This window comes from Thalassophryne amazonica, chromosome 10 (genome assembly GCF_902500255.1).
Source record: "Thalassophryne amazonica chromosome 10, fThaAma1.1, whole genome shotgun sequence".
Taxonomy (NCBI): domain Eukaryota; kingdom Metazoa; phylum Chordata; class Actinopteri; order Batrachoidiformes; family Batrachoididae; genus Thalassophryne; species Thalassophryne amazonica.
Genome location: NC_047112.1, coordinates 99,529,263 through 99,601,351, shown reverse-complemented (window position 1 = coordinate 99,601,351; position 72,089 = coordinate 99,529,263). Strand labels below are relative to the sequence as shown.

At 41.2% G+C, this 72,089-nt stretch overlaps 1 protein-coding gene across 1 annotated transcript; it reads left to right on the top strand.

Annotated features, from left to right (window-relative positions):
* The first annotated feature begins 29,207 nt into the window (after positions 1–29,207).
* Positions 29,208–68,289, top strand: rp2 (RP2 activator of ARL3 GTPase). Its single transcript, XM_034180613.1, has 5 exons — positions 29,208–29,522; positions 52,861–53,529; positions 60,305–60,419; positions 67,461–67,546; positions 67,667–68,289. The coding sequence occupies exons 1-5, from the start codon at positions 29,361–29,363 to the stop codon at positions 67,748–67,750; spliced, it is 1,116 nt and encodes a 371-aa protein (XP_034036504.1). The 5' UTR covers positions 29,208–29,360; the 3' UTR covers positions 67,751–68,289.
* The last annotated feature ends 3,800 nt before the right edge of the window (positions 68,290–72,089 follow it).

The following is a 72,089-nucleotide window of genomic DNA, read 5'->3' as shown; positions in this document are numbered from 1 at the left end:
TAGTCTTGTCCATCCAAATTGGAAGTCCCAAAAACCAGTTTTATTTGTTATTATCTATCGTCCACCTGGTCGTTACTGTGAGTTTCTCTGTGAATTTTCAGACCTTTTGTCTGACTTAGTGCTTAGCTCAGATAAGATAATTATAGTGGGTGATTTTAACATCCACACAGATGCTGAGAATGACAGCCTCAACACTGCATTTAATCTATTATTAGACTCTATTGGCTTTGCTCAAAAAGTAAATGAGTCCACCCACCACTTTAATCATATCTTAGATCTTGTTCTGACTTATGGTATGGAAATAGAAGACTTAACAGTATTCCCTGAAAACTCCCTTCTGTCTGATCATTTCTTAATAACATTTACATTTACTCTGATGGACTACCCAGCAGTGGGGAATAAGTTTCATTACACTAGAAGTCTTTCAGAAAGCGCTGTAACTAGGTTTAAGGATATGATTCCTTCTTTATGTTCTCTAATGCCATATACCAACACAGTGCAGAGTAGCTACCTAAACTCTGTAAGGGAGATAGAGTATCTCGTCAATAGTTTTACATCCTCATTGAAGACAACTTTGGATGCTGTAGCTCCTCTGAAAAAGAGAGCTTTAAATCAGAAGTGTCTGACTCCGTGGTATAACTCACAAACTCGTAGCTTAAAGCAGATAACCCGTAAGTTGGAGAGGAAATGGCGTCTCACTAATTTAGAAGATCTTCACTTAGCCTGGAAAAAGAGTCTGTTGCTCTATAAAAAAGCCCTCCATAAAGCTAGGACATCTTTCTACTCATCACTAATTGAAGAAAATAAGAACAACCCCAGGTTTCTTTTCAGCACTGTAGCCAGGCTGACAGAGTCAGAGCTCTATTGAGCTGAGTATTCCATTAACTTTAACTAGTAATGACTTCATGACTTTCTTTGCTAACAAAATTTTAACTATTAGAGAAAAAATTACTCATAACCATCCCAAAGACGTATCGTTATCTTTGGCTGCTTTCAGTGATGCCGGTATTTGGTTAGACTCTTTCTCTCCGATTGTTCTGTCTGAGTTATTTTCATTAGTTACTTCATCCAAACCATCAACATGTTTATTAGACCCCATTCCTACCAGGCTGCTCAAGGAAGCCCTACCATTATTTAATGCTTCGATCTTAAATATGATCAATCTGTCTTTGTTAGTTGGCTATGTACCACAGGCTTTTAAGGTGGCAGTAATTAAACCATTACTTAAAAAGCCATCACTTGACCCAGCTATCTTAGCTAATTATAGGCCAATCTCCAACCTTCCTTTTCTCTCAAAAATTCTTGAAAGGGTAGTTGTAAAACAGCTAACTGATCATCTGCAGAGGAATGGTCTATTTGAAGAGTTTCCGTCAGGTTTTAGAATTCATCATAGTACAGAAACAGCATTAGTGAAGGTTACAAATGATCTTCTTATGGCCTCGGACAGTGGACTCATCTCTGTGCTTGTTCTGTTAGACCTCAGTGCTGCTTTTGATACTGTTGACCATAAAATTTTATTACAGAGATTAGAGCATGCCATAGGTATTAAAGGCACTGCGCTGCGGTGGTTTGAATCATATTTGTCTAATAGATTACAGTTTGTTAATGTAAATGGGGAATCTTCTTCACAGACTAAAGTTAATTATGGAGTTCCACAAGGTTCTGTGCTAGGACCAATTTTATTCACTTTATACATGCTTCCCTTAGGCAGCATTATTAGACGGTATTGCTTAAATTTTCATTGTTACGCAGATGATACCCAGCTTTATCTATCCATGAAGCCAGAGGACACACACCAATTAGCTAAACTGCAGGATTGTCTTACAGACATAAAGACATGGATGACCTCTAATTTTCTGCTTTTAAACTCAGATAAAACTGAAGTTATTGTACTTGGCCCCACAAATCTTAGAAACATGGTGTCTAACCAGATCCTTACTCTGGATGGCATTACCCTGACCTCTAGTAATACTGTGAGAAATCTTGGAGTCATTTTTGATCAGGATATGTCATTCAAAGCGCATATTAAACAAATATGTAGGACTGCTTTTTTGCATTTACGCAATATCTCTAAAATCAGAAAGGTCTTGTCTCAGAGTGATGCTGAAAAACTAATTCATGCATTTATTTCCTCTAGGCTGGACTATTGTAATTCATTATTATCAGGTTGTCCTAAAAGTTCCCTAAAAAGCCTTCAGTTAATTCAAAATGCTGCAGCTAGAGTACTGACGGGGACTAGAAGGAGAGAGCATATCTCACCCATATTGGCCTCTCTTCATTGGCTTCCTGTTAATTCTAGAATAGAATTTAAAATTCTTCTTCTTACTTATAAGGTTTTGAATAATCAGCTCCCATCTTATCTTAGGGACCTCGTAGTACCATATCACCCCAATAGAGCACTTCGCTCTCAGACTGCAGGCTTACTTGTAGTTCCTAGGGTTTGTAAGAGTAGAATGGGAGGCAGAGCCTTCAGCTTTCAGGCTCCTCTCCTGTGGAACCAGCTCCCAATTCAGATCAGGGAGACAGACACCCTCTCTACTTTTAAGATTAGGCTTAAAACTTTCCTTTTTGCTAAAGCTTATAGTTAGGGCTGGATCAGGTGACCCTGAACCATCCCTTAGTTATGCTGCTATAGACGTAGACTGCTGGGGGGTTCCCATGATGCACTGTTTCTTTCTCTTTTTGCTGTGTTTGCACCACTCTGCATTTAATCATTAGTGATCGATCTCTGCTCCCCTCCACAGCATGTCTTTTTCCTGGTTCTCTCCCTCAGCCCCAACCAGTCCCAGCAGAAGACTGCCCCTCCCTGAGCCTGGTTCTGCTGGAGGTTTCTTCCTGTTAAAAGGGAGTTTTTCCTTCCCACTGTAGCCAAGTGCTTGCTCACAGGGGGTCGTTTTGACCGTTGGGGTTTTACATAATTATTGTATGGCCTTGCCTTACAATATAAAGCGCCTTGGGGCAACTGTTTGTTGTGATTTGGCGCTATATAAAAAAATTGATTGATTGATTGATTGATTACAGAAATGCCATGAGGCGGGTCCAGTTGAGGATTTGATGACTATTACGGTAAAGGTCCGGGGTAGACGAGTGGTGCGGGTGTCTGGAGGTACCATGAAGTTGGTGGCTTGCACTTGTTCAGAGGAGTTTGATGGAGAGAGTGTTTTGTTAGAGCCAGCAGAGACTGGGTTAGCCGCGGGTTTACTTGTCTCCCCATGCCTAGTGAGAGTGGTTCAAGGGACTGCATATATCCCTGTGGTTAATGTGGGGATGAAGGCCATCCTGCTTTACCCACGGACCACACTTGGTAGTTTGGGTGTGGCGCAGATTTTGAGCTTGCCAGCTGGGATGACTGAGGATAGAACCCTGTTGGCGTCTACAAATTCTCATGTTGTTTCGCCCTCTGTGCCTGATAGAATAGCATCTCTGGAACTACCTGCTTTAGGAGTTCAGGAGAAGGTGAAGTCATTGTTGCAACGTTATGAGTCAGTCTTTGCCCAGGATGAAAACGACTTGGGATGTGCCACTCTCCTATCACATGATATACCCCTGGTGGATGATGTTCCAATTCGCCAGAGGTATCGCCGTATCCTGCCTTCTGAATATGAGGCAGTTAAGGCGCATATAAATCAGCTGCTGGAGTCTCAAGTCATTCAGGAAAACAGCAGTCCGTACGCTTCACCAATTGTATTGGTGAGAAAGAAGGATGGTGGTCTACGCCTTTATGTGGATTACCGTTTGCTTAATAGTAAAACACGGAAGGACACTTTCCCCTTGCCTCGGATCGAGGAGACACTGGATTCGTTGTCTGGCGCTGTCTGGTTCTCTACACTCGATCTAGACAGTGGTTACAACCAGGTTCCTGTGACTGAGGCAGATCATCCTAAAACGGCCTTTTGTGCCCCTTTTGGCCTTTTTGAGTTTAACCGCATGCCTTTTGGCTTGTGTAATGCCCCAAGCACCTTCCAGCGGCTGATGCAGAGGATGTTTGGTGACCAGCAAGGTCAGTCTCTTTTGCTGTACCTTGATGATATTGTGGTCTACTCCTCCTCTGTTGAACATCTTCAGCGTTTGGAGATGGTGCTTGGGCAGCTTAACACAGAAGGCCTGAAGGCGCGGCTTGAAAAGTGCTCATTTTTCCAGCGTAAGGTGGGGTACTTGGGCCATGTCATCTCGGACCAAGGGGCGTCGACGGACCCTGAAAAGATCAACGCTGTGTCTCAGTGGGAGCGTCCTACCAATACCTCAGAGCTGCGGTCGTTCCTGGACTTTGCCAGTTACTACCGCCGGTTTGTGGAGGGATTTGCCAGGTTGGCGGGCCCTCTACACTGGTTGGTGGCTGAACTGGCAGGTACAAAGTCCAAAAAGAGTTCGGGCAAAGCTTTAGAGGCGGTATGGACTCCGCAGTGTGAGCAGGCATTTCAGGCACTAAAGTCCAAGCTAGTGTCTGCGCCCGTTCTAGCTTTTGCAGATTTTTGTAAGCCGTTTAATTTGGAAGTGGACGCTAGTTATAGTGGGCTGGGAGCTGTTCTCTCCCAAGAGACGGACAGTGGAGTAAGACCGGTGGCCTATGCCAGCAGGGGGTTGCGGCCCACTGAGCGCAACATGGCAACTTACAGCTCCATGAGGTTAGAATTCTTAGCACTCAAGTGGGCCATGATGGAGAAGTTCCGTGAATACTTGTTGGGTCACAAGTGCATAGTGTACACTGACAATAATCCCCTGAGTCATTTCCAGACTGCAAAATTGGGGGCTACGGAGCACCGATGGGCTGCTCAGCTGGCTGCCTTCGATTTCGAAATGAGGTACCGTTCGGGTCAAAGTAACAGAAATGCTGACGCCTTGTCCCGGCAGTATTCTGGCTCTGAAGCCCTGGTCCAACACCTGCTTGGTACTGCAGCCCCTTTAGCTTTGCAGCATGGTCCACTGTCACATCCAGTTGAGGCTGCCACTCAGTCTCTGGTTTTAGCCCTTCCAGGCTATTCCGCTTCCGACCTTAGGTCTTTACAGGAGAATGATCCTCTGTTAAAAGAGGTTCTAGTGTTTTTGCGGCAGAGAATTCAACCTTCTGCTGTAGAGAGGCGGCGTCTCTCGAAATGTGCTTTGTTCTTGCTTCGCCAGCGTAAAAGGTTTGTGGAGCAAGATGGGGTCTTTTTCCGGCAGGCTTACCGTCCTGATGGTGGGGAGGAATTTCTTCAGCTCCTTTTACCAGCTTCTCTAAGGCATGAGACCTTAAATCTTCTTCATCAGCAACATGGTCATCAGGGCATGGAACGGACTGCAGAGTTTGTCCGTCAACGGTGCTATTGGCCAGGCATGTTTAAGGATATAAGAGATTGGGTCCAGGAATGTGAGCGGTGCCAAGTGGCAAAGGATGCTGGTTCAGCATCACACAGCTACATGGGTCACCTGCTTTCCTCCTGGCCCAATGAGATCCTTGCCATAGATTTTACGATGCTGGAGCGCTCGCAGAATGGGTATGAAAATGTTTTGATCATGACTGATGTGTTCAGTAAATTTACTGTGGCAGTTCCAACTCGTGATCAAAGGGCTTCCACTGTGGCCCACATGTTGGTCTCAGAGTGGTTCTACAAGTTTGGCATTCCAGGTCGTCTGCACTCTGATCAGGGACGTAGTTTTGAGAGTGCCTTGATTCAGCAACTTTGCTCGCTGTACGGTGTAGAAAAATCTCGTACTACGCCCTACCATCCAGCCAGCAATGGGCAATGTGAGCGCTTTAATCTCACTCTTCTTAATCTGCTGCGGACATTGCCGTTGCCGCAGAAGCAGGATTGGGCTTCTTCTTTGCCTCAAGTCCTCTTTTGTTATAACACCACACCACATCAGAGTACAGGAGAATCGCCATATTATTTGATGTTTGGCCAAGAGCCAAGGCTTCCCATTGACTTTCTCTTAGGGAGTATTGAGGAACCTAGATTAGGTGAGGTGCAAGGCTGGGTGGCTGAGCACCAAGAGAAACTTAGGGTTGCTTTTGGTTGCGCTCGGGAGCGGCTTCTTGCAGCTGCGAATCGTAGGAAAGAGCGCCATGATCAACGTGTGCTGTATGCACCACTGTTGGTAGGCCAGCGGGTGTATGTGAGGGATTATGCTGCGCACGGGCATCATAAAATTCAGGATCTGTGGAATTCGGTGGTCCATCAGGTGGTGAGTATTCCATCTGGGGAGGGTGCAGTTTACACCGTGGCTCCTGTTGAGAACTTGCATAAGGTCCGGACTGTGCATTGTGACATATTGAAAGCTGTCTTGGGACCTTTGGAGGGTAATCAAGCTCCACCTTCCTCTGTACCAGAGGCAGCCTCACTTGAGGACTCTTGTTCCTCTGATAGTGAAGTGTTGCTCTTGGTTTCAGAATCCCATCGGCCTGTAGTTTCTCCTGTTCCCTTAGTAACCCCCGCCTTGTGTGTGACAGATCACAATCAGATTGGAGCACCTGCTCTAATACAGTCATCTGAACCCTCGTCTTTCACTGATGTTGACCAGCCGAGCACCAGTGCTCAGGCCTTGCGCCGAACCACTCGTTCTACGGCTGGTCAGCATTCAAATATACATCGGCTTCCTCAGCCTCTGGGTAGTAATCAGGCTGCTGAGCGGGTTGCTAGAGTTCCGGAGCAAACTTCAAATCTTCAGGTTGCTATCTTTAGGCCTTGGTAAAGGTGGGGGTAGATGTGGTAGTATGGAGTGTGCATGCCCTCCCCTACCTGTATTTGGAAGTTCTTGGTTGTGCGCACCTGGGTTCTGATTGTATTTGATGTGAGCCAGGGATATAAATTCAGCATTGTTTTGTGGCTTCGTTCCTCTTTTGCTTCCTGGTCTCTCTCGTGCGGCACCATTGGAGTGGCTTTACATGCTGTGGTGACTGCGTGCATTCATCTTTTTCCTTCCTGTTTGGAGCTTTGGGTGGCTCTTTATTAGTGGCTTGGAGTGCTGCTTTACTCCAAGCACCACTGCGGCTTACAGCTGCTGCTATTTGCGGGCGCATTTGGGCCACCAGCGTCTGATTTGGGGTAAGCGGCCAGCTTCGCCTTTTTGGCCCATTCAGTTGTCTTTTGTCGTTTTATAATGTCGTTTTTTCTTATAGCGTGGCACTTTGTGCGCTTTTACGCACGTTGTCTGGAGGCTGGGAGTGCGGCTCCACTGGGGTCTTGAGCAGACCGGTGCGTCTTCTTACTGGTGAGTTGCTGGTTTCTGTCTTTTATAAACAATTATAAATTATTTTGGTCTGCTAATGTGGTGTCTACATCACAGCGAGACCAGGCTGCACCTCCCGCGGTGGCTGCTGGGGACAGCTGCGTCAGCTTGATAATTTAGAGGCTGGCCACGCCTTGCGTAACTCCTCCTGCTGCTGATTTCCTGGATCCTGGGTATCTGACCAAGCTGCATCTTATTAATAGTCTGGCAACAATTTGGACTTTGTACGGACATTGTAGGGGTTACAAAGCCAGAGGTGAGCGAAAAAAAAAGAAATAACATATCTCGTGCTGGCTTTGTGATCCACATTTATCCCATACCTGTATTTTATTGAGTGTGTTGTTTTTTTATCATCACCTTACGTGTTTAATGTGGTTTTTAACTGTAATATATTGGTGTTTGGTTTATTTGCATGTTTCCTTTTTTTGTGTGGATGAGAGTTTTGTCATTTTATTGAGTTTGGGTTTGTTTGTTTTTTCCACTTAGTGTGTTTTTCTATATTGGTAAATGGGGTGATTTTAACCAATCAAGGTTGGGAATAAATAAAGGTATATTCTTTTTATAGTTAATTCTTTTTGGTCTCTGCTCCCCTTAATTCAAAAAGGTAAAAACGAACCTGTGTCTGCCTTGTGCAGGGTCCTAGGCCTATCCTAGGTGGCGTTGTCAGCAACTTTTTCAATCTGTTGATATTAGATCTCCAACCTGAGCGCTATATCGCTCTCTCCCACTCTCCTGCCACACAGGCAAAAATGCAGTCATGGTTGGGTAGGGGTCGGATGCACAAGCAAACACAGACATCCGAGATGAGGCAAGAGGAGAGGAGAACAGAGCAAAAACAATGGTACATGGCAAAGCAAAAATCAGGACTGAAAACGAGGGCTGGAATGTGTATGACAACAACAAACTGGCAGAGTGATGGCTGGGAGGTGTTTAAGTAAGGCAGGTGTTAATTAGGTGCAGGTGAGGAACAATCTAGAAAGGGGGTGTGGCTAGTGAACAAAGGCTAAGCACAGTGCAAGATAGTGAGGAAGGGAGTGCACCAAGTGGAGTGATGTAATAGACAAAGATGCGTGAGCAGGTGCAGAGAGCGTAAGTGAAGGAAAGCACAAAGCAAACTGAATCAAAGTGAGAGACAGACACGAGAGAGGTGCAGTGGAGTGAGAACATAATCAGAGGGGTGTAAGGGAAACAGGGTACTATGAACAGAGACCGAGGACAGAATGAAATATAACAATGAACCGGGCATGAACATGAGAACTAATCAGAGAATAAGGGTGATTCTTAGACTACGGGCACTTATTATGTCCTTTGATCATATTGTATGAAAAACAGAAAAAAGGGGAAATTTCACACTTTTATAGTTATCTTTACAATGAAAGTGTGTTAAGAAATTTGTTCTAGTAGTCTATGATGACTTTTTCACCTTTTTTCAGCATCATTATATGCAAATATTGCCGTTTTGTGCTTGTCCCACACCCAGACTTTTGATCTTCAATGATAAAAATGAATGGTAAAGAAACGGTTTTTCTAATGTTTTAAAATATCTCTGAATAAAATATCAGTAAAATAATCAAAACATAATTGGGGTATTCAATGTCATACAACTGTTGTGATTTTTTTTTTTTTTTTTTAAACAAAATGTAGTTGTCCCACACTATTGCCGTAATTTCCACCACAACACTGTAATGTCCCTTTAAACAGTTTGTATGAAAGATTGTTTGGGTAGTTTCTGTGGAGATAAACAGTGACATCAGAGCACATGTATATAGCGCCAAATCACAACAAACAGTTGCCCCAAGGCGCTTTTATATGGCCTTGTAAATGTAATTTCCACCACATCATTGCCTTACAATATAAAGGTGAATTTGTGGGTGATTCTTTAACTACGGGCACTATTGGCCTTGTACATGTAATTTCCACTACACCATTGCCTTACAATATAAAGCGCCTTGGGGCAACTGTTTGTGATTTGGCGCTATATACATGTGCTCTGATGTCACTGTTTATCTCCATAGAAACTACCCAAACAATATTTCATACAAACTGTTTAAAGGGACATTAGTGTTGTGGTGGAAATTACGGCAATAGTGTGGGACAACTACATTTTGTTTAAAAAAAATCACAACAGTTGTATGACATTGAATACCCCAATTATGTTTTGATTATTTTACTGATATTTTATTCAGAGATATTTTAAAACATTAGAAAAAATGTTTCTTTCTTTCAAAAGGCCAATATTTGCATATAATGATGCTGAAAAAAGGTGAAAGTCATCATAGACTACTAGAACAAATTTCTTAACACACTTTCATTGTAAAGATAACTATAAAAGTGTGAAATTTCCCCTTTTTTCTGTTTTTCATACAATATGATCAAAGGACATAAGTGCCCGTAGTCTAAGAATCACCCATAAACACCCACTCCTTATACCATAAAAATAACAAATGTATACACACATACGAGGTCTATTAGAAAACTATCCTACCTTTTTATTTAAAAAAAAACTAAAACGACAGGAAAAACATCTCCGTGTTGAAAACCATTTGTAAAATTCAGGCGGCTTTTGATGGCTTTCAACAAGTGAGTAAGAGAAATTGTTTAACAGCTTGGGCATGTTCCAACTTGCCCGTTAAGGTTTCCAACGGAATTGTTTTTCCTGTCGCGACCCCCCGTGGTCGGGTCCGGCCCGACATGCGACTCTGCCCGCACGTTCTTTCATTACAAAATGTCCGTTAACAATGGAATGTCCGAATAAACTCCTCATGCCGACTTCTTCTGAAAGTTCTCTGTTCTCTGACGACTTCCTGGGTCAACAGAGCCTGAAATGTGGAAGTTTTCAACTTGAAACGGCGAGACGCTGCCGCCTCAAAGCACAGATCGCCGTCAGGCACCGTGGGCCGTCCTTAAAGCGACACTACCAGACCAAAATCTCTCATCAGCCGTTAAAATTTTTACCGAAAACCAGCTGCATTTATTGAATGGTGTCCACTCAGTTGTGCCTTACAGTTTTGAAAAAATTTTGATCAAACAAAGCAGCAGTCTCTGAGCCATTCCTAAACAATGAAAAAACGACGAGAGGGTGGGCCACTCCTCACTCAAAGACTGCCCACAGGCGAATGACGTAACCGACAGGCGTGAAAAAACTCTCGTATGCCCACGAGGGTTCAAGCATGTCTGATGTAATCACACGTGATTCAAATCCATATGGTTTTTGAAAAAAATAATAAGGTCGGATACTTTTCTAATAGACCTCGTATATACATGCATGCACACATAAACACAATTTCATAAATACAGTTGTATGTAAACGTTTGGGCATCCATGATAATTTTCATGATTTTCCTTTATAAATCATTGGTTGTCTGGATCAGAAATTTCAGTTAAATGTATAACATAGCAGACAAACACACTGATATTTGAGAAGTGAAATGAAGTTTCTAGTATTTACAGAAAGTGTGCAATAATTATTTAAACAAAATTAGGCAGGTGCATAAATTTGGGCACCTTTGTCATTTTATTGATTTGTATACATTTAACACTAATTATTGGAACACAAAATTGGTTTGGTAAGCTCACTGACCCTTGACCTCCTTACACAGGTGAATCCAGTCATTAGAAAGGGTATTTAAGGTGGCCATTTACAAATGTTTCTCCTCTTTGCATCTCTTCTAATGAGTGGCGATATGGGAGCCTCTAAACACCTCAAATGACCTGAAAACAAAGACTGTTCAACATCATGGTCTAGGGGAAGGGTACAAAAAGCTATCTCAGAGATTCCAGCTGTCAGTTTCCAGTGTGAGGAAGATAGTGAGGAAATGGAAGACCACAGGCACAGTACTAGTTAAGGCCTGAAGTGGCAGACCAAGAAAAATCTCAGATAAGCTGAAGTGAAGGATGGTGAGAACCCACAGACCCGCTCCAAAGACCTACAACATGATCTTGCTGCAGATAGTGTCTCTGTGTATCGTTCAACTATACAGCACACTTTGCACAAGGAGATGCTGGGTAAAATAGTAATGCAGAGGAAGCACTTGAGGTATGCTAAAGCACATTTGGACAAGCCAGCTTCATTTTGGAATAAGGTGCAGCAGGACTTATGAAACTAAAATTGAGTTATTTGGACATAAGGGGTGGTATGGATGGCAGAAAAAGAACACAGCATTCCAAGAAAAAACACTTGCTATCTACAGTAAAATTTGGCGGTGGTTCCATCATGCTGTGGGGCTGAGTGGCCAGTGCAGGTGCTGGGAATCTTGTTAAAGTTGAGGGTCACATGAATTCCAGTCAATATCAGCAGATTCTTGAGAACAATGTTCAAGAATCAGTGACAAAGTTGAAGTTGCGCCGGGGCTGAATCTTTCAACAAGACAACAACCCTAAAAACTGCTCAAAATCTACTAAGATATTCATGCAGAGGAACAAGTACAATGTGCTTGAATGGCCATCTCAGTCCCCAGACCTGAATATTATTGAAAATCTGTGGTGTGATTTTAAGCGGGCTGTTCACGCCCGGAAACCAACAAACCTGCAATGTTTTGGAAAGAAGAATGGTCCAAAATACCTTCAACCAGAATCCAGACTCTCATTGGAAGCTATAGGAACCATTTAGAGGCTGTTGTTTCTGCAAAAGGAGGATCTACTAAATACTGATGTATTTTTTTCTGTTGGGGTGGCCAAATTTATGCACCTGCCTATTTTTTTTAAGAATTATTGCACACTTTCTGTAAATGCTATAAACTTCATTTCACTTCTCAAATATCACTGTGTCTGTCTGCTATATGATATATTTAACTGAAATTGCTGATCCAAACAACCAATGATTTATAAAGGAAAATCATGGGAATCATCAGGGGTGCCCAAACTTTTACATGCCACTGTATATATATATATATATATATATATATATATATATACACGAGGGCTGTCAATAAAGTATAGGTCCTTTTTATTTTTTTCAAAAACTATATGGATTTCATTCATATGTTTTTACCTCAGACATGCTTGAACCCTCGTGCGCATGCGTGAGTTTTTCCACGCCTGTCGGTGACGTCATTCGCCTGTGAGCACTCCTTGTGGGAGGAGTCGTCCAGCCCCTCGTCGGAAATCCTTTGTCTGAGAAGTTGCTGAGAGACTGGCGCTTTGTTTGATCAAAATTTTTTCTAAACCTGTGAGACACATCGAAGTGGACATGGTTCGAAAAATTAAGCTGGTTTTCGGTGAAAATTTTAACGGCTGATGAGAGATTTTGAGGTGATACTGTCGCTTTAAGGACTTCCCACGGAGCGAGACATCGTGCAGCACTCCCAGGCGCCGTCGTCAGCCTGTTTCAAGCTGAAAACCGGGTCCGCGCGTCGGGACGCAGCCGGCGCGATGTGGCGGCACAGGAAAAACACCTCCGTGTTGATAACCATTTGTAAAATCCAGGCGGCTTTTGATGGCTTTCAGTGGAGTGAGTATATGAGAAATTGTTTAACAGCTGGACATGTTCCAACTTGTCCTTAAGGCTTCCAACGGAGGTGTTTTTCCTGTGGCGGAGCGTCGCAGCGGCTGCCAGCCGACGCTGCAATCCGCCCGCACGTCTTTCATTAAAAAAACTCCTTTAACAGTGGAATAACCGGATAAAATGCTGAAACCGACTTCTTCTGAAACTTCTCTGTTCTCTCACGACGTCCTGCATCAATAGAGCCTGAAATGTGGAGGTTTTCAGCTTGAAACAGGCTGACGACGGCGCCTGGGAGCGCTGCACGATGTCTCGCTCCGTGGGAAGTCCTTAAAGCGACAGTATCACCTCAAAATCTCTCATCAGCCGTTAAAATTTTCACCGAAAACCAGCTTAATTTTTCGAACCGTGTCCACTTCAATGTGTCTCACAGGTTTAGAAAAAATTTTGATCAAACAAAGCGCCAGTCTCTCAGCAACTTCTCAGACAAAGGAATTCCGACGAGGGGCTGGACGACTCCTCCCACAAGGAGTGCTCACAGGCGAATGACGTCACCGACAGGCGTGGAAAAACTCACGCATGCGCACGAGGGTTCAAGCATGTCTGACGTAAAAACATATGAATGAAATCCATATAGTTTTTGAAAAAAATAAAAAGGACCTATACTTTATTGACAGACCTCGTGTGTGTGTGTGTGTGTGTGTATATATATATATATATATATATATATATATATATATATATATATATATATACATACACACACACACATATCAGAAACAGAAACAACCAAACCTAATCGAACTATAAAAAGAAAACCAGACAAAAACCAAATCCTGACAATACAGAGATATATACATGCAACCCCTGGCAAAAATTATGGAATCACCGGCCTCGGAGGATGTTCATTCAGTTGTTTAATTTTGTACAAAAAAAGCAGATCACAGACATGACACAAAACTAAAGTCATTTCAAATGGCAACTTTCTGGCTTTAAGAAACACTATAAGAAATCTGGAAAAAAAATTGTGGCAGTCAGTAACAGTTACTTTTTTAGACCAAGCAGGGAAAAAAATATGGAATCACTCAATTCTGAGGAAAAAATTATGGAATCATGAAAAACAAAAGAATGCTCCAACACATCACTAGTATTTTGTTGCACCACCTCTGGCTTTTATAACAGCTTGCAGTCTCTGAGGCATGGACTTAATGAGTGACAAACAGTACTCTTCATCAATCAGGCTCCAACTTTCTCTGATTGCTGTTGCCAGATCAGCTTTGCAGGTTGGAGCCTTGTCATGGACCATTTGATTTTCAGTTAGATTAAGATCTGGACTATTTGCAGGCCATGACATTGACCTTATGTGTCTTTTTGCAAGGAATGTTTTCACAGTTTTTGCTCTATGGCAAGATGCATTATCATCTTGAAAAATGATTTCATCATCCCCAAACATCCTTTCAATTGATGGGATAAGAAAAGTGTCCAAAATATCAACGTAAACTTGTGCATTTATTGATGATGTAATGACAGCCATCTCCCCAGTGCCTTTACCTGACATGCAGCCCCATATCATCAATGACTGGAAATTTACATGTTCTCTTCAGGCAGTCATCTTTATAAATCTCATTGGAACGGCATCATCACCTTGCCCAATGCAGATTCGAGATTCATCACTGAATATGACTTTCATCCAGTCATCCACAGTCCACGATTGCTTTTCCTTAGCCCATTGTAACCTTGTTTTTTCTGTTTAGGTGTTAATGATGGCTTTCGTTTAGCTTTTCTGTATGTAAATCCCATTTCCTTTAGGCGGTTTCTTACAGTTCGGTCACAGACGTTGACTCCAGTTTCCTCCCATTCGTTCCTCATTTGTTTTGTTGTGTATTTTCGATTTTTGAGACATATTGCTTTAAGTTTTCTGTCTTGACGCTTTGATGTTTTCCTTGGTCTACCAGTATGTTTGCCTTTAACAACCTTCCCGTGTTGTTTGTATTTGGTCCAGAGTTTAGACACAGCTGACTGTGAACAACCAACATCTTTTGCAACATTGCGTGATGATTTACCCTCTTTTAAGAGTATGATAATCCTCTCCTTTGTTTCAATTGACATCTCTCGTGTTGGAGCCATGATTCATGTCAGTCCACTTGGTGCAACAGCTCTCCAAGGTGTGATCACTCCTTTTTAGATGCAGACTAATGAGCAGATCTGATTTGATGCAGGTGTTAGTTTTGGGGATGAAAATTTACAGGGTGATTCCATCATTTATTCCTCAGAATTGAGTGAGTCCATATTTTTTTCCCTCTGCTTGGTCTAAAAAGTAACCGTTACTAACTGCCACAATTTTTTTTCTTGATTTCTTATAGTGTTTCTTAAAGCCAGAAAGTTGCCATTTGAAATGACTTTAGTTTTGTGTCATGTCTGTGATCTGCTTTTTTTCTACAAAATTAAACAACTGAATGAACATCCTCCGAGGCCGGTGATTCCATAATTTTTGCCAGGGGTTGTACCTACAGTACATATATACACATACGCACACCCATGACAACAAATACCAAAAGAAAATGTGCAGTATTAGTTAACTCAAATTTACAAAACACAACCAGCCTGAAAGCAATAACAAAAAATCGATAAACCTAAGTCTTCAAACTATAGCAATCAATTTTATTCTTGTAATGCCTTTTAAAGCTAACCAAAGTACCAAGTACTTTAATACTGTCCGGATAGTTATTCCAAATGTTAACACCTTTAACAGAAACAATGACTTTTTGCAGTAGTTCGATTCCTTAATTTCTCAAAAAAATAATATTCTGGAGTCCCTCAGTTTAAACAGATCCTGGATGTTGTATGGCTGGGGGGCCTGACTGCCTTTTTGTTTCTGTCTTTTGTTTTTCCTTCCAGGTGGCTTGCATTTGGGACTGAGTGGCTGTGTAGCTGAGTTTATCAGGACCTCACCCTGATCACCTGAGGCTGATCACCTGCGGCTCGTCAGGACTCACAGCTGTGGTGCATCTACATGGATTGGAACATGGTGGCATTTAAGACTGGAGTACACAGTGTGTATTTGCCAGAGACTCGACCTTGTGACCAGACGGGTGAGATCGTCGTCTCAAGAGCCATCTCATCATCAGTGGATGCAGAGAACGTCCAGGTTTGATGCATGGTCTGTGAAAGAGGAGGGGGTGAGGTCTCACGCTCGTCAGCACACTTCCTGAGGTACGTTAGATTTTGTGACTAACATTTATACAGTCAGTAAATGTGGTGTCCCTCACACCTTTATTATATTGAGCTGTATGTTGGTCATTTAAATCAGCTTCCACTGCAGTGGAGTTTTGTGAACAGGGTGTTCTATGCCTGCAGGGTGGGAAGCTGATTTGCAATTAAGCCAGGAAGTGTTTGCTGTTTGTACACCTTTGAGCGTTCTCTCTGTGTGTTGAGTGTGGACTCACATAATGATTCCTTCTTTCACAGACTCGGTTTGTCGTGGCCACCTGGGGGGTGTCGGCGGGGTCCTTGGGTCCGAACTGGTTCTGGCTCCGGACCGTTTTGTGCTGCTGGGAGCACACCGCAAATCCGCCACGCCAGACCCCGCACTTATTTGTTTGTATTTTTTCACAGCACTGTTATGTTCATTAAACTCTGTTATCCTTTGTACCATGCTCTGCTTATTTTATACTGGGTCCTTCAAACGCTGGTCGGTTCTCCGGGCTGCGTCCGACACATAACAGTAGTCTCTGGCCAAACATCACGGACCCAGCGGTAGCAGAGACGGTAACGCGCCGGGAAGGCGGCAGCAGACGTTCAGAAGTTATCCGGATCAGTTGCGGGTGCTCTCCGCCCGGATGGTGCGCGTTGGAGAACCCATTACTGAATACTGATTTGAGCGCTCATGCAGCCGTGTTCCTGTGTGTGCCTTATCCGAGGGTCGTGGTGGAGTGTGACTGGTGACAGCTTCGCGTCACGCTCCGACCGGATAAGAGGTTTAAACGGGAGCTGCAAGAGTGTGTCTGTAATGGGTGCACGCGCACGGCGGAGCTCTGTGGCACGGGTCGCTGTGCTTCCCGTGTGACAGTTGTAGCCCCGTTTCCCCGGATGAAGATAACTACTGCGTCTGTTGTGTCAGCTCCGGTGTTATTTAGTTAAATCACATTTTTGGTTGTGTGTTACACAGAGCTGCGCACAGAAAGGCAGCATGAGTTTGTTTTCTCAGTTACCAAAGGGGGTTTTTCATTTTTAGCACTTTGGCTCCCTCTTTTGGTGACTGAGTCACATTACCGTCAAGCTCTTAAGTTGGAACAGGTGTGTTCCATTTGTTTGAGCTTGACGGTATAAATCACTTATTAGTTTTGTGTGGGTGTTTTTTGAGTTGGTTTTTGTGTGGGGTTTTTATTTGTACACTATTTAGTGTCTGGGGTCGTGACCCTGCAGTTCTGTCTGGAGCAAAAAAAAAAAGGACCCAAGCAACTTTATGTTAGTCTGTTAGTCTTTCTTTTTATTTCTTTCAGTTTCACCTCCCAGGGTTTGATGGGACAGTCCCCTGGGGGGTCATGGGGGGGTATTTGGGTTGTTTTTTCTTTTTTCTTTTTTTTTTTTTGTTATGCCCTCTCTTCTCCTCTGGCTCCAGCCGTGTGAGCCGTAGAGTCGGCGTTGCTGGAGTGGTGCAGTTTGGTTATGCTGGGCGTTTCCCAGGTAACCTCTGCACCCGGGAGGGGGGGGGGGGGTTTGGGGTATTTTCTTTTTGTTCCCTCTATTCTCCTCTGGCTCCAGCCGTGTGAGCCGTAGTGTCGGCGTTGCTGGAGTGGTGCAGTTTGGTTATGCTGGGCGTTTCCCAGGTAACCTCTGCACCTGGGGGGGGGTGTTTTTGTTTGTTGATTCCCTATTCCACCTCCGGCTTCAAGCGCCTTTGAGCCGTCTGCCATCGGCGTGGCTGAGGTTTGGGGCAGTGGGATATACCCGCAGCTGGTGGCTGGTTTGGAAGTCGGAGGAGTGGCGCCGTTTTGTGCCGTCTGCCATAACCGCTGTTCCACTCCTCCCGGTTGGCTTCTGGGGTATAGTCACGGTTGGTGACACTGGACGTGCTTCCAGTTTCCACTGCGCCAAGGGGGTGGGGTTGGGGTTGTTTTGTTTGTATGTTTTTTTTCTCCTTTTGTTTTCCCCCCAGTTTCCGCCCTCAGGGTTTGACTGTGGTGTCCTCTGGGGGGGTTGTTTGTGTTTGTCTTTTCTGTTTTATGACTAACCAGACTGTGAACATGGTTGGACAAAGGCTGACTGCACAGGTTTAAGAACTCCTGGCCACACCTGTGCTAAGTGACTGACAGAAACAAAGGCAAAGATGCAGCCAGAGGAGAAGACATCAACCGTTCTGTTAGATGAAGATTCTGTTGGAAGATGAATGCGGATACGGTTTCCAGCCATGGTCCCTGGAGGGGGGTGTTTCTCCTGGGCCAGGTTTGTGTGGTCGCCGGGAGGCTTCCCATGAGGGTGGGGTACTGTTGTATGGCTTGGGGGGCCTGGCTGCCTTTTTGTTTCTGTCTTTTGTTTTTCCTTCCAGGTGGCTTGCATTTGGGACTGAGTGGCTGTGTAGCTGAGTTTATCAGGACCTCACCCTGATCACCTGAGGCTGATCACCTGCGGCTTGTCAGGACTCACAGCTGTGATGCATCTACATGGATTGGAACATGGTGGCATTTAAGACTGGAGTACACAGTGTGTATTTGCCAGAGACTCGACCTTGTGACCAGACGGGTGAGATCGTCGTCTCAAGAGCCATCTCATCATCAGTGGATGCAGAGAACGTCCAGGTTTGATGCATGGTCTGTGAAAGAGGAGGGGGTGAGGTCTCACGCTCGTCAGCACACTTCCTGAGGTACGTTAGATTTTGTGACTAACATTTATACAGTCAGTAAATGTGGTGTCCCTCACACCTTTATTATATTGAGCTGTATGTTGGTCGTTTAAATCAGCTTCCACTGCAGTGGAGTTTTGTGAACAGGGTGTTCTATGCCTGCAGGGTGGGAAGCTGATTTGCAATTAAGCCAGGAAGTGTTTGCTGTTTGTACACCTTTGAGTGGTCTCTCTGTGTGTTGAGTGTGGACTCACATAAGGATTCCTTCTTTCACAGACTCGGTTTGTCGCGGCCACCTGGGGGGTGTCGGCGGGGTCCTTGGGTCCGAACTGGTTCTGGCTCCGGACCGTTTTGTGCTGCTGGGAGCACACCGCAAATCCGCCACGCCAGACCGCGCACTTATTTGTTTGTATTTTTTCACAGCACTGTTATGTTCATTAAACTCTGTTATCCTTTGTACCGTGCTCTGCTTATTTTATACTGGGTCCTTCAAACGCTGGTCGGTTCTCCGGGCTGCGTCCGACACATAACACTGGACATGTTGTGACAACAGTTTATTTTTAACTTTATACATAATTTCTACTGTGATGTAACAACCAAGTCCCAGAATTTTTGTTATGGTTAGAGGTCCAGAGGGTGATGAACTCAAATGCTGGGAGCAAGAAACCAAACTGGTTGTGAACAAAAAGAGATTTATTTACAATAAATAAATGATTTTGCTGTGCTGGGGGTGCCTGCAGAGTGGAGAGTCAGTCTGCTTGTAGCAGTGGAAATTAGGGAGCTGCAGGTTTCCGAGCCAGTCTTGAAAGAGAACTGAAATCCTGGATTATATGGATCTGGAGCCGGAGAAAGGTGGGACGCACAGAGCCAAGGATGGGAACTAGGAGAACGGAGGAGAACAGAGGCGAGTGATTGCACTCGTAACACTGAAGCCTTTAACAACAAGCAGTTTACTGAAGGTTTAAAACAGGAATGTTCACAGTTCTGCAAATAAGGTCTGCCATTCAGGAATCGTTCAGCTCATGAATATCTTCAGAGGTCAGGTGCTGTGCATCTTGTGATGCAGTTCCAATGAAGCAGGACTTGACTTTAGAAATGACTTGGAAAATTCTTAGAAGTTCAATATTAGAGTTCATACGGTTCTTGGAAAACCGCTCTTGGAAACAGTTCTTAGTCATACACAGTCACAAACAGGAGCAGCGTGAGAACGGGATCTCACAGACATGCAGGAACTTAACTGAAGTGTGGCAGCGCTACGCGTTCTGAAGCTGAGAGCCGAAGAGTTCCACAGTGATGTAGTGCTTCGTAGTGGCGTGGGAGCCAGGAGCATACACGACATGGAAGGCATGCAGACAGGCATCTGGAAACACCAAAAATATCAACAAAATCTAATACGGAACTTATAGTTGGCTAGGTTTCCTTGAAACGAGCTGTGGAAAGCTCAAACGTCAGAGCGCATGGAAACGGCAGGAATGACGAGGTCAGAGAACATGGAATCTCATGGAGTTTCGTGGAAGCTCTTGGAAGAATCTGGCAGTGAATGAGCACAAAGCCGGGGTTTAAGTAACCTATTCCTGATGAGCCACTCATGAACGTCAGGTGCATGTCATTGATAAGGAGCAGGTGTTCCTCAGCTCAGAGTCCACCGTCTGTGGGAAAAACAGGCAAACTACACACAAAGTTAAAAAGGGAAAGGCGAGAGGCAGACATAGGCAGCCCACGACAATTTTAGAATATGTAAACAGGCAAATAATGGATTCATTGGCTTACAATACGATTTGTTACAAATAATTTTATAGCCTTCTTTTGGAACAAAAATATTGGATTAGTATTAGTTTTATATGTATTTCCCCATACCTCAATACAATACGTCATATATGGAAACGAGCAATGAATGATATAAAATAGTTAATGAGCGTTGGGAAATCAAATCTTGTGCTTTATGCAAGATTGCAATGGCTTTTGACATTTTAGATTTAACAAAATTAATGTGTTTTCCAGCTCAGTTTATCATCAATAACAACACCAAGAAATTTAGTATCAGTTACAGTTTCAATTTCAATATCATTTAGTGGTTAATTTCTGTAGAAATTCCTGGACTTGTTTCCAAATATGACACACTTAGTTTTACCAAAGTGAAGTGATAATTTGTTTGAATCAAACCATTGTTTAAACTTTAACTCCTTCTCCATCATGTACAAGGTCCGTCCCAAATGATCCCCTCTACAAAACATCGTTGTATCATCAGCAAACAAAATACAACTGACGGACTTGGAAACTAAACATGTCATTATATATAAAAGAAACAACAACGGCACCCGAACTGAACCCTGGGGCACCCCACAAGTAATTTTCATGAATTCAGAGTTTATCCCACCAATATGGACACACTGATACCTATGATATAAATAGCTAGCTAGCCAATCATGCGCCAATCCCCTAATACCATACCTCTGTAGTTTATCCAATAGCACAGTATGGTCTATAGTATCAAATGCTTTCTGTAAATTAGACCCCCCACAATATATTGCTTATTTTCAATTGCATTTGTAATCTGTTAAAAAAAAAAAAAAATCAATTACAGCCAGTGAAGTAGTGACTTTTTTTTTTTTCCTGAAACCATATTGCTGTTCACTAAGTATAAGATGTTTAGTTTTGAAATCATTTAACCTTTTTACAAATACCTTTTCCAAAATGTTTGAAAATTGTGGTAAGAGTGAGATTGGCCTAATTTGAAAAGACATGTTTGTCACCACATTTAAACAGCGGTATCACTTTAGCTAATTTCATTCTGAAAGGAAATTTCCCAGTCATTAGTGACAAGTTACAAATACACGTGAAAGGTTTAACAATACAATCAATAATATTTTTAATCAAAAACATAAAATGATCACTATCAATTGATTTTTTTTTCCGTTGAGTTTGGGAACAGTGTCAATTATTTCATATTCATCACCAGTTTCTTTAATGAACTTTGAATCCTGAATTTTATTAATTGTTTTTCTGTATTCCAAAGAGCACATTTTAGAAGATACAATTGAATTTGTATCTGTGGCCCACTCTTGGGCCAACTGTGCTGGAAATTATTAATCTCTCATTAACTTTTGGATCTGTTCCTAAATGTTTCAAATCTGCAGTGATTAAACCATTACTTAAGAAATCTAACCTTGACCCTAGTGAAGGGGTGGCCAAGTTCGGTCCTCGAGAGCCACATTCCTGACACTTAGTTGTCTCCCTGCTCCAACACACCTGAATCCAATGAAGGCTCATTAAAAGTCTGCTAACGAGTCTTTCATTGGATTCAGGTGTGTTGGAGCAGGGAGACAACTAAGGCTGGGTTGCACCAACATAGCTTAAATTAAACCTAGTTTAGGCCTAAACTGGATTTAGTAAATCCATGTTTAAACTGGGTTTAAATTAATCTGAGATGTGTTGCACGTCTTAAATTTAAACCTGGATTACCTAAACTGGTTTAATCAAGGATTAAAATAAACTTAAATATGTTCATCAGCCACCATTAATGGGTATGGTCAAATGTATGCATAAATAGACAAAACATATAACTAACCTTGACTGTAAACAAACAAACGATGACACATTGAATTATATAATAATATAATGCGCCGTTGCGTTCAGTGCTCTGGAATGGCCTGTTTGATATATTTGTAAATACTGTCGCGTGCCGGCCGTTACATTGTATCACTCGGGCAGTGAAGATGGCATCAGTGAAGATGGCACCTCGTCAAAGGGCATCCAATTTTCTTTTGAGAAAAATTTACTGGCAGGGCTAATGGAGGAATTTGGGAAAATTATAGAGGACAAAAAAACTGATAATTTAATGACAGAAAAGAAGGAGCAGGCGTGGGCATCATTAACGGAGAGATTCAATGGGGCAACGGGAATAAAGGAGGCCAGGGACAAGGCTCAGCTGAAAGGCTGCTAGAAGAATTTAAAAAGCAAGGCAAAATCCGATACGGCTTCTGTGCTTGATAGCTAGTCCAACTTTTTCATTGAGGTACAATACAGACTCTTTTGTGAATCTGTACCGCTGGAGAAACTCACTGTTGTTGTAGACTTCAACAGGGTTTAGCCTATCTCGAATATTTTTGCGTGGAACTCTATCTTGTAACTCAAGCAGACGAATAACAGCAGCCATGTTGTCCGAATAACTAATTTAAACCTCATCCAGGGGTGGTTTATATTAAATCCAGGTTTATCCTTGGGTTAAATTCACTGGTGCAACACTCACAATTAATCTAAGTTTAAGTGGGGAATTAAATCTGAGATTAGCCATGCATTAGATTTAACCAGAGATTAGTGGAAACTAAATTTAAACTAAGTTTAAGTTTGGTGCAACATGACTAAAAAGTAAACTGAGATTAAATGTAGATTAAAGTTTAAACCACATTGGTGCAACCCAGCCTAAGAGTGTCAGGAATGTGGCTCTCGAGGACCTAACTTGGCCACCCCTGCCCTAGTGTATTGAAAAACTATAGGCCGATATCAAATCTATGATTTTGCTCTAAAACTCAGGAAAAAGTGGTTTCATGGCAGCTCATGGACTACCTTACTGAGAATCAACTTTTTGAGACACTGCAGTCTGCTTTTAGAAAATATCATTCCACAGAGACAGTTCTCACTAAAGTGGTGAATGATCTTCTGCTTGCAATGGATTCAGACACCACTACAGTTCTGGTGCTGTTAGAGCTCAGTGCTGCGTTTGATACCGTGGATCAAACGCAGGACTGTGGAGTTGATGGTCTGGTGGTTAAGGTGTTGGGCTTGAGTCCAGAAGATCATGGGTTTAAATCCCCGCCTGACTGGAAAATCACTAAGGGCCCTTGGGCAAGGCATTTAATCCCCTATTGCTCCCGGTGTGTAGTGAGCGCCTTGTATGGCAGCATCCTGACATCGGGGTGAATGTGAGGAATAATTGTAAAGCGCTTTGAGCGTCTGATGCAGGCGATATATAAATGCAGTCCATTTACTCGACAGGCTGGAGAATCATTTTGTCATGACAGGCCCTGTTCCAGGCTTTGATCCCTTTTTTGCCCCTTTCTTTGCAGCGTCTTCTGTTCCCGCTTTGATTTATTAGTGGTTTATTTTCATCATGTGTTTCTGCTATGTTCTATTTTGCTTTGTCACTTTGTTTCTTTGCTACTTTTATACTTTAGCTATTGTCCAGTTTTGTTCTTGTTTTGTTCAGCCAGTTTGTGTTTCCATTGTTTACCATTTGTTTATTTTGTCCTTCTCATTTGTTATATTATCTGTTGTGCTTTGGTGTCAGTTTTCATTACAGTGTTTTATTTTTGGTTTGTTTTACCACTCTGCTTTCTTAGTCAGTCCAGTTTTGTGTCTTCTTTCAGTTCTCATGTTCATGTCTGGTTTGCTATTGTTATATTCTGCCCCTGATTTCCAATTTAGCTCTGTTATGTTTTTGCCATTTGTTTCCACTCTGCATCACCCACCATGTCTTCGTTCCTTGTCTCACGCCCAGTTACTTATGTTCACTCCACGCCCTGCACCTGCCATTATGTTTTCCCTCACTTTGATGCAGTCTGTTTTGTTTCCATTCGCTCACACTCTTGAACCTGCTCCTGTGTCTTTGTCTATTACATCACGCCACTTTGCTCACTCCCTTCCTCACACTCTTGCCCAGTCTTACTCTTTGGCCAGAAGCCACACCCCCTTCTAGATTGTTCCTCACGTGCACCTCATTTACACCACCTGTCCCTTGCTTCTCACTAATTAGTCCACAAGTATTTAAACCCCACTGTCCTTCATTTCCTCGCCAGATTGTTGTTTTCGTACACTTTCCAGCACCCATTCACAATCCTGATTTTTTTGTCTTGCCTTGTTCTGAACCTTGCTGTTGTGTGGGCCGCCAGAAGAGGATGTACTGCTGGCCCACCACCAGAGGGCGCCCTGCCTGAAATGCGGGCTTCAGGCACGAGAGGGCGCTGCCGCCTCAGGAACAAGCCATGGTGACAGCTGTCACCCATCATCTGTGACAGCTGTCACTAATCATCCAATCCACATCTGGAATAAAAGCAGGAAGACACCTCCACCACACTGCCGAGATATCATCTTCTACCAGAGGTAATATCCTCAGCCTTTTGTGGTATTTTGTAAACAGTTTATTGTGAGTGTTTGCAGGAGTACCGGTCCTTTTTGTGGAGGCTGTGCAAGACGGCACTCTTTTTCCTCTGAGGGATCGCTGCAACGTATTGAGTGAGAGGTGGAGGTGGAATTCCCACCAGGATTGCTACTGGGTGTTCACACACCCACCCTTAACTGTCTTTACTTTCTGCCAGCAGTACCAGATCCGACACGCCGTGGCGGTGGCCACCTGGGGACTTCGGGACTTGGCGGCTCCAGTATTCCTCGGGTTCGGTGTCGGTGGAAATCGTGTGGTTCTGGTTCGTTTCCAGACGGGCGTCTCCTATCGTCGAGCCTGCCCACACGACACCTTATTGATTGACTTTTGCACATTCTGTAATCTGCTGTGTTTGGTTGTCAGTCACAACAGTAAAGTGTTATAATTTGACTCCTTCCATTGTCCGTTCATTTACGCCCCCTGTTGTGGGTCCGTGTCACTACACTTTCCCAACACTTGCTCTGTATTCTTTGACTATGCCTCTCGCTTCATCCCGGATGTCGGTGTTTGCTTGTGCCTCTGACCCCTGCTTCTTTATGACTGCGTCTCAGCCTGATCCCGTTTGTACCTCTGCCACGCTGACTGACCCCATGTGTACCGAACCTGTGCCTGAAATAAAGACCACTTTTTCTCTTACACCCAAGTCAAGTCTGGGAGTCTGTATTGTGGGTCCAGCCGCTCCTGGTGACGGGCTCCCACCCGCCCTCACACATTTTGGGATTACTGGGAGTGCCTTTGCATGGTTGACGTCATACCTGACCAGTTATTCTCACTGTGTATTGTACAATACCTCTAACCTTAGTGACATGAAATTTGGGGTTCCACAGGGGTCCGTCTTAGGCCCCCTGCTTTTCTCCCTTTGTATAGCACCCCTTGGGCACATATTGCAGCGTTTTTGGGGTTACCTTTCACTGCTATGCTGATGATACACAGTTATACATGCCGATAACTGCTGGTAATCTTATTCACATGAAATCCTTAGAAGATTGCCTTGCATCAGTGAGAAGCTGGGTGTCTAGCAACTTCCTACTTTTAAACTTTGATAAGACTGAAATGATGGTTCTTGGTCCAGTGAGACAACGGCATCAATTTGACCAGTTAATGCTTAGCCTAGGCTTGTGTGTCATACATCACACTGACAATGTGAGGAACCTTGGGATAATTTTTGATCCTACGTTGTCCTTTGGCCTCCACATTAGAGATATTACAAGGAGTGCTTTCTTCCACCTGCGAAATATAGCGAAGATTCGTCCCATCCTGTCTATGGCTGATGCTGAGACCCTGATTCATGTGTTTGTCTCTTCTAGATTAGACTACTGCAATGTTCTATTTTCTGGTTTACCACAGTCCAGCATTAGGGGTCTCCAATTGGTTCAAAATGCTGCTGTCAGACTTTTGACATGAAGCAGAAAGTTTGACCACATTACACCCATTTTGGCATCTCTTCACTGGCTTCCTGTCCCGGTGAGAACAGATTGTAAGGTTCTGCTACTAACCCTATAAAATTGTTCAGACTGGCACCTCCCTACCAAGCTGACCTAATTAAACCCTATGTACTGGCCCGGACTTTGCGTTCTCAAGGTGCACGACTACTTTGTGTCCCTAGGGTGAATAAAAAGTCTTGGGTCGCAGAGCTTTCTCTTATTGTGCCGCTGTTCTGTGGAATGGTCTCCTTGTGTCAATAAAACAGATTCTGTAGAGACTTAAGACACACTTATTTTCCCTTTCGTATGGCTAGCATACTGGCATAGTATGTTTCTATTCTTTTTACTCTTTTAATTGATTTTATTAGTCAACTGAGTGTGCCGCGGCCTCAACTTTATCTAAATTCTGGGTCTTTTAATGAAGGTTGGGGCTAGTGGCCAGCGATCAACTTAGTATTTCTTCTGTGTTTCTTGTTGCTTAAGGCTGAAAAATTACACTGTATTTGTTGTCTTTCTTGATTCTGCTTTTTTTCCTTTTCTCTCTGTTTGAGGTGCGGCTCCATCCAGAGATGGGTGTGGTACCTGTTCTGGAAACTGTTCTGTGCACTGGCAACATTTCCTGTATGTTTGTTTTGTAATTTGTGTCTGTAGCATGGCCCAAGCAGAGGGTCACCCCTTTGAGTCTAGTCTGCTTGAGGTTTCTTCCTTAGAGGGAGTTTTTACTTTACCACTGCTGCTCTGGGGGTTGGTAAGGTTAGACCTTACTTGTGTGAAGCAGCTTGAGGCAATCTTGTTGTGATTTGGCGCTATATAAATGAAAATAAATTGAAATTGAAATTTGCTAAATTTTTAACCATATTAACATAGTAATCATTAAAGTGATCTGCTATAGCTTTATTTCCCCTAGCAACTGTATCAGTATTTCTGCAAAATAAACTTTTTTGTTATTTATGATTTCATTTAAAAGCTTTCAAATACCCTTAATGTTTTTTATTTTTTCCAATAAATCACTATAATACTACCTTTTACAAGATCGCATGATATTTGTTTGTTTTATATGTATTATCTTTTCTCAGCATCAAATGTTCTTATCTTTAAAAACTGCTTATACAGAAGATTTTTCATTTTATATGCATTTTGCAATCCCTGTTAGTGATCCAAGGTTTGTCAACATTTTGCTTATTTCCAATTTTAACACCAAAGGGCAATGTTTATCATATAAAGTGGAAATAATAGAAATGAAAGCTTCATAAGATTGATCAATGTCTTCAAGATAAATGCCACTCCAGTTTTGATTCCTTAAATCCATTCTAAAATTTTCCAATGTCCAAGTTGAAATTTGTAATTTCAGTATGGTCAATTTTATCACCTAAAGAACTGAAAACTACAAAAGCCGGCAAATGATCAGTGATGTCACTTATAAGTAATCCCCCCTCTAAATTCCCCACGGCAACGTTTGTCAATATTATTATCAATAAGTGTTGATGTGTTCGCAGTAACCCTAGTTGGATGGGTAATTACTGGATACATTCCCATACAAAACACAGAATTTATAAATTGAGTTATATTTATTTGACCATGAGGATTTAAGAAGTCTTTGTTGAAGTCTCCACAAACAAATAAAAGTTTATTTTTTTTTAATAAAGTTGTACATCTCAGTCAGGTTTTCCACAAAATTTTTATGTTTGATCCTGGTGCTCTGTAGACACAGCTTATAATTGTTTTTTGATTTTTCGCATTTTATTTCCACAGTAACACATTCTATGATATTTTCCAAAGAAAAACATATTTTGAACAACTCCACAGTGATAAGTAGGACTAACATAAAGTACCACACCTAAAGTACCTCCTATTCGTAGCAAAAAAAATAAATAAATAAATAAATAAAAAAAAATCATAACCCTCAAACTGGACAGTGTTAATGTGCTCATCTTTCAGCCACATCTCACAAATCACAATAACTGAAAAATGTTTATTTGCATTATTTAAACAATCCTTAATTTTTTACTTCATAGAAAGATTTCTGCTATTAAAGTGTATAATGGAGAATGTCCCATTTAACACAGAAAAATTCTGAAATTGTTCTTCAGAAAAAGAATTGCAATGATGAGTAATATTTTTAAGAAAAAAAAAAAACAAAACAATCCGGATCTATATTATACTCAATATTATGAAATCTGTTCAGTGTAATCAAAAAATAAAATAAAATAAAATAATTTAAGTTGAGCTCCTGTGCAGGAGTAAATTGGTAAGAATAGGTTGACATAAAAAATTATAATCCACAAACCAAAAATGGGGCTAAACAAAGTCTAGCTGCTAGATATAAATACATACACAGTATAAGTTTTCGCAAAATTTGTCCCATAACGAAAGAGAAAAGACAAAACAAAGCAACAGTCATAACAGAAATCACTACAAATAAGCGAAAAAGAACCAATAATGAGCACTGTCCTCCTTAAGAAGCATTCATTGCTTCCTCCGGAGATCCATTCAGTTTAATCTACACTTTATAGTTCCTGGTCCAAATTGCTTGTATTTTTTTTTTCTGTTTTCTTAGAACTCTGGCTTGTCTTGCAATATTTGCATTTTTCTTCGTCAAACGTTCGTTCACGTACATCTCAGTTCCTCTCAACTTTGTTGTTTGCTTTAACAAATCGTTCTTAAATTTCCTGTTTGCAAACCGGATGATAATAAACGGTTTAGACTTTTTGTCTTTTTTATTTATTCTGTGTATGGGTAATTATATTTATCTATCTCACGTCATTGCAATTTTATTTTTGGTCAATTACAAATCCTGTGATATATACGAAAGGTAACTGTTGATAGCTATTCATTTTATTTCAAAATACAAATTACATGTGACACTTTCTTTGGATAATGAGGCTGCGAACAGTTTAGCGTGTAGTACCAGTACAACCACCATCAGGTGGCAGGTTTTATGCAATAAAGTACTCAGCCAGCGGTTGTCACAAAGCGTGTGACAAACACTTTCCCAAGATGGCAAACGAATATATCGTTTAAAGGTGGTCAATGGCCTCTCTAATATCTAAGTACACACCCCTTTTATGTCTTCCGCATAGGGCTTCCGTCGCTTTGTCCAGCTCCGCGATTGGCTGGTGTAAGATTTGGCGAAGTACCGATTGGTTGCGAAACGAAACAGAAAAGGGAAGCTTAAAAAAAAATGTCACCCAAGGTGTAGGTAAGTCTTTGGCTTAGATTTTTCTGGTCTTCTACAGCCTCGCAGTGCTGTTACAAAACAGGTCTTAAACCGGCGGTAGGTGGAAGAAGAAAATGGGGTGCTTCTATTCGAAAAAATCCAAAAGAAAGTCTCCTGAAAAAGCGGACCTTACGTCGACAGAAGCCACTGCCGAATCTCCGACAAACAACGCGGTTCCCCCTGGCAACAGCAGCGACGAGTCGCCGAAGCAGTACAGCTGGGACAAGCGTGAGAAGGTCAGCAAAACTGAAAACAAACAGCAAATTATCAAGAGGAAATCAAGCCCAGGCCCTCGCTTAGCTAGCTCTAGTTTGCATGCTGGATAGCGCGATTAGTTGAACGCTCACAATTCCACGAAGCCTTCTGTGCACTTGCTATGTAAACATTATTTTATCCGTTATAGGTTGCCACTTGTAAAATAATACATCACAATTGTATTTTGCTGACTGCATGATTGTTCCCACCTGACCAGAGAGGGTACATCTGAATATATGATACAACATGTGTACAGATTTATGTCCAAAGCATGTCTGCCACCTTGTGTGCTTGAGATCTTGCATTAAATACCCCAAAGAAAATGTGCAGAAATCATGACATATATATATATATATATATATATATATATATATATATATATATATATATATATATATATAAAAAGTGTGTGTATGTGTATGTAGCCTATAGGCATGTATAGTTGAGAAGCTGGGGCTGCTATTGAAATCAGCTGGTTTTGTTTTGTCTCTTGCTTCTAACAGCTAGCTGACGGCTCTCGCTGCCTGAAGTGATGAGATTTATACACCGAGCTGACCTGAAATGAACCATTGTACATTAAACTGACTTTATTGACGAGTCTGACCCCTTTGAAAAGTGACCATTGAGCTTTGCGATGTTTTCACTGGCCAGCAATGGCCACCAGAAGGTGCTCTGTGTAAAGTAGGCGGCAACCCATACAGTAAAACTCAGCTAAACCCTCATTGTATAAACCACTGGACAAAAGCAAAAGTCCCAATGCTTTTTTATGGTTTTCCATAGAGCCCGACTGATATGGATTTTTTTTGAGGCCGAAGCCGATAATGATATTTGTATGAAAAAAATGCAGATAGCCGATAAATCAGCCGATATTTTTTTTTTAAATGAATAAAATGTTCTTTTTTGGACCCTTAACAAAAAGGTATGAGCTAAAAGCTGAAGCTTTGTCCTCATATTGATTAACTTTATAACAGAGAAGAATTTTCAAGTTCAAAAAATGCAAAAATGCATTTGGAGCAGTTAGGGGGCTATTCAAATGGGCCAACTAGTAAGATATCACTCCTGAAAACGATCTTTGCCATATCGCATGAGGTAAATCTGCCCTACGATTGGATTTTGGAAAACCATGTGACGGAGAACCAATTCCGATTGGACACTCACATAGCGCATATCATCACACATCTTCTATGAGGAGTACCAAGATGGCCGACAGAGGATCGAAAGTCCGCGGAGTTAACTTTTCAGCAAAAAAAAAAAAAAAGAGTAAGTTTATATCTCATATACTTAAAAAGTTATTTACATTTTAGTAAAGCCTGGTCCCAGCCCTTGTATACAACGGCGTCGGCCCCAGAGGGTCAATGGCAAACGGCAGTAATTCCCAGAACCCTTCCGGATGACCAGTGAATCTGAATGTTTCTACCTCTTAGCAGTAAACGAAAGTTTTTCATGCTAGAAATAAGGTCTACACAACATGGGCTTAATAAAAAGCGTGACCGACGCAATGAAGCGCGTTTGACACATTACTACATAAACTGAGTTGAACTGAAACGGGAGAAATGTGGGGTGAATGTAATCGCAAAGTTATTACAAACAACATCTTTATAAACTTACTTGTATGCTTTTGTCAGCTGATCAGTGCAGTGTGACAGCGAACTACGGGGGCCGGTGATGAACACATTTAAGCAGGGGTGTAAGCAGCTCAGTTGAATGGAGTCAGAGCTCCATCTACTGGACAGACGGTGCAAGGACATTTTACATTGCCGACACAAACATTATTTCAATAACTGTTCTGTTTATGTGAAATTATCGGCGTTCTATCGGCAAAATTTTCGCCGTTAGTGAGTACTTTGAAAAGGGCTTATATCGGCTGGCTGATATATCGGTCAGGCTCTAGTTTTCCATGTAATAAACACTGTATATACCGGATTTTCTATAATGGATTTTCACTCACATCGGGCAAAACATCCTGTCCGATCACAATGCATTTTCATTAAAAACCTCTCGTATGTACCGGGCAAATCAGTTCCAGTAACAGAGGTACAGAATTAAAGTCCAGCACTGACACTCACTGATTTGAGGAAAGTGGGTACCGTATTTCCATGATTAAAAGACCGGCCACTTATTTTTTCCAAATCGTGCTCAGATTTTGCAGTACGCACACGGATTACATTTTGATCATGGATCAGATATGTTTGGCAGAAAAGTCAGCAAATATACCAAACTTCACAACACACGGATTTTAAGGTCCACTTCACAGCAGACTTAGAAAGAGTGACTCAGCCAAATGTAATCTTTTAATGGACATAATGTCCTATTGTCGACTAAATTGGTGTCTAGAACCCACAATAGCGTATAACACAAAGTAATAAATACTAGCAACTAATAACATCCAACATTTACAGACAGACAGTGGTGGGCACAGTTCCGGTAATCCGCTAATTAGCGAAGGTAACTTTTCATTAGCATATTATCTTTTCAGCTAATTCTGAACACCATCAGTGGATTAATTAGCTTCCGCTAAATTTAGTTCTGCTAGCTTTCAGTCTGCTAACATTTCTTTGCAGGCATAGTGAGTAAGACCGAATGATCAAAAAAGTTTGTAAACCATAATTCAATTATTAATTCCTGTCTGTTGAGTGTTTAGCAACAGCCAGGCTACCATAAGGAATTCAACCTTACCCCAGCAGAAGGGGGCGGGCCGGCTGCCAGTGCAGCTGGAAAAAAAACAAATGTCATTTACTTTGAACATGCAGCAGCTCAGACAGTGGCAGAAGAGGTAAATCGTAATGTCGATTTCACTCATGGTCACAACATAACTCTTCACCAAATTAACTACATTCCTTGAACTACAAAAACAACAAATCTATGACACTAACAGCACTCCTAAACTAACATGTACTATAATAAAAATAATAAAAAACAAACAAACCCCGAACTCCCATAATGTGTTGCTGCAATGCATTATGATCGACAGTGTGTCTGCTTTAAAACACAGCGTGTACATGCAAACCTTTACTTTTTAAGTGAAAAGACACTTTCATTGATGGAGTTAAATTTCTCATTAATAGCTGCAAATGCACAGAGGGTGATCTACAAATAGTCCTTGATTTGCACGTGTTTTATGATCCACAAACAAATTTCTGATTTGTAACTTGTGTGATGGTTTTAACAAACAGATGTGTATTTCATAAATGCATCATTTTTTCCATTTGTTAAAAAAAAGCATTTGCAAAACTGAAAGTTCTGTTTGTGAAGTGCAGCATCAGCATGTTGTCCACTTTTCACACTCCCATCCATTAGATGGCAATGTTCTATGCATTTTGACTGGCAGGGGGGGTGAGAAAGCAAGTCTGATTTCCCATAATGCCTTTTGGCGCTTGTCGGTTTAATGCTCAAACCTTCAGAATTCGCGCATTACTTTACAAGTGCAATATTTTCATTTTGTAAAAATGACAGAGTTGCTGTTAATGTGTTGATAAACTGCCTGAATTAGTCTGTTTATGAATGAAACCATCAGTGAAAGTGCCTTGCGTTTGATCTACACTGCCACCGTGAAAGGTAAGTGAGATGTCTTTGCAGCAGCCGACAGGGTGTTTAAACACACAAGTGTTGCACTGAATTTACTCAGAAGCCTCTGCGGCCCTAAAAGTTGAAACTGGTTTATCAGTTTCTGAAAAGTTAGCAGTTAGCTGTAACTTCCGCTGATATTTTTTAGGAGTTTATTGGTTTAGCGTTATAAAAGTTAACTTTTCAGTTAGCGGATTAGTGGTTATCAAAGCTAACTTTTCAGTTAGCTGTGCCCACCACTGCAGACAGAACAGTATTAATGTAATTATATAGTTATACAGTTCTTCAGCAAATACATTTCAAATTGCTCACCATAGTCAAACATCCAAAACTCAAAGATAAATAGCTAGATCAAATTTAAACATCCATAAAATCAAATGAAACAACAAATACTATCATATCAATTTTAGATCAAGCAAAACCATAAAATAACAAGAGCAATTAGAGATTTCTGAGGTCTGCCAATCTGGATCCGGATCACCTCTAAACCTTATTGTTGTCTTTCATGGCCTAATATGTATCTGTGGTGCAAATTTGGTGAGAATCCATGAAGTAGTTTTGACGTAATCCTTCAAAGCGTATACAAAGTGAAACTTAATCCGGATTCGGATCACCTCCAAACTTTAATGGAGTCTTCCGTGGCCTAATATATCTGTGATGAAAATTTGGTCAAAATCCTGCTAGCAGTAATCCTTCAAAGCCTATATGAATGGTAAATGGGCTGCATTTTTATAGCGCTTTTCCATCTGCATCAGACGCTCAAAGCGCTTTACAAATAATGCCTCACATTCACCCAGATGTGAGGGTGCTGCCATACAAGGTGCTCACTACACACCGGGAGCAACTAGGGGATTAAAAACCTTGCCCAAGGGCCCTTAGTGATTTTCCAGTCAGGCTGGAAAATCACTCACGTACTGTGTGAAGAAGCAGCAGAGTTCAAAACAAGTACACTCAACAAAAATATAAACGCAACACTTTTGGTTTTGCTCCCATTTTGTATAAGATGAACTCAAAGATCTAAAACTTTTTCCACATACACAATATCACCATTTCCCTCAAATATTGTTCACAAACCAGTCTAAATCTGTGATAGTGAGCACTTCTCCTTTGCTGAGATAATCCATCCCACCTCACAGGTGTGCCATATCAAGATGCTGATTAGACACCATGATTAGTGCACAGGTGTGCCTTAGACTGCCCACAATAAAAGGCCACTCTGAAAGGTGCAGTTTTATCACACAGCACAATGCCACAGATGTCGCAAGATTTGAGGGAGCGTGCAATTGGTATGCTGACAGCACGAATGTCAACCAGAGCTGTTGCTCGTGTATTGAATGTTCATTTCTCTACCATAAGCCGTCTCCAAAGGTGTTTCAGAGAATTTGGCAGTACATCCAACCAGCCTCACAACCGCAGACCACGTGTAACCACACCAGCCCAGGACCTCCACATCCAGCATGTTCACCTCCAAGATCGTCTGAGACCAGCCACTCGGACAGCTGCTGAAACAATCGGTTTGCATAACCAAAGAATTTCTGCACAAACTGTCAGAAACTGTCTCAGGGAAGCTCATCTGCATGCTCATCGTCCTCATCGGGGTCTCGACCTGACTCCAGTTTGTCGTCGTAACCGACTTGAGTGGGCAAATGCTCACATTCGCTGGCGTTTGGCACGTTGGAGAGGTGTTCTCTTCACGGATGAATCCCGGTTCACACTGTCCAGGGCAGATGGCAGACAGCGTGGGTGGCGTCGTGTGGGTGAGCAGTTTTCTGATGTCAATGTTGTGGATTGAGTGGCCCATGGTGGCGGTGGGGTTATGGTATGGGCAGGCGTCTGTTATGGACGAAGAACACAGGTGCATTTTATTGATAGCATTTTGAATGCACAGAGATACCGTGACGAGATCCTGAGGCCCATTGTTGTGCCAACATCCAAGAACATGACCTCATGTTGCAGCAGGATAATGCACGGCCCCATGTTGCAAGGATCTGTACACAATTTTTGGAAGCTGAAAATGTCCCAGTTCTTGCATGGCCGGCATACTCACCGGACATGTCACCCATTGAGCATGTTTGGGATGCTCTGGACCAGCGTATACGACAGCGTGTACCAGTTCCTGCCAATATCCAGCAACTTCGCACAGCCATTGAAGAGGAGTGGACCAACATTCCACAGGCCACAATTGACAACCTGATCAACTCTATGCGAAGGAGATGTGTTGCACTGCATGAGGCAAATGGTGGTTACACCAGATACTGACTGGTATCCCCCCCAATAAAACAAAACTGCACCTTTCAGAGTGGCCTTTTATTGTGGGCAGTCTAAGGCACACCTGTGCACTAATCATGGTGTCTAATCAGCATCTTGATATGGCACCCCTGTGAGGTGGGATGGATTATCTCAGCAAAGGAAAAGTGCTGACTATCACAGATTTAGACTGGTTTGTGAACAATATTTGAGGGAAATGGTGATATTGTGTATGTGGAAAAAGTTTTAGATCTTTGAGTTCATCTCATACAAAATGGGAGCAAAACCAAAAGTGTTGCGTTTATATTTTTGTTGAGTGTAGTTTATATGACTTTTTATATAATGGCTGAGTGGATGCTTGTCATTTGATTGTGCTTTGTATGTCATTTGACATGCAGTATTTGTCCCATTTGTGTTGCATTGCATTTAGAATGCAATTTCGTTCCATACATTTGGTACCAAATACTCTGCACACACCTACACACGCGCACGCACACACACACACACACACACATAAAACAAATCCACTGCACTGTAAGCCGTCTGACGTGATTTTTTTGTTGTTGTTGCATTGAGGAAATAGTCTTTTTTGGTAGTACGCGCGCGCACAACCCCCTTCACACCATGTGCACGCTCACACAAGCCGGGCGGTGCTTAACTTTAAAACAAACATGGTAGATTTTATTTTGCTGACGGACGACGATTTGATGCACAGCATGGTGGACTTCGTCAGAATTATTTTTTGATTCCTATTTAAAGTTCCTGTTGGATTGTTGATGTCAAAGCAGCAGTGATGCACCAATGCTGAATTAATTTCTGCTGAGGTTTTTTTTTGGTGCACTGAGGAGGTACCAAAATGTAAGACCCTTTTCTGTTGTTTGTAAATTAATATAATATGAAATGACAAGGATCTATTTTAGCCGTTATATAAAACAAATAATGAATGTTTTTACATTCTTTCAGTGGAATGAGTATTTAACTCGGTGAAAGCTGGAACATACCATTCACCTCGGCTTCGCTTCGTTGAATGGTATGTTCCAGCTTTTATCTCATAAAATATTCGTACCATTGAACTCACAAACATTCATTATTTGTATAGCATTTAATCTAAGTTAATTGTTTGTTTATAAGAAATCTACAGTTTTGATCCTATCTACACCAGATTTGGTGTGCAGATGGCTTGGGTCACTGGTGTCCTCATGGGCATATTTCAGGGCTCGACATAGCCATTTGCCCACTGGCCCGGTGCCGATAAGCACCTTGGGGCAACTGATTGTTGTGATTTGGCGCTATATAAATAAAATTGATTTGATTTGATTTGGCCCACTTTCTGGCCACTATGGGCCAGTACAATGTATCAAATGATGGCCTGCTCGGGCCACTACAAAAATGCACAAAATTCTATTTATTTTACCATATTTTGCAGCGGCAAAGTCGAATTTCTTCACATCTCCGTGTCATCAAACCTTGCTGTCCCGACATCAAGTGGATGTAAGTGACCAGCAGCACAAAGATATCCGTGTCTCTTGCCAAGACAACACTTGCTGCCATACTTTTAATGCAGTGAAGAATCATCCGTGTGTCAGCTTCTTTATGTTTAACCTCCAAGCTGTCAGTGCCATGGTCTGCATCAGAAGGCCCGACCCTTTCATCATTGCTGAAACCACCTGCAGCAACTATTAGATGGCACTTTCAGAATCAGCTGCTGTGAAAGAAGGTGATCGAGGTCTTCCTTGTTTTATTCGTGAGCAATGACATCTTCCCACTTTGAAGGAAGAGGTGCATCTCTGCTCTCGATTGGTCTCCCAATTGGCACTGAGCCTTTCTCATGCTATTTCTGTGTGACACTCTTGACTGTAGAGCTGAACGATTAATCGAGTAACTAGAATAATTCAATTACAAAAAATGTTTGAGGCAAATTCTTTGCCTCGAGGCGTTGTTTAACATTGTAGTACATATGCCAGGCCTGTATTTGGTGCAGTAACGCTCCCACAAAAAAGCGAGGAAGAAGACCATAGAGCAGGGGTGGGCAATTAATTTTTACAAGGGGCCACATAGGGAACCTGGATTATGTCCGAGGGCCACACCATCGACAACTCGGCTGTCTCCCATTACAATTTTTTTTTACAAAAAATGACCTATTTAATAGCTTTTATAGGTAATTTTTATTATTGTAATAATATGTAAATATTTTAATATACCTAAATAAACCTCTCTGATTTGCAACACACAAGCTTGACATTTTTAATATATGTAATAATAATCACAGACCTCATGAGGGCCGGACAGAGACATGCAAAGGGCCGCATGTGGCCCCCGGGCCGCAGTTTGCCCAGGTCTGCCATAGAGCATGTGCATAAATAATGTAAGAGCTAATCAATGTAGCAGCCAACGTTCTAAGTTTACAAAGCCGCACGCTGAGTAAAATAAAGCCTTTTAAGAGAAAGGGTCTGCACTGATCAGCTGAAACGGACTCATTGTGCATTTAAAGAGAAGCAGTGTGCTTGTATTTTTTTTTTTTTTTTTAAACACAGTTTGGTCCACTGGCTGCTCTCCACCTCCACAGATGAAGCAAAAGGATACGCACTTTTAAGTGAATCATGTTTAGAAATAAAACAAAATGGCTTTATTCAGATTTTATAAGAGTTTTTATCAACAGGCTGTATAGTTGATTATTAGTGCAGCTTTTGTGGAAACGCTGCACTCCACACCCATTTTTCAAAGGCTGTGTTATTCGCCAAGTATCCACAGAAAACAAGGAATTTGACTTAGGTCTGAGCTGCACTCTTTCTATACGACATGTACACTCAACAGAAATATAAACGCAACACTTTTGGTTTTGCTCCCATTTTGTATGAGATGAACTCAAGATCTAAAACTTTTTCCACATACACAATATCACCATTTCCCTCAAATATTGTTCACAAACCAGTCTAAATCTGTGATAGTGAGCACTTCTCCTTTGCTGAGATAATCCATCCCACCTCACAGGTGTGCCATATCAAGATGCTGATTAGACACCATGATTAGTGCACAGGTGTGCCTTAGACTGTCCACAATAAAAGGCCACTCTGAAAGGTGCAGTTTTATCACACAGCACAATGCCACAGATGTTGCAAGATTTGAGGGAGCGTGCAGTTGGCATGCTGACAGCAGGAATGTCAACCAGAGCTGTTGCTCGTGTAATGAATGTTCATTTCTCTACCATAAGCCGTCTCCAAAGGTGTTTCAGAGAATTTGGCAGTACATCCGACCAGCCTCATAACCGCAGACCACGTGTAACCACACCAGCCCAGGACCTCCACATCCAGCATGTTCACCTCCAAGATCATCTGAGACCAGCCACTCGGACAGCTGCTGAAACAATTGGTTTGCATAACCAAAGAATTTCTGCACAAACTGTCAGAAACTGTCTCAGGGAAGCTCATCTGCATGCTCGTCGTCCTCATCGGGGTCTCGACCTGACTCAAGTTCATTGTCGTAACCGACTTGAATGGGCAAATGCTTACATTCGCTGGTGTTTGGCATGTTGGAGAGGTGTTCTCTTCACGGATGAATCCCGGTTCACACTGTCCAGGGCAGATGGCAGACAGCGTGTGTGGCGTCGTGTGGGTGAGCGATTTTCTGATGTCAATGTTGTGGATCGAGTGGCCCATGGTGGCGGTGGGGTTATGGTATGGGCAGGCGTCTGTTATGGACGAAGAACACAGGTGCATTTTATTGATGGCATTTTGAATGCACAGAGATACCGTGACGAGATCCTGAGGCCCATTGTGCCACATCCAAGAACATCACCTCATGTTGCAGCAGGATAATGCACGGCCCCATGTTGCAAGGATCTGTACACAATTCTTGGAAGCTGAAAATGTCCCAGTTCTTGCATGGCCGGCATACTCACCGGACATGTCACCCATTGAGCATGTTTGGGATGCTCTGGACCGGCGTATACGACAGCGTGTACCAGTTCCTGCCAATATCCAGCAACTTCGCACAGCCATTGAAGAGGAGTGGACCAACATTCCACAGGCCACAATTGTCAACCTGATCAACTCTATGCGAAGGAGATGTGTTGAACTGCATGAGGCAAATGGTGGTCACACCAGATACTGACTGGTATCCCCCCAATAAAACAAAACTGCACCTTTCAGAGTGGCCTTTTATTGTGGACAGTCTAAGGCACACCTTTGCACTAATCATGGTGTCTAATCAGCATCTTGGTATGGCACACCTGTGAGGTCGGATTGATTATCTCAGCAAAGGAGAAGTGCTCACTATCACAGATTTAGACTGGTTTGTGAACAATATTTGAGGGAAATGATGATATTGTGTATGTGGAAAAAGTTTTAGATCTTTGAGTTCATCTCATACAAAATGGGAGCAAAACCAAAAGTGTTGCGTTTATATTTTTGTTGAGTGTATAAATATACACTAAACACTGTTTAGTGAATAAATCACAGTAATCAAAAGTGCAAATTAAATATGCAGTAAGAGGGGAAAAAAGAATGTCCTGTCTGCAGACTGAAGATTTCACTGACCGCCTGGGTGGTGGTTGGCAAAGCATCTTAACAATATGAAAAAATAACTAATTACTCGGGAAAACGGGGAGAGAGGAAACACCCTAAACATAAAATCTGCACGATGGCACAGCGGCATTGTGCCATTGTTTAGGGAGAGCCCTGCCACTACTGATATTGTTTAAAAACACAAAAGTAGTCTTTATTCGATTAATCGATAAAAGAATCAATAGAATACTTGATTCCAAAGATATTTGATAGCTACAGCCCTACTTGACTGAATGCTCATGTAAATGATTGAACAGCACCTACATCTACAAAGGTGTAATAGGTCTACAAACGTTTTTGCTGCCTTTGGATTTCCAATTGCAGTAACTAGATCTTGGCCAATGATGACTAGCAGTGACTCATTGTGAAGACCTGTGTCTTCAAGGTGGGTGGGACAGGGAATGCCAGAAATCAAGATCCCAGCAAGAATAGCCTTTGAGCCTGAGAAAGTTTCTCATTCACTTCTGCTGAAGATAGGGGAATGAAGAACAGGTCGTGCATCATAATGTTGTTGAGGTTGACTGGGCGTCCTGCTTCATATGAAGCGATGAGGTGCTATAGAATGTTCCTGTCTGCATTCATAGATTTTACATCTGATTGTGTCACTGCATACAGAGAAGCAAAAGTCAGATATTTGATTTGTAGAAGCTTGACCCCCCCCTGCATAAGTCCCCCTTTCCTCTTCAGGTGGTGGCAGCCGCCTCTCCGCCACAAGGCATCCGGTTGATCTTGCCCTTTCTGTGCAGCTGTCAACAGATCATCTTTAATGAGTTGGGTAGCTAGTTTTTTGTTTGCATGTTCTGCAGTGTCTGGGACATGTTAGCTTTGAAGAGGTGAAATCTTCAAGATGTGAGCAGTCCATCTTCATGTCTTGAATCCAGCTTCATTCCATCTTTTGTTTTGTTTGTTTTGATGTGGATATAATCATTGCGATTTGCAACACCAAAAGTAACTCTGGTATTGTGTCAAGTTGTGAGATTGAAAGACATAGCCCATCTACTAAGAGCTGAAGTGGCCTCTGTGATACTGATGATGTGGTCTCCCCTCTTGCCAATACAACCAAGCCATTTCTGATTCACATCTGTGTTCACTTGGTGGAAGCGCAATGATGAGAACTTGACAACAAAGTTGCTGCCTTCAAACTCCTTCTTGACCTCTTCTGGAAGCTTGTGCATCTCTTTCAGGTAGATGGTTCTCTGGAGAGCATAGTCCACGTCATTCCAAGTTCTATCCCTCTGAGGACGAGTGAACAGCATGGGTACTGTAATGTGGACCGTCTGCATGTATCCCCACCAAAACTTGAAGTCTGGGGTTTCTCTGGCTGCAGTGAAGGCTTGCAAAACTGCTACAAACACTTCTTAAGCAGGCAATAACACAAGATCTTCAGTAGAGCTATTCTTTGCATTGTAAAGCATGTCTTTCAGGTTTGAAATCTTGCCTTCCATGAAGCCAACCAGATGATGAAGAAGCATCCTCCACAAGGCTCGCAGAGTGATCTTATTGGATGTCATTCATTTGATTTGAGATGTTCCTGCCATGATTTACTCAGTAGTTTTGGAGTCAAGCTGTTCGAATGGCATCACTCATTTATGGTTATGTGATACTAAAACACATCACTGTAATGAAAATATCAGTTTTTGTCTTTGTATTTGTTGATGCTTTGTCAGATTTGATAGAATACAGGCAACAGCTGCATTTTTACATGGTATGCTAAAGGTAAGACACAATGTCCCTGTCAGTCATAATACACACAAGATTGTGTTGCGCCCATCTTCTTTCAGTGAATCTTACAAAAACTGGAAACCTAAATTCACTGGCATACAATAAATCCAAATTAAGCAGACAGTGAACTCTTCAGAAATGCTATATGCCAACTTTTCCTCAACAATGCCTTCAGGATCATGGAGTTTTGAATTTTTTTTCAGCTTTGAGTAAACTGTAGTGTCTGTAGAAGGGCCTCATTTGTGAACTTGGACCATAGACTAGTAGTAGCTTCCCTGAGACCTGAAAAACACAGCAAACGTCATGTTTGCGTTATGGCTGCATTGCATGTTGATTTATTTATTTTAATTTTTATTTAGGCATCCATGTTGATGGATTAAACCTTCCAGACAAGCATCAGGGATGTGTCTCAGAAGTATCCGAGATGTGTTGTGTCGCACGTATCGCTTGCCTCTAGAGAATAGACCCAGTGACTATTTTTTTCCACATGTGCCACAGGTGTTATGCAGCTAATTAGACACAAACATTACTATTTGTTGACAGTCATTCTTGACAGCATACTAGCAATATTACATAATTAACATCTCAGAAGTGCTGTGGTGATCGCGAGTGCAAACAAAGGAGAAGGGGAAGGCACTTACTTACTAGACTTTCTATGACTGGGAAAGAATTCACAGCCATGAAAAATATAAATGCAGTTTATGACATCCACCAAGGACATGATAAAATCACCTGCGTTTATTTGTCTGTCTGTCTGTTAGCAAGATTACGTCAAAACTACTACTAAAACCCATTAAATTTTGGAGGTGATCCGGATCCAGATTCTGGATCAAGTTTCACTTTATATAGCCTTTGAAGGAATACTGTTAGCAGGATTACGTCAGAACTACTGCATGGATTTTGACAAAATTTTGAACACAGATACATATTAGGCATTGGAAGAATCCATTAAATTTTGAAGGTGATCTGGATCTGGATTCTGGATTAAGTTTCACTTTATAGAGGGTTTGAAGGTTTAAGTTAAAACTACTTCACGGATTCTCAAGAAATTTTCACCACAGGTACATAATAGTTCATGGAAGACTCCATTAAATTTCGGAGGTGATCTGAATCCAGATTCTGGATCAAGGATCAAGCTTTCATTTTATATACACTTTGAAAGATTACATCAAAACTACTTCACGGATTCTCACCAAATTTGCACCACACATTGATATTGGGACATGGAAGACTCCATTAAATTTTGGAGGTGATCTCAGGTTTCCCCTCGTGAGTTCGTGGGCAGTGCAAATAGAATATACAACAATAATTTGAATTAAAGTTATTCCTACCAGGTTTATTAATTTAGAGCAGATCAGTCATCAAAAATCATTCATCTTTGCACAAAAATGGGTTCAGAATGCATACACATCTTTAATGCCACAAAAACTGATACCCACAGCATGTGCAGCAAAAAGAACACACTTCTTTTCAAAAACAGAGTTTTTAAGCTTGCAGTTCAGAAGTCTGTCCCGGCAGGGCTCCCAGTCCCGCACGTCAATCTGTCCGGGCAGGGCGCCCAGTCCCACACGTCCTCGGCCTCATGTAATAATGTAACTCCATGAAGTCCATAAAGCAGGCGTTGTTAATCCTTAATCGTCCAACGTTGTGATGGGAACTGATTTGATAATTGCTCTGGGTGCCGAGGTTTACCAGCACATACACCCCCAGTTTCTGCATTTTGCGGCAAAGTGTAACTACTTAATTAAAGAATCGCTGTTTTCTTGTTTTCAGCTCCGTATGAGAACAGGTCCATGTGTTCAGTTCAGTGGCGTTAATGTCTCTACAGACACTTTCAAGGTTGCCTCCCCGATAACACATAATCCAGTCATTGTTCTTCCCTGTGGAAACAAAGTTCTTTCACAGTCAAAATATGAAATCACTCACATTTTACAGAATGCAGAAGCAGCAATTAATTTTGAACAATACAGTCATTCAACTGTTCATTATTGATCAGCATAGTTCAAACATAAATGTGCAAACCATTTGTCCACCCCTCTCGTCGGATTTTTATTGCGAATAAAATGTCTGAACTGTGAGAGACCTACAAGGTGGACACCATTCGGAAAATTCAGATGGCTTTCAGGGACGATTTTATGTGGATTACACAGATTAAGGAGTGTTACAACCGGTTTAAAGACCGCCCACAGTGTCTGAGAGCGTGGCGCACTCTGAGCGCCGATCGACAGGCTGAAACAACCAGATCATTTCCAAAGTGAAGGCTTTGTTGATCCGGGACGTCGTCTGACTTCCACAGAAATGGCAGAAGACGTGGACATCAGCACTTTTTCGGCACATTCCACTGTTACAGGAGTTTTTGTCATGGAAAGAGGAGCGGAGGGATTCGCGCGTCGGGACGGAGCCGCATGGTGCAAAGCAACGCCGTGATGAAGCCTCACAGGACATCTTCTGGCATGTCCAGCTCATCCACAATTTCTCGGATAGTCACACGACTGAAAAGCCACCGAAAGCTGTCTGAAAGCCATCTCAAAGCCGTCCTGTGAGACCAACACGGAGGTGCTTTTGTCCGCGCCATTCGCGGCTCTGTGGTGCATTCCTCTGCTTCTCTTTCCATGACAAAATCTCCTGTAACAGTGGAATGTGCTGAAAAAGTGCTGATGTCCACGTCTTCTTCCTAGTTCTGTGGTAGTCAGACGACGTCCCAGATCAACAAAGCCTTCACTTTGGAAATGATCTGGTTGTTTCAGCGGGGTGTCAGCCTGTCGATCGGCGCTCGGAGTGCGCCGCGCTCTCAGACGCTGTGGGCGGTCTTTAAACCATTACTTAAAAAGCCATCACTTGACCCAGCTATCTTAGCTAATTATAGGCCAATCTCCAACCTTCCTTTTCTCTCAAAAATTCTTGAAAGGGTAGTTATAAAACAGCTAACTGATCATCTGCAGAGGAATGGTCTATTTGAAGAGTTTCAGTCAGGTTTTAGAATACAGCATTAGTGAAGGTTACAAATGATCTTCTTATGGCCTCAGGCAGTGGACTCATCTCTGTGCTTGTTCTGTTAGACCTCAGTGCTGCTTTTGATACTGTTGACCATAAAATTTTATTACAGAGATTAGAGCATGCCATAGGTATTAAAGGCACTGCGCTGTGGTGGTTTGAATCATATTTATCTAATAGATTACAATTTGTTCATGTAAATGGGGAATCTTCTTCACAGACTAAGGTTAATTATGGAGTTCCACAAGGTTCTGTGCTAGGACAAATTTTATTCACTTTATACATGTTTCCCTTAGGCAGTATTGCTTAAATTTTCATTGTTACGCAGATGATACCCAGCTTATCTATCCATGAAGCCAGAGGACACACACCAATTAGCTAAACTGCAGGATTGTCTTACAGACATAAAGACATGGATGACCTCTAATTTCCTGCTTTTAAATTCAGATAAAACTGAAGTTATTGTACTTGGCCCCACAAATCTTAGAAACATGGTGTCTAACCAGATCCTTACTCTGGATGGCATTACCCTGACCTCTAGTAATACTGTGAGAAATCTTGGAGTCATTTTTGATCAGGATATGTCATTCAATGCGCATATTAAACAAATATGTAGGACTGCTTTTTTGCATTTGTGCAATATCTCTAAAATTAGAAAGGTCTTGTCTCAGAGTGATGCTGAAAAACTAATTCATGCATTTATTTCCTCTAGGCTGGACTATTGTAATTCATTATTATCAGGTTGTCCTAAACGTTCCCTGAAAAGCCTTCAGTTAATTCAAAATGCTGCAGCTAGAGTACTGACAGGGACTAGAAGGAGAGAGCATATCTCACCCATATTGGCCTCTCTTCATTGGCTTCCTGTTCATTCTAGAATAGAATTTAAAATTCTTCTTCTTACTTATAAGGTTTTGAATAATCAGGTCCCATCTTATCTTAGGGACCTCATAGTACCATATCACCCCAATAGAGCGCTTCGCTCTCAGACTGCAGGCTTACTTGTAGTTCCTAGGGTTTGTAAGAGTAGAATGGGAGGCAGAGCCTTCAGCTTTCAGGCTCCTCTCCTGTGGAACCAGCTCCCAATTCAGATCAGGGAGACAGACACCCTCTCTACTTTTAAGATTAGGCTTAAAACTTTGCTTTTTGCTAAAGCTTATAGTTAGGGCTGGATCAGGTGACCCTGAACCATCCCTTAGTTATGCTGCTATAGACTTAGACTGCTGGGGGGTTCCCATGATGCACTGAGTGTTTCTTTCTCTTTTTGCTCTGTATGCACCACTCTGCATTTAATCATTAGTGATTGATCTCTGCTCTCTTCCACAGCATGTCTTTTTCCTGGTTCTCTCCCTCAGCCCCAACCAGTCCCAGCAGAAGACTGCCCCTCCCTGAGCCTGGTTCTGCTGGAGGTTTCTTCCTGTTAAAAGGGAGTTTTTCCTTCCCACTGTCGCCAAGTGCTTGCTCACAGGGGGTCGTTTTGACCGTTGGGGTTTTTCCGTAATTATTGTATGGCCTTGCCTTACAATATAAAGCGCCTTGGGGCAACTGTTTGTTGTGATTTGGCGCTATATAAATAAAATTGATTTGATTTTGATTTAAACCGGCTGGAGCACTCCTTAATCTGTGTAATCCCCATAAAATCGTCCCTGAAAGCCATCTGAATTTTCCGACTGGTTTCCACCTAACTGTTTCTCACAGTTTCTGGAAAAATTTGATGCAGCAAAGCTCCAAATCGTTCAGACATTTTATTTGCAATAAAAATCCGACGAGGGGGGTGGACCACTGCTCACTCAAAGCCTGCTCACAGGCGAATGACGCAACCGACAGGCGTGAAAAAACTCACGCATGCGCACGAGGATTCAAGCTTGGCTGATGCAATCACACGTGATTCAAATCCATATAGTTTTTGAAAAAAATTAAAAGGTCCGTTACTTTTTGGACAGACCTCGTATAAGTAAAATAGCATATATTTTCATTTATTCTTAACTGTATCGAGAACCGGTTCCTTTTGGGTATCGTTAAGAAATGATTCGATCCACCGACATCAATAACCTTTTTGTTTAACAATTCCCTTATCGGTCCTTCAGAGTGGCCGTTGTTTTTGGGGGTGTTTGTCAGGAAAATGATTTCTCTACATTGATTACAGATGCTGCAGCAGGTCTGTAATCAACTTTTCTGCAGCGCGCTTTGCTTTGAACCTTGAACCAATCGAAGCACTCCGGTGCTTTGTTGATTCATTGTTTTATTTCGCTTTATCTTAATTTTCCGCGCTAAATCCCCAAAGAGTATATGTCTGTGAGTAATATTTACGTTTTTATGTTAAACCGACCTGTTATGGTCTTCTGAATGTTGATAGATGTATTTTATAACTTAAAAACGGGACTGATGCTAACGTGTTAGCATGTCTATGTCAATTTCAATGTTAAAGTTTGCCTTAAGCTGTTCGCATCTCTGCAGGTTGTGTGTGCATTTGTTTTCTGTATAATAATGGCTCAGCGTTCGTTGTTGTAAAAGAGTCAGTTTGTATTTTTTTCACTTATTTTTATTTATATATTAATAATAATAGCAACAACAACAATAATAGTAATAATAACTCATAACTAATATGCTACAATACAGTTTTAGAGAACGAGACAAAAACAACCTGATGAAACAAAACAACAGAAAAGATAAAACCTACTAACAATGAAAATAAATAAATACATATAGAAATAAATAACTGTTTCCTGTGAACACCTAGTGACTCTTACACCTCCACTTCATCCCTATTTTATTTAAGTTTAATGACAATTTGTTTCGGTCAAACCATATTTTCAATTTGTTAATTTCTTCAGTGATTTTCTCCAGAGTTAGAAAACTGCTACATCCTAGTAAGAGCAGAATACTGCTGGAATGAATTTGAATAAGGAAAGTTGTTTTTTTTTTCTCACCAAAATGGAAGTGGCACTCACTGCAGTTTATTGTCTGGAATAGTTGCAGATTGCATTTCAGAGATTCTAGAATTCAAACATTTTCGTGCGGGTGGTGTTGGGGGTAATTTTAGGTTTCAGCGTTTTTGTTTTTTACCACTTTCATCCCTGAATATGTCAATCGTGAGTCACTTTTGTGAGGATTAAAGTCACTAACTGGGACTCCTGTCTTGTTGTGAGAAAGAAACGAGAATCCTCCTCCGTTCTGTTCACACAGCTCCAAACGCTGCACGGCTCTCTGCCGAGTCAAGTTACAATGATAGAATCCAGTCAGAATTAATAAATTCAAAGCGAAACGCCATTTAAATCAAATGACACCTCTTTCCAAACATTGTAATACAAACAAACTGCAATCGATCAAAACGTTTTTTTCCTTTCAGAACGAGACATCCTGCGCTGACCTGCAGCAGCCGGCTGAGCTCAGCTCAGAGGTACGGAGAAACATTCATGCCAAAATGTCTGAAAGGAAATTCTTTTGACAGAAACTACACATTTTATTTATTTTATTTATGTCCAGAGATCAAGGATCCAGTGACCAATTTAAAATGTTGAATGTTGACATAGAAAACCTGTAAAGTCTACTTTTAGTACACAGAAAATTCACAAGAGGTATCGATAAGGGAATCGATACGGAATCGGATCAATAAGCGTAATTGATAATGGCATCGATATTGATAAAATCTTATCAATACCCATCCCTAGGCACATGTCTGCTGTCAGGTTACAAGTAGTTACTTTCTGCTTTTTTGAATGCTTCTCAACTAAACGTACATGTAGCTCTGAGACTCTTAAGTTCTGCATTATAAAAATAATGTAAAAAGACAAAGTTGATGGAGAATCTACGTGTATTCATATATTTCTTTCAATTTTTACGTTTATATGTTTTGAAACATTTGACACAAGTGTGTTTTTGACAGGTCCGGCCAGAATGAAACAAATGAATTGGGGGAGCAAGCCCAAACTGAATGTGCAATTGGTTAAAATGTCACAGGAGATAAAGAGCATGGAATAAAATTCATTAATATCAATGATAAATGATGGGGACAGATTGAGCAGTGACACACCACAAACGCAGCTGAAATGCTGAAGTGTAAATGCACACATTCATGTCTGTTGCGTGTGATGCTCATGTCTGATGTAACGTGGCCATGCTGTGTGCAGCATGTTCCATGCGTAAGGTTACAAACATGGACACAAGAAGTGACCTGAATAGAATGTGTGGGTTTTTCCATGACCAGACCCTTACAGCTGCCAGGGATTGCATTGGAGTCACCAGTAGGAGGCAGTATTTCATATGAGTGCACGCTGCACCGAGTCCTCTGGATGATATTCACAGTTTGATGGAAATTCAAGGAGTTGAGAATAAGGACCGAGACAAGGTTGAGTTGAGAGGAATCTGTGAACAGGTGACCCCGAGCCTGCTTACAGAACAATCAAAGCACTGCTTTCTTCCAAACTGTACCTTAACCCAATGTGATAATGGCTGGTTCATGAACACTGTAGTACTGTATTATTCTGTCCTGTGCATTTATTCTAATCTAGTGAAACACAAACATCCAGTCCTGTTGATGTCTTTATAAAACTGTGCCATCTCAGCAGTTTTTTTTTTTTTTTTTTACACAAAACAGGATGCACTTCAGAGGTTTTTTCAATTTCAATTTATTTTCCTTTATATAGTGCCAAATCACAACAGAGTTGCCTCAAGGTGCTTCACACAAGTAAGGTCTAACCTTACTAACCCCCAGAGCAACAGTGGTAAGGAAAAACTCCCTCTGAGGAAGAAACCTCAAGCAGACCAGACTCAAAGGGGTGACCCTCTGCTTTGGCCATGCTACAGACATAAATTACAGAACGGTTCACAGAACAATTCACAAAACGAATGTACAGGAAATGCTGTTGGTGCACAGGACAGGAGGGTCACAAGCACAAATACATCTCCCATCTCTGGATGGAGCTGCACCTTAAACAGAGAGAAAAAAACAGAACCAGGCATCAGAAAGACAAGAAATACTGTATAATTTGCCAGCATTAAACAACAAGAAAAACAGAAGAAATACAAAGGTGATCACCGACCACAAGCCCTAAGCTTCACTAAAAGACCCAGAATTTAGGTAAAGTTGAGGCCACGGCACACTCTGTTTACTAATACAATGAATTAAAAGAGTAAAAAGCGTAAAACAAAACTATACCAGTATGCTAGCCATACGAAAGGGAAAATAAGTGTGTCTCAAGTCTGGACTTGAAAGTCTCCACAGAATCTGATTGTTTTATTGACGCAGGGAGATCATTCCACAGAACAGGGGCACGATAAGAGAAAGTTCTATGACCTGCAGACTTCTTATTCACAGTAGGGACACAAAGTAGTCCTGCACCCTGAGAACGCAAAGCCCGGGCTGGTATGTAAGGTTTAATTCGGTCAGCTAGGTTGGGAGGTCCCAGTCCGTGAACAATTTTATAGACTAGTAGCAGAACCTTAAAATCTTATCTCACTGGGACAGGAAACCAGTGAAGGGATGCCAAAATGGGTTTAATGTGGTTGAACTTTCTGCTTCGTGTCAAAAGTCTGGCTGCAGCATTTTGAACCAATTTGAGCCTTAATGCTAGACAGCGGTAAACCAGAAAATAGAACATTGCAGTAGCCCAATCTAGAAGAGATAAATGCATGGATCAGGGTCTCACCATCAGCCATAGACAGGATAGGACGAATCTTCGCTATATTTCGCAGGTGGAAGAAAGCAGTCCTCGTAATGTTTCTAATGTGGAGGACAAAGGACAATGTAGGATCAAAAATTACCCTAAGATTCCTCACTTTGTCAGTGTGATGTATGACACACAAGCCTAGGCTAAGCGTTAACTGGTCAAATTGATGCTGATGTGTCACTGGACCAAGAATCATCATTTCAGTCTTATCAGAGTTTAAAAGTAGGAGGTTTCTAGGCATCCAACTTCTCACTGATGCAAGGCAATCTTCTAAGGATTTTATGTGAGGTGATTGTATTGTGCCAACTTGAAAATAATCACACAACTATACAACATATACTAATCTGTCCCATTCTGCCAATTACTTAATTATGAATCAGCTTATTCATAAATCTCTTTATAAATTCTGCAGTCCAGGCAATTTTAAATTTGCTTTGTATAGAAATGCAGGGTGCCTAGCACAGATGTGAATGAAGAGATTTCAGTATGACATGAGAATCATCAGACATCTAATTATCACAGTTTGTTTCAGATTTATAGTTTCTGAATTTGAATAGGATTTCTATCAATGTGCTGATATGAAATTCCCATTGTTATGGTGCAATGTACACTCAACAAAAATATAAACGCAACACTTTTGGTTTTGCTCCCATTTTGTATGAGATGAACTCAAAGATCTAAAACTTTTTCCACATACACAATATCACCATTTCCCTCAAATATTGTTCACAAACCAGTCTAAATCTGTGATAGTGAGCACTTCTCCTTTGCTGAGATAATCCATCCCACCTCACAGGTGTGCCATATCAAGATGCTGATTAGACACTATGATTAGTGCACAGGTGTGCCTTAGACTGTCCACAATAAAAGGCCACTCTGAAAGGTGCAGTTTTGTTTTATCGGGGGGGGGGGATACCAGTCAGTATCTGGTGTGACCACCATTTGCCTCATGCAGTGCAACACATCTCCTTCGCATAGAGTTGATCAGGTTGTCAATTGTGGCCTGTGGAATGTTGGTCCACTCCTCTTCAATGGCTGTGCGAAGTTGCTGGATATTGGCAGGAACTGGTACATGCTGTCGTATACGCCGGTCCAGAGCATCCCAAACATGCTCAATGGGTGACATGTCCGGTGAGTATGCCGGCCATGCAAGAACTGGGACATTTTCAGCTTCCAAGAATTGTGTACAGATCCTTGCAACATGGGGCCGTGCATTATCCTGCTGCAACATGAGGTGATGTTCTTGGATGTATGGCACAACAATGGGCCTCAGGATCTCGTCACGGTATCTCTGTGCATTCAAAATGCCATCAATAAAATGCACCTGTGTTCTTCGTCCATAACAGACGCCTGCCCATACCATAACCCCACCGCCACCATGGGCCACTCGATCCACAACATTGACATCAGAAAACCGCTCACCCACACGACGCCACACACGCTGTCTGCCATCTGCCCTGGACAGTGTGAACCGGGATTCATCCGTGAAGAGAACACCTCTCCAACGTGCCAAACGCCAGCGAATGTGAGCATTTGCCCACTCAAGTCGGTTACGACGGCGAACTGGAGTCAGGACGAGACCCCGATGAGGACGACGAGCATGCAGATGAGCTTCCCTGAGAGGGTTTCTGACAGTTTGTGCAGAAATTCTTTGGTTATGCAAACCGATTGTTTCAGCAGCTGTCCGAGTGGCTGGTCTCAGACGATCTTGGAGGTGAACATGCTGGATGTGGAGGTCCTGGGCTGGTGTGGTTACACGTGGTCTGCGGTTGTGAGGCTGGTTGGATGTACTGCCAAATTCTCTGAAACGCCTTTGCAGACGGCTTATGGTAGAGAAATGAACATTCAATACATGAGCAACAGCTCTGGTTGACATTTCTGCTGTCAGCATGCCAATTGCACGCTCCAAATCTTGCAACATCTGTGGCATTGTGCTGTGTGATAAAACTGCACCTTTCAGAGTGGCCTTTTATTGTGGGCAGTCTAAGGCACACCTGTGCACTAATCATGGTGTCTAATCAGCATCTTGATATGGCACACCTGTGAGGTGGGATGGATTATCTCAGCAAAGGAGAAGTGCTCACTATCACAGATTTAGACTGGTTTGTGAACAATATTTGAGGGAAATGGTGATATTGTGTATGTGGAAGAAGTTTTAGATCTTTGAGTTCATCTCATACAAAATGGGAGCAAAACCAAAAGTGTTGCGTTTATATTTTGTTGAGTGTACTTCTCAGGTATTTGCAAATGAACAACATGTCTGAAGTATGTGGGAAGTAGGGAACAGACCAGTATGGATGTTCCGTTGTGAAAGAACTTGTGGGAATGCCTGGTCTTTGTCATTGCTTTTCCATTTATTTTTTGTAAGTGTTAACAGTTTCATATGAGGGTCTTTAAAAAAATTTCACTGGCAGATTTTTAGCTTACCTTTGGCATTCAGTATTGAGAATCTATGATCAGAAATCCATGACTTTAGTATAACTCATAGTTTACAATTGCGCTACTTGCACAGAAATGCATATCTCATGCTGTCCATTTTTTCTGTCACCTTTATCTTTACGTAGGTTGATCCAAAGGACTACATGCTGACAGGGCTCAAAGATGCCACAGTGGGCCGTATGCCTGGGAAACTGAATGGACAACAGTTTGTCATTCAAGACTGTGAAAACTGCAACATCTATGTGTTTGACCATTCAGCAACCATCACCATCGATGACTGCATCAATTGTCGCATTGTGCTGGGACCTGTCAAGGGCAGTGTGTTTTTCAGAGACTGTAAAGACATCAGGTGCGTTGTGGCCTGTCAACAGTTTCGCACAAGGGACTGTAAAAAAATGGATGTCTTCTTGTGCTGTGCAACTCAGCCAATCATTGAGTCATCTACAGGTATGAAGTTTGGCTGCTTTCAGTACTACTTCCCTGAGCTGGCATTCCAATTCAAGGATGCCGGGCTCAGCATTTTCAACAACAACTGGAGCAACATACACGACTTCACACCTGTCTCTGGAGAAAATAACTGGAGCTTGTTGCCTGAGGCTTCAGCAGTTGTGGATTATGTGCCTCTCCCAGACCCTGAGTCTGAATTCAGGTCTCTTCGCATCTCCACTGAAGCCACACGCAGCATTGTGCCTTTAACAAAGGGAGGAAGATATAAGGACAGTGAGGAATCCTGCCTCTTCATTTTCTTTGCTGGGGAGTACGCCACTGCTAATGCCCGCAAACTGATTGATGAGGTGAGAATAAAAATTAGTTAAGTTTATATTGTGGATTTTGAAGTACTCCTAAACTGAAGCTTCATGAACTCTCTGAAATGTAGTAAATGAATAGATATACGAACAAATGAATGCATTACTTTATCCCCTCATAACATAACCCAAAATAATAAATCCTATCATCTTTTGGTTCACCAAATTAAAACATATAAAAGAAATGTGTTAAATTGAAGAAATTAACCATTATTTTCATAATCCTCTTCAGCCAATATTGTGAAATGGATGCCTGCAACATGTTTCAAAAAAGCTGGGACAGTGGTATGTTTACCACTGTGTTGCATCACCTTTCCTTCTAACAAAACTCAATAACCATTTGGGAACTGAGGACACTAATTGTTGAAGCTTTGTAGGTGGAATTCTTTCCCATTCTTGCTTGATGTACGACTTGTTCAACAGTTCGGGGTCTCTGTTGTCGTATTTTGCGCTTCATAATGCGCCACACATTTTCAATGGGCGACAGGTCTGGACTGCAAGCAGGGCAGTCTAGTACCTACACTCTTTTACTATGAAGCCATGCTGTTGTAACATGTGCAGAATGTGGCTTGGCATTGTCTTGCTGAAATAAGCTGGGACGTACCTGAAAAAGACGTTGCTTTGATGGCAGCATGTGTTGCTCCAAAATCATTCATCAGCATTGATGGTGCAATCACACCAATACAGATGTGTAAATTGTCCATGCCATGGGCACTAACACACCCCCATACCATCACAGATGCTGGCTTTGCGCTGTAACAATCTGGATGGTCTTTTTCCTCTTTTGTCCAGAGAACACAACGTCCATAATTTGCAAAAACAATTTGAAATGTGGACTCATCAGACCACAGCACACTTTTCCACTTTGTGTCTGTCCATTTCAAATGAGCTCTGGCCCAGAGAAGGCGGCAGCATTTCTGGATGTTGTTGATGTATGCCTTTCGCTTTGCATGGTAGAGTTTTAACTTGCACTTGTAGATTATGTTATGATATGATATGTTATGATATAGTTATGGTTTTTGGTCCAGCGAGATATCGGCATCAATTTGATCAGCTAGCATTTAGCTTAGGTCCATGTGTTATACATCATACGGATAAAGTGAGGAAACTTGGAGTAATTTTTGATCCTGCGTTGTCCTTTGATCTCCACATTAGAGACATTACAAGGACTGCCTTCTTCCATTTGTGAAATATAGCGAGGATTCATCCTATTCTGTCTATGGCTGATGCTGAGACTTTGATTCATGCGTTTGTCTCTTCTAGATTGGACTATTGTAATGCTCTATTCTCTGGCTTACCGCAGTCCAGGATCAGGGGTCTTCAATTGTTTCAGAATGCTGCTGCCAGACTTTTGACACGGAGCAGAAAGTTTGACCACATTACGCCAATCTTGGCGTCCCTGCACTGGCTTCCTGTTTCTGCAAGATCGGATTTTAAAGTACTGATTTTAGTTTATAAAATTGTTCATGGACTTGCACCTCCCTATCTGGCTGACTTGATAAGCCCCTATGTACCAGCTCGGGCCCTGTGTTCTCAGGGTGCAGGACTTCTGTGTGTTCCCAGGGTGAATAAAAAGTCTGCCGGTCACAGAGCTTTTTCCTATCGTGACCCAGCTCTGTGGAACGATCTGCCGGCACACATTCGGCAGTCGGATACTGTGGAGACCTTTAAATCACGTTTAAAGACTCATTTATTTTCCCTGTTTTATCAGTAGTGTTATGATGTGTTTTTAATCTTGTATTCTTTTACTGCTGTCTTTCTTTTATGGTTGTTTTTATTGTGTTTTAAATTTTTAATTGTTTTTTATGTTGTGAAGCGCCTTGAGACGATTTTGTCGTGAATTGGCGCTATATAAATTAATAAATTTGAAAAATTTGAATTTAGATGTAGTGACGAACTGTGTTAACTGACAATGGTTTTCTGAAGTGTTCCTGAGCCCACGTGGTAAGATCCTTTACACAAAGATGTTGGTTTTTAATGCAGTGCCGCCTGAGGGATCAAAGGTCACGGGCATTCAGTGTTAGTTTTTGACCTTGCTGCTTACGTGTAGAAAGTTCTCCAAATTCTCTTAATTTTCTGATTATGTTATGGACTATAGATGATGGAATCCCTAAATTCCTTGCAATTAAACATTGAAAAACATTGTTCTTAAACTCTTGGACTATTTTTTTTTCATGCAGTTGTTCACAAAGTGGTGATCCTCGCCCCATCTTTGATTGTGAACGGCAGAGACTTTTGGGGATGCTCCTTTTATACCCAATCATGAGTGTCCTCAGTTCTCAAACCCTTGAGTTTTGTTAGAAGGAAAGGTGATGTCGCAGCTTTTTGAAACGTGTTGCAAGCATCCATTTCAAAATGAGCAAATATTTGCAGGAAAACAATAGTTTATCAGTTTGAACATTAAATATCTTGTCTTTGTCGTACATTCAATTGAGCATAGGTTGAAGAGGATTTGCAGATCATTGTATTCTGTTTTTATTTACATTTTACACAACATCCCAACTTCATTGGAATTGAGCTTGTAAAATAAAAAATAATAATAATTATAATAATAGTAATGATGATGACAGTAATAATAGTATGTATATGATAACAACCTAAACAATTATAATTAACATTAAAAATTACATAATTAACAGGAAATGAAAGGGTTGAGCTCCTCTTCTAAAAATTGTTGATGTCTGAGGTTCCAAAAACAATTCCAGACTAATACGCCATTGAAACTCATTACTTCGTTTATTACCACCCTTCAAAAATGTCAGCTACCTATTTTATTTTATAAACACTACCCAATCTAGAACCCACGCACTGACAGGCTAACAGGCCTTTGTGGGGAAAAGTCAGATGTACATGAATTCTAGTCTGGGCACATTCTTGTTAGTCATTTTTGGCCTTTAAAAATGTGACTTTTGGACATATTTCTGGAAAGTAGCTGCCATCCACTATCTTGAAAAAAAATTCAAAGCTGTGCAGTGGGTACTGCTATTTCTTTCAAACATGATGAGCAATAGTTTCATAGGGCATGACTCAGACGCACACACTGAATTGTCATGCACTAAATGTGCATGCGTGGCCAGATTGAGAATGTAAATGAGACAGAAAAGTTCAGAGCACAGAGGAAGTGTTGCTTCATTTTCTGCACCATTAAGAACCATTTAAAAAGACATAGGTGAATTGGAAACTTTTTTAATTTTTCAGGTCTCCCTTGCAAAATAGGTCTTGATCTCAATGGGACTAACCTGGTTATATGTAAAATAAAATAATAAAAGCCACTAAGTCTTTACATACAGTAGAAAATAGTTGTTGGGTGTTATAGAAAATAGTTATTGGGTGTGATATAAATGTTAGTTAGAGCACCTTTCATTGCAGTCAAATTGTATGTGTGTAATTCACACAACATTAATATTTACTTTTTGCCTGTGGTGCTCTGTTCCTTCAAAGGGAGGATCCTTGGTACCGCTGGAATGACTTTGTGTCAGACCAGCGCCTACTTCAGGAGACTTGTGAGAAGTCTCACTTCCATTGTGATGGGACGTCAGCTACAACATTTGCCCATGTCGTGTTTATCTGTGCATGATTCATGGCTTTGGCGTCTTAGCATTGAGGAAACCGGGGGCTAGAGAAAGCCAAGGGGACGCCCATGCTTCACCTGGCTGCAGCAGATGGATGTTACTTTCAAGAGGTGTGGATGGATTCGTTGCCTGTCTGGGTGGTTGTTATCCAAGACCCAATGTGGTTCTGTGGTGTTGTGATGAATGCATGCTCCAGACTTGACTTTAAAGGAAATCATTTAGGCGCCTCTTGTTATGTGCAATTTTGAAGTTGCTTTTAGTTTGAAAGAAGCTTGTCACTTTCTTTCAGTTCCAAAGCCTTAGCCAAGTGTCATGTACCCCCTAAAATACAGCAAGTGAATAGATAGTGTCCAGCTTGTTAACATTGTCTCAATAACAATTATTGGTATTATCTTGTAACTCAGAACCAAAATGAACCACATTTCTTTTGTTTGTCTTTGTTGTGCTTGAGAATATGAAAGTGAGATCCTAAAATACCATTCTAAGATCATCATGTTGCCAGTAAAATACTGTGGTTATGTTACTGTTGGTGGTAAAATATGTGTTACTCTGTCACACAAACATGAAGCTGGATTCATATACTCAACAAAAATATAAACGCAACACTTTTGGTTTTGCTCCCATTTTGTATGAGATGAACTCAAAGATCTAAAACTTTTTCCACATACACAATATCACCATTTCCCTCAAATATTGTTCACAAACCAGTCTAAATCTGTGATAGTGAGCACTTCTCCTTTGCTGAGATAATCCATCCCACCTCACAGGTGTGCCATACCAAGATGCTGATTAGACACCATGATTAGTGCACAGGTGTGCCTTAGACTGCCCACAATAAAAGGCCACTCTGAAAGGTGCAGTTTTGTTTTATTGGGGGGGGATACCAGTCAGTATCTGGTGTGACCACCATTTGCCTCATGCAGTGCAACACATCTCCTTCGCATCATCCGTGAAGAGAACACCTCTCCAACGTGCCAAACGCCAGCGAATGTGAGCATTTGCCCACTCAAGTCGGTTACGACGACGAACTGGAGTCAGGTCGAGACGCCGATGAGGACGACGAGCATGCAGATGAGCTTCCCTGAGACGGTTTCTGACAGTTTGTGCAGAAATTCTTTGGTTATGCAAACCGATTGTTTCACCAGCTGTCCGAGTGGCTGGTCTCAGACGATCTTGGAGGTGAACATGCTGGATGTGGAGGTCCTGGGCTGGTGTGGTTACACGTGGTCTGCGGTTGTGAGGCTGGTTGGATGTACTGTCAAATTCTCTGAAACGACTTTGGAGACGGCTTATGGTAGAGACATGAACATTCAATACACGAGCAACAGCTCTGGTTGACATTCCTGCTGTCAGCATGCCAACTGCACGCTCCCTCAAATCTTGCGACATCTGTGGCATTGTGCTGTGTGATAAAACTGCACCTTTCAGAGTGGCCTTTTATTGTGGACAGTCTAAGGCACAGCTGTGCACTAATCATGGTGTCTAATCAGCATCTTGGTATGGCACACCTGTGAGGTGGGATGGATTATCTCAGCAAAGGAGAAGTGCTCACTATCACAGATTTAGACTGGTTTGTGAACAATATTTGAGAGAAATGGTGATATTGTGTATGTGGAAAAAGTTTTCGATCTTTGAGTTCATCTCATACAAAATGGGAGCAAAACCAAAAGTGTTGCGTTTATATTTTTGTTGAGTGTGGGACAATAAGAAAGGTTTTTGCAGATTTACATTTTCATTCTTTCATATGTTTCTTTATTATGAGTGCAAATGTAAGGGCCACTTCACACACAGTGCAAATTTGGTCGAATTGCGCATGAAGCGCGCATGAAGCAGGAATCGTATGGAAAACGTGTAAAATTGTAGCTGCCTCGAATGTCTCGTACACCTGTTGCTATAATTATTTGCACACACTAGCGGCTGAAAAGTAGAGAGCCCATCGAACACTCTCGCAGTAGGTGTCGGCCAAATTTCAGCTAACCCACACGAACATCTAACACCGCTTGTTTGGCACTTAGAAAATGTGTGGCCATTCACACTGTTAACACAAAAACAGTGAGCAGACGATCACTGTCGAGCTGGATGTGAAATTTGTTTAAGTGCCCCATGAGTGTGGCCTTGCAAAAAGTCACACACATGTGGTGCATGTGTCTTACATGTATGCACGTGTGTCCCTCCCCCACTTGGGCATACTTGCATAAAATGTTTATATGTACAGATTTGATCACGTGGGGGCTGGACAGCGAGGTCTGATCGCACACAGTACGGGGAGGGGCCTGTCAGCTGATCACAGCACACTAACAGCTGGATGACAGCTCAGTGCACACATTACAAACACAGAAACCACCACCAGGACAGTTATATAAATAATTCCGACAATACCTACATACGCAATTACATAACAAATAACAACAATGAATGACCACATAACATAGACTGACACGTTGGTCTAGGCGCTGAACAGACGGGGGGTGGGGTGGGGGGCGTGTCCGCTCACAGCCGCGGCTGTAAAGATCTCTGCTCCTGGACGTCCCAGCTTGAGAACACGTTCCGTGTTTGGAAGGACATGAACTTACAACATTCCTTTGTGAGGCGCGTGTCTCTGCCTGCTGTCCTCGTGGAAATATAGAAACCATCTTTTGCCTTTGCGCCGGGCTACAGCGGCTGGACACAGCGCATCTCATCCATGTCTTTGTTGAATTTAGCCATTTTTCCACACTGATTACAGGCCAGTGTTGGTAGCGCAGTGATACAGTTTCCGTCTGGTAATCAGAGCTTATGGGTTTGAATCCCGTGAGTGACATTTTTTTTAACCAGGGTTATTTAACCACAGTGTTCTGTATTTCGTCCCCTTTTATGTATTATTTATATCAACCCAGTGATATTCACTAATTATATAGCTGTTTTTTATTTTATTGTTCTCCACATCAGCAGCGTGATGTGTTACATCTGCTCACACTGTGTTGCTGCTTGAAAGACACCATCACGTGCACGAACCATCGCACTGGGATCGTGCATGCCTGCCCGTTGGCGCAATGTTTTTGTGGTTCGCTCATACAAGCTGTTTCGCTGTGAGTCGCCCTGAGTTGTACCTATTCGTACTATGTGTGAAGGGGCCCTAAGAAATGTTCTTCATGCTTCATTATAAGCTTTGGACATTTAAAACATACATTACTCATCTTGAATCTGCGCAGGTAACCACAAAAGGTTTTGTGTTGATCCAGACCAAGGAAGTCTCAATGCGACCTGAAGATACAAAGAGAGTGTTTCAGGACACTGCAGAAGATCTTGTTGACTGGGTTGCCAAAGGTAATAACAAATAAGCTCTAAATAGATGGGATTTGTTCAAGGAAAACTTAGTATCGCTCGAAGTTAACCGGGCAATTTTTGAAACTGTTTTGTAAACAGCCACATGGTTTTTACAAAAAATGTTAAAGTACTAGATTTTCAAGTTTAATCTGTTTCAACCTGGACAAGACAGTTTGGAGTTCAGGGTCTTGCTCAAGGATACTTTGACACAGGCAGGGATTAAAGTTCTCCGTCGCTACGAAGGATTTCCGTCAATTGTGCTGCCCAAAGGCTGTATGACAGGGTTTGACAGTAACGCTTGCCCACTCGACACTGGTGAGTGAAGGGTGCTGTCAGACTCATGCTTCATGTCCCACACTTGCCTGATAATTGTCAGCTGCATTTATAACAAAATCTGGTGAAAAATCAGTGTGTTTCAGTGATGTTCCTGCAGCAGCAGATGTTTTTCTGATAGACTGTTTTAGCATAAATGAACCTGATTATCTAATCATGCATGTTTTTCCTCACTCGTCTCTGTGTGGTGTCTGAGTGAACAGACACACACACACACACACACACACACACAGTGCTGTCTTTCTCTCTTATTCGGTCTCAAATTTTAGTGCAAATTTGAACAAAGAGGAAAAAGGTCTCAAAAGCAGAGCAGTAATTAAAATAATATATCCTCCAGTGTCCATAACTGCACATTCCATATGTTGAAGATGTTTAAACCAACTGCTGCTGCCTGGAGAGGAGGGGGCGGGGAGGTTAATGTTATGTTCATACAACGTTAATTTGTTTTGATCCTTTTAAACATTATTTATGACCTAGACGCGTACCATCAAATGACATGAAGTATAACAAAATAATGAAACATGACATTTGTATTGTATTTAACTTGGCTCTTACTACAGCACTTTGAGATTCTTTGAGGGTTAGGACACCGGCATTTTGAACAAAAGTGATATGTCGGCCTTGTCCACAAGGTAAAGATTGACTGATGGCATCATCAAAAAGAAGTTAAAATGGATCATCTCAGAGATTATTTCTCAGTGTACGTGAGGAAACTGGATGTATCTGGTGTCACAGTGACTTGAAGGGCATTTCATGTGGAAAACAGTTCCTCCGTAACCACGACAAAAACGCAACAACTTCCAGCGATTGTCTCTTGCCACAAAGGCGGTTATCAACAGTCAGTTCCTTGTAAAATTTGATTCTTCAAAAAAATAACAAAAACATTTTTCCTGTGTTGATATGTGATGATTTTTCCCTTTGATACTGAGTTTTTGCTGGAGGATGGATTATTTGTTTTCTATGTGTTTGCTGTGCTTAAAAAGCTGGTCGCACACTCCCTTAGTGCGACCTGATTTTACTTTGAGCAACTTAAAATAACTTACAAATAATTGTCAATGACTTAAAGTGTAGGTGACACCAAAAATGTGCACAAATAATCACTAAAAATTTTGAAATGGTGACATGTAAAAAATCCTGAATAATAAAAGTGGATGCAGGTGAAGGATAAACAACAGCTGTCTGAAGCCTGCGCTGTATTTCAACCCTCAGCCGCGGCCATATTGTTACTACATTATCACGAGAATGGCACCTGCTGATTCAAGCCCAAATCAATTGTAAGTACGGTGGAGGTAGAGCTGTTTTCAGGTGATTGTTTTTTCTAGTGTGGAGCTTTTTTAAGTCCATGTTTTTCTGAAGCAGCTGTGGAGGACACAGCCTTAGGGTTTTGAGCCTTATTTAGACCTCAATGAGGGAGAAGAACCCTTGGAGGAAAACCTTCAGTCTGACAACAGTGATTGTATTGGCAGAGTTCAGAACACAGAATGGTGATTATACAACCCCAATTCCAGTGAAGTTGGGACGTTGTGTGAAATGTAAATGTAAACAGAATACAATGATTTGCAAATCCTCTTTTTCAGTGAGATCATCTTTAAACTTATCCACCTTTACAAAATGACATCTGAAAATAATTTAATTCCTTCTGTCTTGGCTGAAGAAAAGTCCATTTGTCACACGGGAGTTTGGTGCCAGATTACAGTGATGGCTGTAATCCGTTATTGCGGCTGATGGATCAAGTCTTTGCTCTTAATGAGCCGCTTTGCACTGCACATTTTAATGTGCAGTGCAAAGCGGCTCATTAAGACTTAAAAGACTCCCAGAGTCCCTCATCTGCTCATAACATCTCACACGATGAGAAATTATGCCACGATCCACAAAACAACCAAATAAAATAATCTTAAAATATTCAGTTTTGCCTCCGTGTCGAGTGGAGTAGCCGGGGACACCGTGCAAGTGCGCGCCCATTAACGTAAGTGTTCCACCTGACAATCAAAAGGATTTTGCCTGCGAGAATAACCGTTCTCACACTCAAAACATGGTGCAGCTCCGACCCGAACCACTAGGTGGAAACAGGGCTGTCAGTAGCCTGTAAAAATCCATAAATTAATCCATAAATTAATGGGGCTATTAAGACAATGGTTCTTGTGCTGATGTCACTTCCTTCTTCTTCTCCAGTGTTGTGACTCGGCCAGACGTCCCTCATTTTTAGTGGCGCGTGGTTCAAAATCCGAATATTTATCTCTTCAGTAAATGTGCACCAGGAAAGGATAAATTTCAAACTGTTGTTTCAAAGTCTCATATATTCAATATAACATGGCATAACGTGTCACCTACACTTTAAAATGACAATGAAAGAGTTAAATTCTGAGCCAAGTGGTTCAGGTGTCGTATTGGCTCAATAATATCTTTGTTCAATCTAAACTGTTTCATTCTCACTGATACATGATACAGTAGTACTGACATAAAATTTTAAAATTATTTTACCTCATATAATCTAGAACCTCATTGTTTTGAATCTACACTATGAATGACACATTTATTACATCCACCAAGGACGTAATAAAATCATCTGCATTTATTTATTTATTCATTTGTCTGTGTGTCTTTTAGCAGGATTACATCAAAACTACTGTACGGATTTTGATGAAATTTTCACCACCCACTGAATTTTGGAGGTGATCTGGATCTGGATTCCGGATCAAGATTTCCCTTTATATATGCTTTAAAGGATTACTACAAAACTACTTAATGCACCACAGATAGATATTGGGGCATTGCTCTTGTTCTTTTATTGAATATCATTTCAAATGAGTTTATTTGAATATTGCTCAATCAGTTTGCATGCATTGCAGTTTCAAATTTTGCATAATTTTGTCCTAAGTGTTGCTTGACATCTATGTCATGAAGAGAAAGTTGTTCTAATGGTAATGAATACAGTTTTTTTTCCTGCTACCACAACCCTCACTCTGTGTAAATATATAAAATAATCATGGACTTTCTGTTATATTCATCCTTAAAATTGTGCTCAAAATGCACCATTTGGTACCCCATTTTCAAAAAATTTACTTGTGGAGGTTGCCTGGACCCCCACCTGTGTGTGTGTGTGGGTGGGTGTGTGGGTTAACCCCTCCAACACCCTCCTCAGTGTTGGCACTCACGCTCCCAGTCCGACAGTTTCAGATTTTTTTTTGTGTGTGTTTTTTTTTTACCTTTTTTTTTTTTTTTTTTTACCTCACTCAATTTTTTTTTACCTCATGTTTTTTTATTAGCCTATGCTAAGTATGAAAAGAAAATCAAAACTTTTTTGAATTTCTGCTCATCCTTCTTTGACTGGGAAAAAGAAACACAGCTTGTATTTAATCTTTTGCTTTTTAAAAGCTTTCTGTTGATTCTGATTGTTTCTTAGACGTCTCTACCTTATTTTACCTTAAATCCAAGGATGCAATCGCAAAAGGTAGATAGTGAACAGCTTATGATTTGGCCGTTTAAAAAAAAAAAAAAAAATCAGTCAGAAGTTTTCTTTGCTTTAATCTCTACACAGGGAGGAGTTGCCTGGATTTGATCTCCTAACCTTTGATTAGAGGACAACCACTGTACCTCTTGAGGGTCTTTTTATTTTGCAGCAATGAACAAGAAACCAAAATAGTTCATTAACTAGCTCTGCAACAATTAATCAATTAAGTTAATTGACAACTATTTTGGTAATCTGTTCATTGCTTGTCATTTTTTCTTTTTTTTCTTTCAAATGTCCATATACTGATTTCAACTTCTTAAATCTGAAAGCTTTCTGGTTTCTTTAATCTGGAAACAAACAAGATACTTGAGGATGTCATCTTGGGCTTTGAGAAACACCGATCGATATTTTTCACCATTTTCTGACACTTCAGATCAAACAACTAATGAATTAATCCAAAGAAAAATAATAAAAATAATTGTTAGCCCTCTAAAATGTTAGGATTGTGTCTCTCCACCAACCCATTTGTGAAATTTTAGTTTTTGGCACTTTACATCCTTTATATGATGTAGTTTAAATAAATGAATAAATACACTGAAAAATAACTACACTTTCTGAAAAAAAATTGAATGCAAGGTTTATAGTGATGAGAATGTATGATTTACTGGTAACCAAAGCACAATTGTATAATCAGAAACAAATTAATATAGACTACTTAAAAAAGATTAATAGAATGCAAAAGTAATTGTTAGTTGCAGTATTATCCCGAACTATAGTTTTTGGATGGTTAAACCTCCTCTAGAGACACACACACACACACACACATACACACAGCCAAACAAATCTCATATTTAAAAACAACAGTGCTGCAGTTCTTAGAAAATGAACAACAAAACATAAAACTGTAGACTGAAGAGGATGTGCAAGAAAAAAGAAAAAGGTTGGTCATTGGTTTCTGTGAGCAGGTAATGTCACAGAGCTTGACATGTTAAGAAGAGAACAACAAAAGTTCACAGCACTCAATACAGTGCTGATTGATGACTAGTCCACACACCACTTCCTCTAGGGTTTAATTTCCACAGTATATCATTTACAGTCCAAATGCACCAGAGAAAGTGTCTGCATGAACCCGATGGTGATAGCTCATTTTATCTATTCATGCTGGATGCATGAAATTTTCTCTTGTTCTTTAGTACTAGATGTCACTTTAAGAGCCACAGTTGCATATTTGTCCGTTTATAACATTCTGAAATCTGTAAAGAAAAAAAAGGTGCTTTGGAGCAATTTTTGCCCTCTGTATTTCCACACTGAAGCACATCAGAGCTTTCAATTTTTGGTATTTATTATCCCCTGCTGGCCATACACATGAAGGGGGATTATGTCCTGGCAATTTCCATCTGTCTATCTGTCCCAAAAGGGGCAGCATTCTGAAATCAATTCCTGCCACACTTTTAGGAGGAATTTCGTGAAACGTGGTGCAAGTCCTTGTTATAGGTTGATAATACACATATTTTCATATCTTTTCAGTTGGGCTCATTTTACCAGTGTGAAGGACCTTTCACACTAAGTATGGAAATTTGCTGCACATCGCTTTAAAACCCTTTATTTTCAATGAGAAGCGCTGTGCAAATGCCACTTCGCAACGTGATGTGCAAAAATCGAGCTTGCGCAGCGTGCACCGCTGCTTGATGTCAAACTCACTGCGGTCAAAATTTAGCTCAGTCCAATTTTCACCGCTGTGCGCTGGTGAAGTAGCTTCGTGCATCCAATAGAAACGATGCATCAGGCCAAAACACAGAAGAAAACAGAGTGTAGAAATGTGTGTCAGAGGAACATTAGAACTGCAGATTTTTACATGGCAGTTTTCTAAAGAAAATTCTTACGAATGTGTTCTTTTTTACTTCAAGATTAATTTCTGATTACTGTACATTTTGAAGTTAAAACAATTTCTTACATTAGGAAACTTGTAATTAAAGTAGTTTTAAGTAAAAAAAAATCTTTATAAATCTGTGATAGTCATCTGTAAATTTAAACCATAACTTATCTGTTGTTGATGTTTCAGATGAGATGATTTCTTAATTAACATGATAATGAACCTTGAACATTTATTTTTAGCCAAATAAAATAGCATGAAAAGTAATGTGTACATTTTTAAGTCTGGTAGATTCATTCATTTGTATCTGTGTTTCATTCAGGAACCAAGACACCGTTATAAATATTATGTCCTCATTAGCTGTGTGATTGCTTTTAATGTTGTAAACAGAGTAATTACTAAAATATAAATTTGACTATTGACTATGTGAATGCTTTGAAATTGTGCACCATAGGGGCGGGGCTTCTTCTACCTTTGCAAGTGTCTTTTTGACTCATCTGTGATTCATTCAGTAAATGTTAAAATATAAAAGGAAACCGCTTTTTTAAATAATAAAATAGTTTTTGTTTTATTTAGAAGCGTAGCAGCAGGTGTTGGTTTTCAGAGAAGACAGGTGAGCTGGACTCTGAGGACATTTAACTACATGACTGTCTCCTCCACAGCTTCAACCTCTTGGGGGATATTGAGAGCACAAATTATTGTTTTTTTTTTTTTTTTTTACAGTTTTCAGCAAGCTACAAAGTGACAAATATGTAACTGTGATAGGTATCAGTAGATATCTAGTATCTAAAAACAACTCCTGAAAATTTCATGCATCGAGCTTGAATTACTTCAAGCTTATTACTTCAAAAGTGATGACTTATCTTCTGTACCACTCGTTTTTACAGTAAAATCAGTGTCACAGTACATTTTAAATTCCAATTATCTCCACAACTAATGAAGATATAAGGCTGAAATTTTGTATGTTGTTTACTGTGAATAACAAGATTATTTTGTGAAAGTATGAGGCAACTCAGAGATGGTCAGTCTGGAGGCCTCTGGTGACTTCACATGGACTGAACCCTAAAGTCAACTAACTGCATATTTTAGCTATTAAAAAAAGAGACCCATTCTTATTTAGGATTCATTTCACTCACTCAAACACTTGTGTCACAGGCATCGTACTCGCATGATTGTTGATCAGGATTTCTACTTTTTGTTTGCACCTCTAATGTACATTACAAAACTAAATCAGTCATTTCTCTCTCATTTTTTTTAAAGCTAGTGAAGTTTAGCAGTGAGTTAAACCATGCAGTGCATTTAGCAATAGTGTAACGTGATCGCTCACAGTGTGTAACCGCAGGATGTGTCGTTAGATTTTGACCTCTACATGTCTTTTCTGAAGGCCCAGTTATTGCCCTTGAGTTGAACGGCGATGGAGTTGTGGACACCTGCAAGAAGGTTGCCAATGAAGTGTTCAGTGGAACCAAGGTAATTTAAATTTGTGATGGGGAATTTGATATTTAGATTGTGATACATGTCATATGTCTCTCTCAACAGCATGATAGTCCTAACAATGATGCTTTCTCTTGCTGCCCCCCGGCCCCACAGGTTTTTGTATCTGATAATAAAACTACATCTTCTCGAGACGTCGACAACTTTTTCAACTTTGCTGACATGCAGATGGGCATGTGAAAGCTTTATCATCCAAGCAAACTGCTCTTCTGATGCTGAAACAGGTTTTTTTTTTTTTTTTTTTTTAATTGTACCTGTCCATTTTGTGTTAAATATATACTGTTTAATTATTTGGCTTTTGTATTGTTTATCAAAAATTCAGAAGGTGTTTGATCATTCAGAACAATCATGAGTCTATAGACTAAAATATTTGCTGTACATCAATTAGTTGCTATAAATGCTGTGAATATTTATATTTTCTGTGAATGTATTTGATAATTCTGTTGCTTTTGTCGATTATGTGAATACAGCTTTTTGCTGGAGATTTAAATCATTTTAATTTTGAGGTTTGTTTTTCTGGACTGCAGGGAAAATACAGGAATGTGCAGTGGAAAAGCCATGGGGGGAATAATGCTTAGAGGAAAATGTTTTGTATGTAAATCACATTTTAATACTTACAAAGATTTACATTTGACTGTGATTTATACAGTGAATTTCCTCTAATGTGTGCTGTGTGTATTTGAAAATGATGTCTCGTGATTTTTGTTTTTAGGCCAAAATTTAATTGTAACATTTTTCATATCTTGCTGGTCCCCTAATCCCCCTGAATACATCATTCAAGTAGACATTTAAATACATAAAATGACTGCTTTAAGCTGACGTAAATGAGTTATTTTGTTACTTTTGTCTTGTGTTGGGGTATCATAGTTGTGCAGTGGTTAGCACTGTGTGTGCAGTGGTTAGCACTGTGTAAGTGCATAAATTCTGAGGTCAAAGCCAGCATGTGCATAGGTTGTGGATTTAAACCAAGCGTGGCACATCTGTGTGCTATCTGAAGATGTGTAGGTTATGCTGCATTTAGACATAACAATGACAAGTCATGAATGCCATGAAGTATACATTCTTGTCCGCTGATCATGAATGTGATGATTTGAGGCAAAGGCGTCAGGTGTCCTCAGGAACTTCTGCAACCTGTTAACATGCATTACGATTAATGGCACGTGTTTCTGGCGAATAATCAGGAACCATTACGCACGGTCAAGAATGTTGCACGCTGCGTGGAACAGCGTGCAACGTTCTGTCACATTGTGAATGAGGCGAATTTTCTCCACACACACACACACACATCTATATTCATCCCATATTCCTCCATCAGTTGCTGAAGAATTCAGATCACTCCAGTTTGCTTCTCAAAATCCACAGCAGAAGAACTTTGTGACTGCATGCTTAGTTGGGCTCTGTGCCATAGAGTGGTGCAGAGAGGAGGAAGAGATGGAGAGAGCCAGATGTGTGGCTCCACGCGGCTCTCGTCTCGCACGTTTTCCCAAACATCAGGAGAAGCAGCAGCAGGTGGAACACCTGCAGGAGCGCGCTGAGGAGCATTGGAACGGGACTTTTAGCTGACTTGGCGTCACTGTCCTTCTTTAGCATACTGCAGCGATGAAACTGAATGCGGTGCAGCAGGGTTTAATTGTGTGCTCGTCAGAGAAGAACGCTGTCACACTCTGTTAAGGATCACCACTAATCAAGATGGATCAACACGCTCAGTTACGACTAGGGATGGGTATCGAGAACCGGTTCGGGTATCGTTATGAAATGATTCGATCCACCAACATCAATAACCTTTTTACTTAACTATTCCCTTATCGGTCCTTCAGAGTGGCTGTTATTTTGGGGGGTGTTTGTCAGGAAAATTATAATTTCGCTACATTGATTACAGACCCTTCAGCGGGTTTGTAATCTTTTCTTTCGCTTTCCCCCACTAAAACCCTAAAGAGCATATGGCTGTGAGTATTATTTACCTTTTTTATGTTAAACCAACCTGTTATGGTCTTCTGAAACAGTTGATAGATGTATTTTATAACTTAAAAACGGGACCGATGCTAACACGTTAGCATGTCTATGGCATTTTCAATGTTAAAATTAGCATTAAGCAGTTGCAGCTGTTAAGCGTTTGTTGTCGTAAAGGAGTCAAATGTATTATAAATTCTAATATTTTTTAAATTTATTTTTGTTTATATATTAATAATAGCAAGCACAACAATAATAGTAATAATAACTAATCTAATGATTATATACAATTTTAGAGAAAGAGACAAAAAAAACCTGAATAAAAACACAACAGAAAATATAAAACCAACTAACAATGAACATACATAAATAAATAAATACATACATACATATAGAAATAAATAAGCGTTTCCTGTGAACACCTAGTGACTCTTACACCTCCATTTCATCCCTGTCTTACTTAAGTTTAATGACAGTTTGTTTCGGTCAAACCATATTTTCAATTTGTTAATTTCTTCAGTGATTTCCTCCAGAATTATCTGTCAAGCTAGAAAACTGCTGCATCCTAGTAAGAGCAGAATACTACTGGAATGAATTTGAATAAGGAAAGTTGTTTTTTTTTCTTACCTAAATGGATGCTGCACTCACTGCAGTTTATTGTCTGGAATAGTCCCAGATTGCATTTCAGAGCATCTAGAATTCAAACATTTTCGCACACGTGGTGTCGGGGGTAATTTTGGGTTTCAGCTTTTTTTTTTGTTTTTCACCACTTTCATCCCTAAATATGTGAAATCGTGAGTCACTTTTGTGCAGATTAAAGTTACTAACTGGGACTACTGTCTTGTTGTGAGAAAGAAATGAGAATCGTCCTCCGTTCTGTTCACACAGCTCCAAATGCTGCACAGCTCTCTGCCGAGTCAAGTTAGAATGATAGAGTGCAGTCGGAATTAATAACTTCAAAGCGAAACACTGTTTTGTTTATTTTTATTTATGTCCAGAGATCAAGGATACAGTGACCAATTTCATATTTATTTACTTTAAGACTCAATGAAATACATAGAAAACCTGTAAAGCCTACTTTTAGTACAAAATTCACAAGAGGTATCGATAAGGGAATCGATAAGGAATCGGATCGATAAGCAGAATTGATAATGGCATCGATATCGATAAAATCTTATCACTACCCATCCCTAGTTACGACCTCCATGACATGAGGCGAAATGAGGGTGGTGCGTGACATTTGTGGAAGATTTTTTTTGACAGCCAAAAACATGCTCCACGAAAATCACGAATATCATGCACCAACACGCACTATTAAGAAACCTATTCAGATGCGTTAACTTAAGTCATGTTAAGAATGTCAGGAACGTGCCAAGAATGACACACATGTGACACACATGTTCCACCTATGTGTAAACGCAGCATTAAGTGGAATGATTTTTTTTTTTTTTTATGTATGTGGAAGGATGAAAACCTGTCAGGTCCATCAAGTACTGGTGTACTGATTCCTAATTTTTTTTTTTTTTTTTTTATGTTTTTAGTCTTGTTTAGTGGAATTGGTGTGAAGTATGAACACAAATGTCAGTTACCTGCAAATCCACAATATTATTTAATGCAGCTTTTGTAAAACAAAAGATATCTAAAGCAAAAAAAAAATTAATTAAAATAAAGCTGAGTGGATCCTTGTGATTTGATTGGTGCCCTGTATGTCACGTGACATGGATTATTTGTTCCGTTTGTGTTGCGTTGCAAAAATTGACTTGGAACAATTTTGGACTTCTATTTAAGGGCCCCTTCACACATAGGATGAATGTGGCCGAATTGCGCATGAAGCAGGAATCGTATGTGATACGTGTAAAATCGGAGCTGCCTCTAACGCCTCGTACACCTGTTGCTACAACTATTTGCACACACCAGTGGCTGAAAGACAGAGTGTGCCCTGTGAGAGCCCGCTTCTCCCTCTCGCGACAGGTGTCGGACAAATTCCAGGAGACACACACGAACATCTAACACCACTCGCTTGAAAATGTGTAGCCATTCGCACTCGGAGCACGAAAACAGTCAGCAGACGATCATTTTTGAGCTGGATGTGAAATTTGTTTAAGTGCCCCCATGACTGTGAAGTTGGCAAGTACAGATGTGGCGTGCCAGAGTGTTGCCCCCAAACACGTGTGCGTGTGTTTTGCGTGCTCTCCCCCGCTCCTCCCCCACCGCATGGCGTGCATGTGGTTCGCACTCTCATCTGATCACAGAGTGACCCCTTGGTCTGTGCGCTGACTGGGGGCGTGGCTGGCTGCCAGCAGCAGCAGCTGTTGACATCTCTGGTCCTGTACATCACAGCTGCAGAACACATACCATGTTGACGGATACGCACGTGTGTGTGTGCTTGCTGTCCTCACATGGAAATACATAAAAATATTTCCATGCTTGAAAGCGCGCACAGCGCACACATTGACAGGCTGTCCAAACTGAAACAGACCATCAGTTCATGTGGATACGCAGCAGGCGATCTGAATGTCATGTCTGTCTGACAGGACACGCGTGTCGGGCTAGACACAGGCGTGGGCCT

What these genes read in the sequence shown, in the direction of transcription:
- rp2 (XM_034180613.1), top strand. Translation starts at nt 29,361, where the DNA reads ATGGGGTGCTTCTATTCGAAAAAATCCAAAAGAAAGTCTCCTGAAAAA. An exon ending in CCCGCAAACTGATTGATGAG is followed by an intron (nt 53,530 to 60,304) that starts GTGAGAATAAAA and finishes GAATCTGCGCAG; the next exon opens with GTAACCACAAAAGGTTTTGT. An exon ending in AAGTGTTCAGTGGAACCAAG is followed by an intron (nt 67,547 to 67,666) that starts GTAATTTAAATT and finishes CCGGCCCCACAG; the next exon opens with GTTTTTGTATCTGATAATAA.